The 72,089-nt window shown below is 40.0% G+C and overlaps 1 protein-coding gene across 1 annotated transcript; it reads right to left on the bottom strand.

The window, feature by feature from the left end:
* Positions 1–14,079: 14,079 nt before the first annotated feature.
* On the bottom strand, positions 14,080–71,805 carry LOC126095039 (mitochondrial import inner membrane translocase subunit Tim23). Its single transcript, XM_049909713.1, has 5 exons — positions 71,628–71,805; positions 70,918–71,164; positions 63,721–63,890; positions 38,074–38,188; positions 14,080–14,228 (listed from the first exon to the last, which is right to left on the bottom strand). Exons 1-5 carry the CDS (start codon positions 71,701–71,703, stop codon positions 14,216–14,218), a joined length of 621 nt encoding a protein of 206 aa, XP_049765670.1. The 5' UTR covers positions 71,704–71,805; the 3' UTR covers positions 14,080–14,215.
* Positions 71,806–72,089: the final 284 nt, after the last annotated feature.

Here is a 72,089-nt window from a genome sequence, read left to right as displayed (position 1 = left end):
ACTCTCATCGCTGAAGACGACACGTCTCCATTCGTCCCTCCATTCACGCCTGTCGCGACACCACTGGAGGCGGGCTGCACGATGTTGGGGCGTGAGCGGAAGACGGCCTAATGGTGTGCGGGACCGTAGCCCAGCTTCGTGGAGACGGTTGCGAATGGTCCTCGCCGATACCCTAGGAGCAACAGTGTCCCTAATTTGCTGGGAAGTGGCGGTGCGGTCCCCTACGGCACTGCGTAGGATCCTACGGTCTTGGCGTGCATCCGTGCGTCGCTGCGGTCCGGTCCCAGGTCGACGGGCACGTGCGCCTTCCGCCGACCACTGGCGACAACATCGATGTACTGTGGAGACCTCACGCCCCACGTGTTGAGCAATTCGACGGTACGTCCACCCGGCCTCCCGCATGCCCACTATACGCCCTCGCTCAAAGTCCGTCAACTGCACATACGGTTCACGTCCACGCTGTCGCGGCATGCTACCAGTGTTAAAGACTGCAATGGAGCTCCGTATGCCACGGCAAACTGGCTGACATTGACGGCGGCGGTGCACAAATGCTGCGCAGCTAGCGCCATTCGACGGCCAACACCGCGGTTCCTGGTGTGTCCGCTGTGCCGTGCGTGTGATCATTGCTTGTACAGCCCTCTCGCAGTGTCCGGAGCAAGTATGGTGGGTCTGACACACCGGTGTCAATGTGTTCTTTTTTCCATTTCCAGGAGTGTACATATACATATACCTTATGAGGAAGATGCAGTGAGGTACAATGTTTGTGGTACAGGAGTCTTTGATCCACAGTGGTAAAGTGCAAAACTATTTTTATATTATAATATATGTGTTGCAAATCGTGTATGATAAAAAGAATTTCGTATAATAGGGACCAACCAAATGATGCAGTGCATTTGTTAAGACACGACTTCCCATTCCGGAATATGGAGTTTGCCCCGACTGACCACTGGGTTTTCCTCAATCATTTCAGGCAAATGCCAGGATGGTTCATACTGAACTAAATGACTCACTCCTTACATTTGTTAATGGGGCTTGTGTGTTCTCCATGCACATCTTCAGAACAGGGACTGGAAACTCATTCGCAAATGCAGACTTTATCTTTTATTTCTCTATTGTGTTCCTGATTTCAAGTTTTGTCATGGGAAATATCTCATTGTGCTTTTTGGGTAAGCCATTGTGGGTGCTGCAAGTGTTTTAGGAAGCTTTCCTTGCAAATTCTCAATGATACCAGGGAAATAGTCTTTTCCAAAATTTACCAATTTCTGGGGATTTTCGATTATTCTGCCTCCCTATGCTTGATTTTATGTTATTATGTTTGTACCCACTTTTCCCATTTTCTTGTTTTGTGACAGCCCACATTTATTTGCTTTTATTTTCCACATTATATACTATTTTGTCATTGAATGATTTTTTTGCAGCAACCAGTACCTTTTGTATTTTTCTTTTACAGCAGGAATAGTAATTTAGGAACTATGGACTAGTGTTGTTCTTTTGTAAAGAACTGAGACATTTAAGCATCTGGGAGAACTTTCTGATACCTACAGTTATCCATCCATTTTCCTCAGCCGTTGCTCTCCAAGTACACGCTTTCGGAAATGCCTTCTCAATGTTTGAATCTAAAACAAATGGGAGTTGCAATATGGACAATTAAAAAAGCAGAAAATTCAACAATTCAAATGTGATCACCAATATCGCACTGGATGTATTTCAAGAAGAAGCAGACTTCCACAATACAGGATAAGGACTTTTGACAACTCATCAAGTGACTCATCAGATCAAGAAGAAGAAAACGACTGAAGAGAACTACACAATGATGAAGATGAAGAAGCACAATTCAAGATGCAAAACAAGGCAACAGATTCAAAGAAGAAGCATTTACTCAAACAGTGCGAAAGTCAAAGGCTACCACCAATTTCGAAGCTCTAACCATTTCCAAATTTTAAAAAATATACGAAAACCATGGAAACTGAAACCAACAAACCACAGGACAAGTCTCTGCAGGAGGACACTGTAACCAATGAGTGAGCCCAGACCAATCACAATAAGCTACTCAGGACGTCACCTGCAAAGGACTGTCGAATTAAAGAAACATATCCAAGGACCTAGCAAAGCAATATATTAAGACAATTAAATCTAATATCACTTTGACACAAATGAAAATCACACGATATGGGGAGAGAGAGAGAGAGAGAGAGAGAGAGAGAGAGAGAGAGAGAGAGAGAGAGAGAGAGAGAGAGAGAGGGGGGGGGGATTTCTGAATGCCCATAACATTCCCATATTTTTTATGTCTTTCACTAAGTTAATAATCTATGTACCTCAACAGTCACTGCAGTAAAATAACGAAACACTTTTTTCAACTTTTCAGTCAAGTACATTTTTGCACTGCATGCACTTCACAGTAACAGTTTCTTCTCTGTGTATATTACAAACAGGTTTCTTGCACATTACACAACACAATCTTGTTTTCCGATCTTCGTTTCTCTTGCAATCTTGACATCGTTGTGGCGTTGGTAACTTGGAATACTGAGTCTCGATCACTGCTGTAGGAACTACAATACCACAAGCTTTCAGTGCATCTTGTACATCTTTATGAAGACCATTGATATTTTTGGCTCTTCTTCCATGTTGCCTTTGCTAAGTCCAAATGCCAGTTCAGTCGTGAAGAGTTTACGTCAGCTTCGGTTATTCTTCTGCCATTCAGGAAATCTTTGAGTGTACAGAATATATGCATTCAGTGCTGCAATATCTATCATTTCCATGAAGATTCTTAGTGACCACTGCCTCATTCCTCTAACACAACTGTATTCTCTTGACATTTTGTCCCCATTATCTACAGCACCTTTGGTTTTGTTGTAGTGAAGTATGATTTCTGGTTTGTGTTCACTTTCTTCACCACTCACTTGTCTCTCATTATGCTGAGTAGAGTGTAGTATTACTGCATTTCCCTTCTTTGGAACATAGGAAACTAGGGTCAAGTCATTTGTGGAACCAAACATTGAAACTAAACATTATTGTAACGCAAGGTACCAACCAACGTCGTGTTTTGTCTTAGTAGTTCAGCAGCCTATGGAAAACTGGTGAAAAAAATTATCAGTTGTTACACCATGACCGTTATTCAGAAATGGTTCCATCAGATCCAAAACAACTCTCTGTCCTTGATTCACTCCTCGAGTACTGTCTACCATACCTGTGTAAATTTAGATCCATAATAAGTAAGATGTCTTCACATCGGCACAAACCCAAATTTTAATGCCATACTTGCCAGGCTTGCTCTTCATATAAACCCTAAAAGGGAAGTTTCCTCGGTATGTTGCTAATCGTTCATCACTAGTCATGTATTCATAAGGATAGAAGTTCTTGCACAAGTTAGATTGAAATTTGTCGAACACTACCCTGATGGCTTGTAGCTCGTCCTTGGTTTCTTCAATTCTCTGTGCTCTTGTGCTCTGTTGTCAAATCGCAAGAATTTCAGTATAGACAAAAATCGTTTTCTTGATATGGCAACAGAAAAGATTGGTTGCCGAAAGGCAACATTACCTCCCCCACAGATAGGAAGCACTTGTGCGATGTCCACGGGTTCGACCAGCTCCTATTAGAATTGCTAACACAGCGTACACTTCAGTTGCATTTATATCTCTCCATGTCGTTTTGTTCGAATAATGAGCTGTATTCCACAAAGAAATTACTCGTTTGGCTTCCCTGTTCGTTTCTTCTACAATGATGCTCACGATTTATGGTGAGATAAATAATAAAAATGACTGTTATTTTTTCATGCTTTTTTATTCCAGTCTATGATCACAAACGAATTGTTTAGACGATGACCGGTTTCAGTCTGTAATGACCATCCTCAGATCTTTTTTACACTATGTCCTAAAGTGATATGCCCATAATGGCATCGCCAAAACATGGACTTTAGGACACGGTGTAAAAAAGATCTGAGGATTGTCATTACAGACTGAAACCGGTCATCGTCTAAAGAATTCATTTGTGATCGTAGGCTGGAATAAAGAAGCATTTTACAGTATTGGATCACTGATGTACATGTGATTATGCTGCAGTTGGTGTTATTGTTTTGATTGGTTTTCCATAATTCACTGGGCCAGGTGTTACATTCAAAATGTTGCGACGTCGACGCCGCCCACCTTTTGGTGGTTCACTAGAAAATTGTAGTCCACTTCTAGAAACAAACAAATCTCGAGTTTCCTCCTCCTCCTCCTCCTCATCATCATCACCACCATCATCATCATCCGCTTCTTTTACTTGTCCACGTGACAACTACTCTTCGCCAGAAAGTCCTTTGGTCATCCTTACTTGCAGATGAAATACTGACTCGTGTAATGTCAGCTCAAGAGTGGACGTCAAATTCAACTCAACACTAGTAACCAGCAACAATAACAAACATGGGCAAAACACAACAAAGAAGATGAATGACAGATATATTTCCCAAAATCTTCTTTTTCTACAAATAAGAAAATAAGACGTTACATACCAAGTGGGGTAGTCTCACAATCCCACCAATAAATGACTTGAATAACAATGATAAAGCCAAAAAAATTGGACAGTCATGAGTGTGAATTCAATGTCAATCATTTTAGTACAAAGTCATGAAACCACAGGCATATGGCCCTTCATATAACATTATTATAGGGAAAAAAAAATCAACCTGGGGTAGTCAAAATACCCCACTTGGTAATGCGAGGGTTAATTGTGGAACAACCAAAGGAAATTGGGGTGCAGTTGTCTTGTACTGCTTCCTTTCCGTTTTTTGTAATTCAGACTTAAGCATTTTTACACGACAACATTAAATACAACATAAATTTTAATCATTCTAGGTTTTTATTTAGTTTTCCAGTTTAATATTTCTTATCACTCATTTCTAGCAGAATTTTTAAGTGTATTATTTTTTTGCAAAATTACAAAATAACTGTGTAAAATGGCGATTTTATATTAAAAAAAAATTGATGGGTATAAATTTTGTTTCAGTGTTACATATTTCAGTTTAGGAAGCAGGATGTACAGGACAATCTCTCATAACATAATTAGTATTTTCTGTCAAAGCTTAGGATCCCTATGTAGTGAAACAAGTGCTGTATCATTTGAGAGAGACAGAGGTGAGAGAGTGTGCCGGGACATACCCCAGTTCACTGCCAAAAAACGCCACATCGTTATACCACGCCTGTATGTAGCATATGAAGTATTGTGCCAGAATCTAAGAATTAAATTAAAAATTAAAGTAACTTTTCCAAAGTTTGTCAACATATGCTTCAGTATATTAATATTTAAACTGTTAAAGCTTCGAGTGATCAGAGGAACCGGTTTCCCTAAATAAGTTGTCGTAAATAACAAATAAGTGACACTAAATAATAAAGCTAGAAAGCCAAAAACTGCACAGAATGTCCAAAGGTATGTCAAAATCAACTGTTGCAAGTCTCAGCTTGATTGGAGCAATAACTTGGTCAAAATTGGTGTTTTTACAAAAAAACTGATGAGGCTAAATACGGGGCGTGTTTTTTAAGTAAGATCTGTTTGAACGTAAGTACACAACGAAAGGTTATTTCAAAAAAGTAAATTTATTTTCTGAATGTACATACTTCACTCTATTTTTCGACATAGTTGCCAAGTTTGTTGAAACACATATCATACCTCTCAACCAATTGTAAAATATCCTCTTCATAAAAACTTGCCACCGGGTCTGATAACCAAGAGTTCACTGCCGTTTTCACATCGTCATCATTGTAACAGTTGCCACTGAGGTGTTGTTTGAGGTGGAGGAACAGTTGGTAATTGCTTGGTGCAAGATCAGGACTGCAGAGTGGGTGGTCTAAAACTTCGCAGCCAAAACTGTCCAATAAATCGCGGGTCTGACCTGCAGTGTGAGGTCTTGCATTGTCATGGAGAATGACAATTCCCTTTGTCAGCATGCCACATCTTTTGTTTTGAATCGCTCTGTGTAGCTTTCTCAGGGTTTGGCAGTTTGCTTCCACATTGATAGTGGTTCCTCATTGCATAAAGTCGACCAACAAAACACCATGCCTACCCCAAAACACCAACGCCATGATTTTGCCCTGGGACAGAGTCTGTTTGGCCTCCACCTTTACAGGTGAGTGTGTGCCTCCCCATTCCATGCTCTGTTGCTTCGATTGGGGCATGATGTGCGAAACCCATGTTTCGTCTCCAGTTATGATCTGACTCAAGAAGCCATCACCTTCTTCATGATAACAAGTCAAGAACTTCATCGCACACTCAAATCTTTGGTTTTTGTGGTCTTCTGTTAGGAGTTTCGGGACCCAACGGGAGCACAGTTTCCTAAACTTTAGGTGTTCAGAAACAACGTTGTACAGCACTGATCTCAACACATCAGGAAATTCGTTATTGTGAAGCGCCTTTTCTCACGAATCCTTGCTTCAACTTAAGCCACCAAATCATATGTAATCAAAGAAGGGCGACCAGAGCAGTCACGGCCATCTTTGAATTCTCGTGCCCACTTATGCACTTTGCTTTCACTCAAAACAGTATCACCGTACACTTCACAAATCTGTCAATGAATTTCTGCAGCAGACAGGTTCCTTGCTGACAAACACCGTATCACTGAGTGAACCTCACACGTGGGGGAGAGTTGATAGTCTTAAATATTTTGAAAGTACAGAACAGAACCATACAGGTTAGCTACAGAGCTGAAACTGAACACAGTAGTTCCCGAGGCATGCCAGTACACGATGCACACGCTCATTGCGGTATGCGCGCAAACTACTAGTGTCTACAACAAAATGGACCTTACTTATAAAACACATCTCGTATTAGACTTAGAAAACTGAAAATTGGTATGAAGCATCAGTTTGATATAAAAACCTTAACTATGTGACCTCCAATAGTTTTCGAGTAATTTACTGAAAACTAAATTTGGAACAAAAACGTCCTTATTTGTAATAGATTAAGTATCATTGATATTAATGATAGAAATTTCTGATTATGGCACCTGATGAAACCAATTAAATAATAAAGCTCTAACACGTTTCAAGACTTTGATGTACATTATAATCAGTACAAGGTCTCTTAAAGTTGTAGTTCTGAGATCACGTTCTACTGTCAGTTATGTTCTAAAAATTCTAGCCAGCAAAGTTTAAATACAGTCGAGCTGTTTCTGTAATTAAAGGTAACTTTACTCCATTCATATAAAAATTAGGAAGACTGTAAACTGATACACAACAGTGTTATAAAAATATGCATATCCGAGAAAGTGGCCATTTAGTTGCTGCTACTTGGGCATGCAGCAGAAGATGGCAGATGTTCCCTTCGGCTGTTCGCTATGCCCATATATAAATACGGTCTGACAGACAGCCAACCATACATTCTGTGTCAAAGTTGATACAGCGAAGTTGTCCACACGCGGCATATGAGCTGGCGTCCCTTAGGGATTCGTGTTAGGCCAGTACTGTACAACCTGTACACCACCCACACACTGACTGCCCCACAGACACATACAGCTCAGTATGTCGATGACACAGCATTCTTTGCCAGACGAATACTCACCCACTGACTACAGAACATCCTAAACAAAACAGAAACATGTTCCAGGAGATGGCGAATCACTGTCAACTGTGACAAGACCCAAGCGCTGATGCTTACACAGAGGAAAGGAAAATGTTCCCCAGCACATCGTCGGAGGGAAAACATCCCTCTTAGACTACACAAACGCGAAATTCCCTGGAGAGGGACGGCTAAATACCTTAGTGTAACACTTGGCCAACGACTGGGCAGGAGAGCACACATCGGGGGGGAGGGGGGGGGTGCACCAGGTTAAATGAGTAATACCCCCAGGTAAATAGCAGTAGCAGCCTTGCAGCTACAACAGGAATAAGGTTCTACTGTACACTAGTGCGACCAATATTCACATATGTCTGTCCTATGTGGGGATATGCAGCTAAGATACACATTGCGCTGCTGCAAAAAACACAAAACAGGGCACTGTGACGGGCATTACACGTCCCCTCCCAGTTTCCCGTGGCCGACACACACTAAATGGTTCTTTTGCTTCTGGAAACTTGTGCAATAGTACCTATTCCAGTTCAAATCTTCATACTGTGCACATTGCACACAACTTGTGACATACTGATTGATATCATTCTTCTTTTCCTCCACCAGTACTTCTCTGCCACTCTCCGATTTGTCAGCATCCCTCATATCCTGACAAGATGTGATCATACATTTCATGGAGTACTTATTGCTTCAGTTCTGCTGCACAACCATCCGTGGTCCTAATTTCATTTCTCTAAACAATAACCCATCATGTCTGCCAGACTGTTGTGGCTCGCCAAACTGTTGTCGCTCGCCAAACTGTTGTCGCTCGCCAAACTGTTGTCGCTCGCCAAACTGTTTGCGCTCGCCAAACTGTTTGCGCTCTGCGTTGGTGCTCTGTGGTGTTCGCCATTCCACAAGGTCTTGATATACCGTATTTACTCGAATCTAAGCCGCACTCGAATCTAAGCCGCACTTGAAAAATGAGACTCGAAATAAAGGAAAAAAATTTTCCCGAATCTAAGCCGCACCTGAAATCTGAGACTCGAAATTTAAGGGGAGAAAAAAGTTAAGGCCCCACCTCCAAATCGAAACAAAGTCGGTACATTCTAATATGAGACACAATTTAGGTCGAATGAATGACGATGCAGCTACAGTAGTTTGGTTCGAGTCGTAAGCTTAGCAGTTAAGCTTTACCAGGTAGCCATTGCTATGCGTCAGGCGCTCCGTCCGTATTTATACGGGTACCCTTCCTTTTTCACGTGCTTCGTCTGGTTTGAATCGATTGCTTATTTTGCTTTGAGCTGATAAGTGCCGTTTTCTTTGTTATAGGTGTTTACGTCACTCTAAGCTGAAAATGCATTACTGTACTGTGTCATGCTTTGTTTGTCGCATTCTGATAGTGCGTGTTTACGGCCTGTCGCCGCTCGCGGCATGGTTTGCTCTTGTGCGCGCTACTGCTGCTTACAATTAAAACAAAGAGAGGAATTGTCTCATAACCGAAACAACGGCAAGAGACTGCTATTTGTTGTTAACTTACACTGCTGCTTTCTTTGATAATGATCAACAAGAGCCAAATAATAGACTGCGTATGATAGAACATTGTTCTGAATGAGAGTTAGTCGAAAATTTTTCTCCGTTTGAAAATCTTTGCGGCCGCTTCTTTAGTACATCAAATTCTGCACAGAAATTAGTCATCTTAGATTTGAAAATCTAGTCAGTTGCCATGCTTCATTTCTGACTGTATCACTATTAGGCATAAGAATAATACGAATATAAACTTGAAACGATACGTATATTCTTCCGCGTTTGCTGTTGTCTCACTCTAATTTCGTAGTTTATTAGGCAGACAGGATTTAAATGAGATAGCAGCAAACACGAAAGAATACATGGCAAAATGTTTATATTCGTATTATTCTTACGGTGAAGAGAATACTGCATGTGATTCACATTTCATCAGGTTTCTATTAGCAACCATCTCTTCTCACATGTAGGAAAAAATTCAGAACGTAGAGTTGGCCATATTGACAAACATCCCAAACAGTCTTGCCAGTCGGATTTTCGTATTACATTGAAATTCTGCTACATTCGGAGATGAACAATACGGAATTTGTATTTACTTCGTTGAGTAATGTATGAAAATGCCGTGGTCGAAACTCGGGGCGGAGAAAAAAGCTCATCTTCCACATATTTTTTTTTATTCATTTACTGACGCAGAGGTTTTGGCGCCAGTATTTATCTTTGTGCTTACAAAGCATGCCCGTGTAGCGCTACATATATTCGACGGCAGAAGTTAGTTGTGGCGGCACCTACCAACATTTTTCAGAACTTCCGCTTGCTTTGCACTCGCTTCTAAGCCGCAGGCGGTTTTTTGGATTACAACAACCGGAAAAAAAGTGCGGCTTAGATTCGAGTAAATACGGTACCACTTACTACTGCCATCCTCTTACAAAGCCCATCCGCATTTTCCTGTTCCTTCTGTGGTTTGTGGATTATTTCCTACTCAGATTCACTGTGTTTTAATTCCCATCCCGTTAGTCTACTTGAACTTCCTCCCATACAGGTTACAAAGGAAGTATGTTACTCTGTACGCCAAACTAAGCATTTCTCTCTCTGTTATAGAATAATTCTTTTCCACTCCATTCAGCTGTCTTGATGCAAAGGCAATAGGTTGTTCGTGACCCCCAGCCTCTTGGCTTAAAACGCACCCAAGAGCATAGTTCACATCACATGACAATATAAACTCCTTCAGAAAGTCTGAAAATACCAGAGCTGGAATCTATGCTAAAACCTTCTTTAACTTGACAAACACTTCCTGACAATCCTTAAACCACATAAACGTAACACCCTTCATCAACAACTGTCTAAGCAGTTGTCCAATTTCCTCATATCCCTTCACAAACTTTCTATAACAATCTGTGAGACCCATGAAAGATTTAACTGCTTGGTTGCTCTTTGTTGTAGAAAATTTTAGACAAATCTAGGATCAGTTCTTAGACCATCCTTACTAATCACATGACCTAGATAGTTGACTACTTCTAGTGCAAAGTGACCTTTCTTGGTACTTAGTGTCATATGAGTGGCCCACAATCTCTTTAATACTTCTCTCAGTCGTTGTCTTTGCTTCTGCATATCTCTTGAAAAGATGATTATATCATAAAGATGCACCGGGCACTAACAATGTCTCAGTCGTTTTGGTACTCTGTCCAGTAATTGCTGGAATATTTCCACTTCAGTTTCACTCTGTCCTCCGTAGCAACTTCTAACTGATAATATCCACTCTTGAAGCCCAGTGTACCGGCATTGTTCAGATTACATAGACTTCTTCGGTACATTTACAATTCCTGGCCCCCAGGGTCTACTCTTTCTCCTCTTATATCATCACCCAGTTGTTAATTAATAAATTCTTCCATAATTGGTTGCAGTGATCACAGTATTCTGTATAATATCAGATATACCAGTGCTTCATCTACATCTACAAAGATACTCTGCAAATCACAGTTAAGGGCCTGGCAGAGGGTTCATTGAACCACCTTCACAACTCTCTATTATTCCAACCTCGTATAGTGCACGGATAGAATGAACACCTGTATCTTTTGTACAAGCCTCGATTTCCCTTAATATTTTTGTATTAGGAGGAGAAAGTTGGTGATTGAAATTTTGTGAGAAGATTCCTCTGCAATGAAAAATGCCTCTTTTCTCTCTCTCTGTCTCCCTCCCCCCCTTTTTTTAAGTGATGTCCACCTCAAATCACTGTATCATTTCAGTGACACACTCTCCCCTGGTTCGCGACAATACAAAATGTGCTGTCCCTCTTTCAACTTTTTCGATGTACTCTGTCAACCCTATCTGCTATGGACCCCACACTGCATAGCAGTATTCTAAAAGAGGATGGACAAGCATAGTGTATGCGGTCTCCTTGGTAGATGTGTTACATTTCCTAAGTGTCCTGTCAATAAAATGCAGTCTTAGGTGAGCCTTCCCCATAACATTTTCTGTGTGTTCCTTCCATTCCCTGTTGGAATCCCTCGTTGTGTTACAGACGTAGCAGGCAAGGGCCCCTGCAGGAAAAACAGATCTTGAAATTCTACCAACAGGTCCTCCATCTGTGTTTGCTCTATTTCCAAAAAGCTTTAGTTTTTCATGGAGTGCAGTCCTAGTAGTATCCTGTGCCCTCCTACATCTCCTGTGCAGCAATCTTCCTCATCTGGAATGTCCAATGTGGCCAGTAGTATTCCTTTCAACAACTTAACCTGACTGGAGCCAAAGTTATTCACAGTGATGATTATGGTCTTGTCTCCATCACTCTCTTTTACACTTACAATACTACTTCTCGCCAAACATCATACTGCATTCCAATACATCCAATTCCTCACTATCCTCCAGCAGTTCCAGTATACACAACATATCATGTGGTAAGTCAGACTCTACATTCACCCATAATGACTTGCTGGTGCAACTCAACACAGTCGTGTGAATTAAACGTTAAGTTTTAATGTCATTGCTTGCGATCTAACTGGATTATCATGTATACTAAATGATCCTTGAAACACATTAACACTGACAACAGCTTCCCCTAGCCAGAATGTCCTCCAACTAAGCTCCACTATATGTGGTTAAAGGTCAATTATGGCATGATGTTGATGTGGAAACAGGTTAATGCCATGTCTGTATCTTCCACATATTAAAAGTAGAGATACAAACACAATTTCATTCTGTTACAGATAAAATTTTTGTATAGCCTACTTAAATTAAAATGAGTCTGTTTCTGTGGTCTGTGCAGTGACCTGCAGTAAGTTTTATACTTTGCAGCAATTGTGTATTGTGTTAAATGTTCAGTGCAGGCCATTTGCTGCCACCCAGGATTCAGCGTGGAAGAACTATGTAAACAGTAGAATGTCATGTATGTGTAATAGTATGGTATTTGCTTAGTGATATGTTTACTGTTGCATTAACTATTGAAATGTGGTAGGTAAAATAAGAGGGAGGTGTAACTTCACAGGGAATTTTCGATGACGTGACAGACACCATCTATACTGAAGAAGTCAAGAGGCCATAATTTACTATTTGCCAGGACCTCTACATCTTGAGGGATTTTGGGATTAATGATAATCAGTAAGTCACAGTAAAGCATTGACTGTGCATGTTAGTTCTGATCACACTAAATCACTTGATCTGCACATACAAGAGCATACTGACCATAATTTCCAGTCTGCAAGTACACATTCTTCTTGTGTTCATTGAAAGAAATCTTTGTACACTCTGTTTATTCAGCGGTACCATGAACTATGATTACAAATAAAAGTTTTGTGTTTTTAACTGATTCAATTGTAATCAGAAAACGTTCAAATGCAAAACATAATAATATTCCTGAAATAACCATTTTCCTGTCATAAACAACACTAGAGCAGTTCAGAGGCGACCTGTACAGTAAGTTCCCATTACATGGTCTTTTGCCCCAACTTTTAATAATCAGAATTAATTGCTTGCCACAAAGGCAGAAAATAATCTCACCACTTGCCACGCGGTTTTGTTAACATAATGTGTGGCACACAAACAGTTACTTCCATGAAATCTAGGCAATCTAGGACGGTGTACAGTGCTAGCGAGTCCACTTCCTATTTGCACCGAAAACATGCATTTAGTTGCAGCCTGGCTGTGACGTGACGAGGCAACGTTTAAGTCGGAATATTATTTCGCATGCTTGGCATGCTCCTGACTTTTTGCATGTGGCCTAACTTTTAATGCAGATTTTTTTGCAGTATCTTAATATGACTCTGATTTCACTACATGATGTTTAAGAATGATGGTTTTCTGGGCAATATCCAACACTACTTTAGATGTTTAATGTTGCTAGACAACCAGAGATAAGGTACATTATTGAAATACGAATGTTTTAGGAGTTTAATTGGAGAACTGGAGGGAGATTTGATAAGACCAAAGGTAAGAAAAGAGAGATTTGAGATCAACAGGAAGTGTACATATGCAGTTGTTCTTGCATGCTACTCACACAAACAGAAAAGGAGGCATGTGATAATGATACATCACACACCGGAAGGCGGCTTGCGAAGTACCTGCATAGAAGTAGCAGTAGAAGAGTTCGGGATAATTCTTCTGTTACTGATAAACACACGCCTTGATTTGCAACAATAGTGAAGTCAAAACAACCAAGAATAAAAATAACATTCCAAATGCACTAACTATTCACTACAAAATTCATTATTTGAATACTCCCAAGAACTGACAGAAAATTAAGTACATAAAATTCATTAGTTGAAACCTAGAACCTTGTAAGTACTCTTCGCAAAATCTAAATGAATGCAACACAGTCACTATAACAGTTTTGTATAGCTCAAAGGCCTGCTGCAAAGTCTTTCAATTGGACTTCAGCGACTTGCTTGCAACAATGAACCTCTATGCACCTATTTGATACAGTCATACTTATATTTCTCCATTAAAAGAAAAACAAACACTTGATTCTGCTTTAATAATAAAATTATTACTTACAAGAGATCAAAAAATAACTATTTATTAGCTTAAAAATACATGAGTATTCACAAAATCACAGCATGTTTCAGTCATATAAATTACTCAAAAACCACTGATAAATATAATATAATCACTCAAACTGTGACCTTTTCCTGCTGCCACTTGCCCCAACTGAAGTTAGCACTTGTGCGCTGCTAGTACGGAGTGCCCATTAGAATTTTCGTCTGTTTGTGAGAAAGTACAATTATTTAAACAAGTAGTACATAATGACATTTTCAGTATCACTACACAGCACAATTTAAACAATACATCATTATACGCTTCTTTAAAATGAGTACATCAGTTTATATCACCTGGTCAAAAGCATCAAAATGAAATCAATCAATCAATCAATCAATCTCTCTCACTCTCACTCTTAACCATTGTGCCTCCTTGGTCAGTCTGTCAACTTCTGTTCACCAAATAAAGAGATGATACTCCATTTGAGTTATATAGTGAGGGACTAGCAATATCCTTATGTGGGTTGTTGTGACACTTTAAACTGGATCCAAAAAAGTTTGTTACCCAATCTTATAAAAAAAAAAACAATACTTTCCTCCATATCTCAAAAGTACCACAATAGTGTACAGACTCATAGAGTCAAGCTCGTGAATGTTATGCCTGTGAAGCAAGCACAGAGAACCATATCAAAATATTCAGGGTCTTTGGAATATCAACAGTTGCACTACTTGTAACAATGGAGTTGTGTCCTTCACATACAGGGTTTGGACAAAAATATGGTGACACTGTAAGAAAGGCATGCTTGCACAAAAAAATGCAAGTCAAGCGTGCAGGTTATGCTGTTGTGTTTAACCATGAATGGCACCTGTTCAATTTCTTCAATATGTTTCAAGTGTCAGTCATGGTCTGAACATTGTTCTGTGTAGCTGAGTGCATTATGTCTCAGCTGAGCAAATTCAACATGAGCAAATTATTGGCGCTCCTATGGTGGGTGCTTCCATAACCAAGGTAGCTGAAGTATTTGGTGTTTCAAGAGGCACCATATCGAAGATTTATACCGCACAAAGGTAAAGCGGAAAATAATAATCTGCTAAGTCACAACGTGAATGAAACTGCAAACTATTGTGTCAGACAGTCACTGAAACAGATTGGAGTGAAAAATAAAGAGGACAACAGGGCAAAGGTCACTGCAGAACTGGAGGTCCCACTTACAAACTCTGTCAAGCACCAAAACAACACGAGGGGAGCTACAGAAGCACGGAACTACAGAGAGAGCTGGAATTCCAAATCCACTCATCAGTGATGCACTGGAATATGTAACAATGGAAAGTTATGTGGTCAGAGGTATTTGGGCAGCCATATCAAGATATTCCATGGGCCCCATGATTACTCTCACAGGTCGTATTACTGCGGTGGATTATATGACCATTCTGACTGATAAGGTCCATCCCATGCTACAATGTTCTCAATGGTGAATGTGTGTTCCATGATGACAGGCCAACTGTTCACTTAGCTTGCTTTACCTGGGAATACTTTCGTGAGCACGAGGATGAATTGTCACATCTGCCCCGGCCACCACTGTCACAAGATCTCAATGTTATTGAGCCTTTTGATCTACTTTGGAGAGAAGAGTGTGAGATCACTATCCATCTCCATCACTCTTATCTGAAATTGCCATTGTTTGGCAGTAAAAACATAAGACTCCCTGAAAACCGTACAGGATCTATATTTATCCATTCCGAGATGACTGGAATCTGGTTTGATTGCCAACAGATTTCCTACACTGTACCGAGTTTGTGGTTCCATATTTTTGTCCAGTACCTGTACAACAACCAACCAATTACTGTTTAAAGAAATAAGATTTTTTGAAGAAGGGAAATGTGAGAACATTCGAAGTGTTTCCTGATGTCCAAGATGAACTAAATATGAGGTGCTTTCAGCCAACATACAGACAAACAAAGCACATACATGCAAATGTAAGACAAAGAAAGAACAACATTTTGTTGTTAAAGTGGGTACTAGAAAGAACTCCTGCATGGCATCAGAGTTCTTAATGTAAACACAATTTGCCTCAATACACATCAGATATATAAATACCTGACACTGGTTGAGATAAAAGTATGTGGGGAACGCTGAACTACTTAACTGTAAGGACTTCTGCGAAAATAAACTAATTTTGTTGTATAATTACATTTCCGCCATGTGTAAGCATAAGACTTCAACTAGAAAAAAAGATGGCAATAAAAGCCCTACACTGCATACTTGGGCAGCACTGCAAAAGCATGGCTAGAAATAAAATATTGGACCACAGATGTAACAAAACAGCCCTTTTAAGTTTTAGAACACAGATTCTTCCACAAAGTTGGTCCCTTTGCACTGTACAAGAACTGTTGTGGTCTTCAAATCAAAGACTGGTTTGATGCAGCTCTCCACACTAGTCTATCCTGTAAGTCTCGTTGTCTCTGTGGAACTGCTACCTCTTCTCTATTTGAATCTGCTGCCTATATACACCTCTTGATCTCCTTTGACAATTTTTACCCTCCCACATTTTCCTCAGTTACCACACTGACAATGCCACGATGTCTCCGGACGTGTCTTAGCAACTGATCACCTTTATGTCAATTCACGGCATAAATCCCCCCCCCCCCCCCCCCCCCCCAGTTTGTTTCAGTACCCTATCATTAGTTATTTGATCCACCGTCTAATCTTCAGCATAAAATTTCAAAAGCTTCTATTCTTTTCTTGTTTGAAATGTTTACTGTCCATGTTTCACTTCACTTCCGATAAGACCACACTCCAGAAGAAGAACATTATTGAAATACATTCAGAGTTAAGGAAATTCTTTTATTCAAAAATGTTTTTCTTACAATTACCAATATGCATTTTGTATCCTCTCTATTTTGGCCATTAGCTCTACTACTTTAAGTGTCCAATTTCATAACCTAATTCCCTCAGCATCGCCTGATCTACATTCCATTAAGCTTGGTTTTGTTTTATTGGTGTTCAACTTATAACCTCTTTGCAAGTCCTTTGCCGTCCCCATCGGAATTACAAACTCATCAACAAAACTTTGAAGTTTTTTATTTCTTTTCCTGAACTTTAATTCCCTTTCCAAATTTCTCATTGGCTTCCTTCACATTTTGCTCAATGTACATACAATGAATAACATCATGGACAGGCTACAACCCTGACTCACTCCTTTTTTTCCAACTACTGCTTCCCTTTCATGTCCTTCGACTCGTGGCTGCAATCTGGTTTCCGTACAAGTTGTATATAACCTTTCACTATCTGTATTTTATGCCTGCCATCTTCAAACTTTCTAAGAATTTAGTCAACATTATCAAAAACTTTCTCCAAATCTGTCAATGATATAAACATAGGTTGCCTTTCTTTCATCTATCTTCTGAGATGATTCGTAGAATCAGTATTTCCTAACATGTTCCTACATTTCCTTGGAATGATCTTCTCCAAAGTCGGCCTCTGCCAGTTTTACCATACTTCTGTAAATATTACACATCAGTATTTTGCAACCATGACTTATTAAACCAATACTTTGGTAACAGTCACACCTGTCAGCATCTGCCTTCAGAATTACTATATTCTCCTTTATGTCTGATGGTATTTCACTTGTCTCCCACATCCTGCACACCAAGTGGAATAGTTATATCATAGCTGGGTCTCCCAAGGGTCTCAATAATTTAAGGGAATGCTGTTTACTCCAGGAGTGTTATTTTCAGTTACAGTTTTCACTGCTCTGTCAAATTTATCTTCTTGTATCATAAGTCTCTCCCCACGCCCCCCCCCTCCTCCTCCTCCTCACCATCACTGGTACCACCTCTTTCCTCTAAGGGGTATCATTTTCCCCTAATTACACACCCTCCTTAAGCCTTGTATTTCTTCTTCAGATATCCCTGTTGTGTCATTTTGCACATTATGTCAATCTTTTTGTGTGTGTGTGTGTGTGTGTTCCTTTTTGTCTGCTTCATCATCTACATTTTTATATTTTCTCATTTCATCAATTAAATTCAGTTCTCGTGTCATATTGAAGGATTTCTACTGGGCCTTATCTTTTCACTTACGTGATCTTCTGCTGCCTTCGCTATTTTATCTTTCAAAGCTACCCCATTTTTCTTCTATTGTATTCCCTTTCCCTGTTCCTGTCAATCATAGGACATCGCTCCCTCTGAACCTCTCAACAACTGCTGGTTCTTTCCATTTATCTAGGTTTATACAAGAATACCAGTAAGGTAGAAGATTAAAAAAAAAAAAAAAATTGACAAGTGTCACCCGTTCCACACAAAAGGTCATATCCATATAGCCTGTCCACTGAAAGATGATATATCTTCAGTGGCAATAACTTGCACAGTACATTGGTATTACTACTGTATTACTAATGCAAACCTAGTCCGCAAACAGATCTCCCATGCCATATCCACACACACCCCTAATCCTGACCAACTCAGGATCCAGCTGCAAAGGAGCAATGTCCCCCCCCCCCATCCAAAAAAAACTGAAGGGTATCCTTCCCTAGTATTATTTCTTTATCACAGTGCCCATACATGAGGAGTGTCCTACATACAATCCCTCCCATTCCTTTCAATGTGGTACCCCATGGGTCACACTCTCCTGGAAGCTCTAAGTGGAGGCTTCGTCCAATACCCTTTCTTGTCCTTATCAAAAGTGTGTCACCTGTGAGGGGAGTCTTGTCACATGAGCTCTGCTGTAATTTCAAGTACAGCACTTTACATATGCATGACCACCAACAGCCCTCCAGCCAAAGGAATGGTCACTGCCGAACTGTGGCTGATAGTAGATAGTGGTAACTGTGAAAACTTCTTTTTGTGGAAAAGTCTACAGACAACCAACTATACTGAAATTCAAGAGAAACTGCTTCAAAGCCAACTTTTATGCATAATTGTTAATTATAAATTTCTGATTAGTACAAGTGATGTGTATGTCATTTAGCCAGTTTGACTTTTATCCAATCAAAAAAATTTTCATTTGGTCACATGATGAGGCTACCAGGAGCAGCAGGTAGACTTCTCAATCTGACTTTGCTGTGGCCCACGGTTTACTGTTTTCCAACCTGATACCTTTGTGAGACACTATGAAGCTTCCTATGGGGGAAGTCATTAGGGAAGCTAATGTGAAAAATATTAGTGAACTATGTAAATCCTTTGGTTAATCTCTAGAGCATACCACTTAAAAATAAATGGCAACAGTAGAGCTGTGTTAGCTGCTGCAAATGAATTCCTTTTTGCCTCTTACTTCAGCCTATCTGCATGTTCAAGCCCTTATGCTATTGCTGACAAGATCCTATCATATCTGAACCCATACATTGGTACTGTTTTCCATCTCCTTACAGGCTACACAGATAACATGGAACTTGATAATGTTTTGGATAGAGAAACTGTAAAACACTGGCAAAGTAATGGTATACAACTGTGGTTCTGAAGTTACAAGGGTTCTCAATTAAATTTAAAGCCTTAAAACATGACAGATTGAGATGCATTACCTGTTTCACATTACCATTATTATTTCAGAATAACTTGAAAACTAGTCTGAAGCTCCTTGGCACTACTTTTTGTTGGCAGTCCTTATGCTCCAGTTTATTGAATACTTAATGGCATGTACAAACTGTGTTAGTGACAACTAACACATCAGTACTACAAATTACAGAACTATTGACAGGTACTTACATTCAGGAGGTGTGTTGTACTACCGATAGGCCCACAAAAAGTGAAAGTCATTACACTATTCTATTATCGAGTTGGCCTAAGAAGACCCCTGGCAGCTGCAGTGGGCTGGTTGCAACAGGTAACACAATTACATGGACTAATCTCGAAACACGATTTTGTAAACATCTCTATATCAATTTCTCATTGTTGTCATAGCTCTACAGTTGTCTACTGTTTTCGCCTGCAGCCTTTTGCACATCGCAGTTGAAAGCTGGCAACAGCACTGCTAACTTTCAGTGATCTTTTGACGATTCAACTATAGCTTTCTGAATAGTTAGTTCCATCCTCAAGAACGAGGAGAAAAGATGGAAAAGGTAACAAATGGAGCGCAGGTCACTCAGACTCCAGGATGACAGGAATCACCTGTAGTGCATATGAAGGTAGCCAAAGATCAAGGGGGAAATGTCAGAGAGAGAGAGAGAGAGAGAGAGAGAGAGAGAGAGAGAGAGAGAGAGAGAGAGGGGGGGGGGGGGGGGGTCAGAGATCATGCCTCCAATGAGTAAATGATGATGATGGTGATGATTACAGGTACAAAGAGACTATAACATCTAGGTTATCAGTCCCTTGTTGCACTGGAAATTCATGTAAAATGATGTGGAACGAGAAAAGGAGAACTGACAGCTCCTGAATATGTGGTCTTGTCAGCATCATTGAAAAGTCACATTACTGTAGCAAGTCAGCTGGTTTAAAGTGAGATCAGAACCCAGGCAGCTATAAACTGAAAAGTACTCTAAGAAGGGTCATCACAGACCGTACTACTAAAATGAGTGAGTAAAAGAAGACTGTACAGACTAGAGAGAAATAAAATACATACACAAAAAATTTAACAATGCATTACAGTGCAGAGGTAGAAAGTAGCAGGAGACCACTCGGGCACTCATCACAGGGACAGCTGCCAATCACACACCTCTGTGGCAGACAAGGTCTAACGAGCTCAGTACTGATGGTGCTGCCAACCCAAAGGCAACACATCCATCATCAAAGTGGGATAAAATCAAAGCTTTGTAGAATAGCAAAAGAATCTTTCATTCTGCAACCCAGGAGGTGCTGCTGAGAAATATGAGGATATTAAAATTCCTCATGTAATTTGTCTTGAGCTGGCATTCATGTGGTAACCATGTTAAATCAAAGGCCTACAAATTTGAATGTTCCAACAACTTCAAGCAACTGGTTACCGAAGTAAAGTTATGGGAGCACATCCACAGTCCTCAGCCTACAGAAGTGCACAAAGCGAGTTTCCAGGAAGAAACCTGATAGCCGTGATTCAAGGCCTAGTCCCCCAGTTTGCTGTACATATATTGGTTGCTGAGGGTTGACCTATCCAGACTCTGAAGAGTTAGGAATAGAAAATTATGGACAAAAACAGTTTAGCAACCCTAGAAGCCCCACTCACGCAGAGTAGATAGGATGCGATGGCACCAGATGGCAATGCATGCTAGTCGATAGGAGCACTGCACAATTATTGCATTGGTCACCAAATAAGAAGCCACCATCTTAAAACCATCCAAATCTTAAGATTGGGTACAAACTACAGGGTGACTTTATGTCAAAATTACAAGGTATTTTACGTCTCCTGCAGGTCGAAGAACACAACAACTAGACGTTGGCAATGTGTGAAAGCACTGTGCACTGCAGATTTCAGCTGAGAACACAGAGCTACTTTGATGAAATTGCAATAAGTGTTCTCTGGCTTCCAGGCACCAACACAGTTGTCAACTGACCATTCTTTCAAATGATTTATACATCCAGTTCATTGGGAGACAGGTCGATAATTATGATACTGCAGTGCCTGTGCTATTCCAAATACGATGCAAAGTTCCTTTGGACATACACAGGCACTAGACATTTTCAGCTGTCCACATCGAGGTATATCAACAACACCTGTTGGCAGCTGAGGGTTTCAGTCAGTCACCATTTATTCCAGGGAAAAGCTGCACGGTCATCTACAGTATCTGTTCTTTCGAGAACAGTTACTGTCTTCATATACATAACTGTTTCTTGGTTTAACCCGATTCTTTTTGTCTCCAGCTTTACTCAACTGTTAAAACTACTTGAAGTTATTTGTTTCTGAAAAAACCAATTTTCAATTTTTTACTATCATTACTTCTAGTAACTAATACAGACTGAAGAATTCTAATGAAGATGGGGTAATAGATCAAAACCGATGTGGGGGATGAAGCTACGGCAGAAATAAGTTTTGTTGTCTCCAGCAGGGATTACTAAGGTGAAGCACATGGGCACGGTGACAGCTAGCAAAAGGCCTCAAGTTGATGACTTTCCTGTAACGTCAAGTTTGGATGCATGTTTTTCACACTGAAGCAATCACAAAATTAAGGGGTCAGTTATTACCCCAAGTTTATACCATGTCACTAAAATTATATCGATCAAATTTGTCTATTCTCAGAAACATTGTGCACATTTTCTCCTTATATGAATTCTCAAGTTTGTTGTGACTCCTCCAGTTTCTTAATCTTTTAAAGTAAATGGAGCATTGTACTTCACTGCTGCTGCAACTTGTAAAATACTTCCAAACTAGGGATGATCGAGGACAACAGGGAGAGACTACTGTATTCATCATGTGGAGGCAACTCTTATGCACTGAAGGTACATGTGTACTATCTATTAGCTCACACCACTAGGGTTTCCAAGAATCCAGCCTTAGCCAGACATGTCCATCTTTTTACAGTCAGGTCTGATTAAATACAAGTGGCTTTCGTCGGGCTTTTCAGTGACAAACTTGAGAATGCACAACTAAGACCCATTCCCAGTACATGATGTAAGCACAAGTAACAAGTGTGAGGAGAAAAATGGAGATATACCATAAGGATAAATGAATATATTAGTTAACCAAAACATTATTGCACCTGACAGTGAGGCCACTTTCATCAATATGTAAAACTGTCTTGAAACCATTCACAGTGTGATGCACTTCCCTTTGTCATGACTATTGTTTATTGTAATGTCACCATGTTTTTCTGATGGCCAGGGGGTCAAGTGCAATATCATCATAGTCAGGTGATACAACCAGAGCTATTCTTATGCCTAAGTCTTAGGTATTTCTTCACAGGCCAAATGAGGCTAAGGATCATTGCAAGTGAAGTGATCCAACAAAAATTAAATTGGTTGCGTGACCATTTTTAAATATTTTTTTCTTTTTATTTGTGATTACGCTGTAACTGAGAAGTTACAAACATTTTTTTAAAAAAATTTAACCTTGTGCTGTTACTGAATGATGGCCATTTTTATCTGTAAGCACTTAATGGTTTTTCAGTTTGGAGACATTAGTGTTAATTTGAATATCTTTGCACTGGGTCAAGTAACAACATTGCAACAGACATGACCGTTTTTACAAAGGTAATCCCATAAGTAAGGTCTCCTATTTTTTTTTTATAAGCACAGAACTCTATTTGTGTGGCAGCTGGTCACACTATTATGAAGAGCGCTTCGTGTGCTGTGTGTAAACCATGCGCACGCCGCGCTGAGGTGCTCAGTTTTGGCTTGGCAGCCGTTGAGAATGGAGCTCCCGTTGGATGTTACCGCCAAGTGTGAATTGCGTGCAGTTATTCGGTTTTTGAATGCAAAGGGCACTGCGCCAATTGAAATCAATCGCCAATTGACGGAAGTGTATGGCGAGTCATGCATGGATGTCAAAAATGTTCGTAAGTGGGGTAGAGAGTTTGTAGCTGGTCGAACCGAAATTCACAATGAACAAAGGAGTGGGAGACCATCAATTTCTGAGGAGACAGTGTTGAAGGTTGAGCAAAGCATGCGTGAAGATGGGCGGATCACCCTGGATGATCTCTGCACTTGGTTCCTGAGGTTTCCCAAAGCTCCGCTCACAGAATTTTAACGGAAACACTGAAGTACCGGAAGGTGTGCACAAGATGGGTGCCATGTATACTGACTGAGGACCACATGCGACAACGAGTTGATGCTTCCCACACATTTCTTCACCACCTTGCAGCCGAATAGGACAACTTTCTGGACTCAACTGTCATGGGTGAAGAAACCTGGGCATACCACTTTACACCTGAGACCAAGCAACAATCACGGCAATGGCGGCATCCTTCTTTGCCAAACCCACGGAAATTCAAACAAACACAGTCTGCCGGTAAAGTCACTCTGCTTTTCTTGTACTTTCTGGATGCTCGCTGCCGAACTGTTGTTGGTCTTTCCTGGTGCAGCTGCCTAGATTTCTTTGTCCGTAGTCTTTTTCCCTTGACATGTCGACGTGCAAGTACAGGTGCTTGTGGTGGATAAAGGCATATTAGGTGTCATCTGTGTCGAAGCGTCCGCCTTGAGAATAGGTTTCGGCACCATGGAAGAATATGAGGTGACAAAGACAAGGGGGTTTGGCCGCCCTATATTCTTTTTTGGCTTTGGCATAGGGGATCCGCTTGGTCACTTTTATATCTTGTATTTTGTGTTCTTTGGCAAAAACAGAGCAGTCTCGGCTCCAGACTGGGTGGTTCCCAGAGCAGTTGATGCAGATCACTGGAAGCGGGCAGCGAGTCCCAGCATCATGAGCGGCTTTTCCACAGTTCCCACAGACTGCTTCACCTCCACAACTCATGGTTGTATGGCTGAAACACTAGCATTCATAGCACTGCACAAGGTTTGGAATGTAAGGCCGAACATGAAATTGAATGAACCCCGCCATAAGATGTTCTGGCAGTGTTGGAGAATTGAATGTGAGTCTTTTCAGTTGTTCCATTATTGCTGTGCATTCGTTGCTCCACATCAACTATTCCCTGGGATGCCCATTCTTGCTTCGGTTCTGCTATGTTCCTCCCCACGATATCTTTGCATGTGACAATGCCCTTACTGGAGTCGAGAGAGGTGTGCATCTCAATAATGATACCACAGTCACCCAGTTTCTGCAATTGCTTAAGAAGGTCTACTTGCTTGAACTGTTAGTTTTGACAACAATGAGCCATTACACAATCATTTTATAAATCTTAATGTTCCAGCAAGGCCTTCAAAACCCTTATGGATATAAAAGGGGGCAACTCTCAAATGTCCCCTCCTTCCTCTTTATCACCAGTAACACATCGTTATTCACGACTCCATGAGCCCTTTACTGCAATCCAAAGTATTCTTATTATCAGGACGACTAGCCTCCCATCTTTTTGGATGAATGGATGTGAATACTCCCAAGTGGTAAACCCTTCCCGCTGGGAGGAGAATATGATTTCGAGGGCTCCAGCTTGGTCCCATGAGCAGCTAGAGTAATAAGGGTCCACTCAGATACAGCACTGAGCCTGAGGTAGCCTTATACAACAGGTGTGGCAGGTCAGCCAGAGGTTGCCCACTAATGACTGTTCCACCTCAACAGCCACGCATCCCAACAGCGTCGAGCACATGTTGAGATTGAATTTTTTTTTTTTTTTAGGTTTATCCCATCCTCGCGATTCGGGCAGTCAAGCCAAGATACCCATTCCCTGAGACACAACGTTCCACCACCATGTAGTGGTCACTGAATCATGCCCAGAGCTTACGGTGACATGGGACCAGCGGCGCTTACCATTCCCCAGATCAGGAATTCAGTGGTCACCAAGTCCGTGCCCAGCAAATCAATGCTGAGCCCCTGAGGGCTTCTGAATCCATGTTTGTTGTTTCTCGATAAATCATTTTCTTTGAGATAATTCATAATATTCAAATGAAGTATATGTCACAAAATTCTACTGCAAATTGACATTATTGGTAAGGGTCTAATTCAGCGAATTAGATCTCTTTCCATTCTTGAGTATGTTTGACCCGTGCAACTTTCTAGTCTTCAGATATGCATATCATCGCTAGGCAATGAAAACCTCGTAACTCCATCTGACAATGAAATCCACGTAACTGCACTACCAAATGTAGAAAATTATGTCACATAGGCTGTTGAAACCTTCCTTCTTCGAGTTGAACGGTGTTGCCATCTAGCGGCAATAATGAAAAACTCACATCTCCAGCGATATGTAGTTTGAGCTGTAAACCTCGCATCTCCGATAATCGCCATTGTTAGTGTGCAGGGCGAACACATACTCCGAGATTAAAACGTTTCTTGATGTGATAGTAACTTTTTTGACTGACAGACCCAACACTGCTTTATTGCTACAGGTACGTGTTAGTATTTCTAGGTGTTTATGTATTGTATTTTAATATACAGAATTAATAATGACCTCGTTAAATACAATGTTGACTTACAAGTTTTTCATCGCGCGTAAAGCATACTGCACTCTGTACATACGAGGTTCTAATTTTAGAACTGAACCGAATCCTATACATTCTACACTAACTACTTTGTTTCCAGCTATGGGTAAAAAGAGTAAATTCACTCTTCACCTTGTGAAACAAGCCGACAACGGATCATATCATATGAAATCACCGGAAGAAGATTCTAGTCAGGTTCCTCCTTGTCCTGTACCAAAAGAAAGGGTAGACCTACAAAATGAAGGTAAACCGTAGTTCACATTGTAACTGGAAAAAAGATCCTTGTTTGGAAGTTGAGGTGATTAAATTATTTAAATGTTGTTGATGACGTTATGGTTTACACTACAGATAATGCGGAAAAAGAAGCCAATACAGAGGCGAATTCCACTTCTGAATTTGAAAGTCTTTTCGAACACAGCAGCGAGGATGATATCTCCAGTGGCAGTAGTGATGCGTACGATCCAGATAAAAACAAAAATGACCATAGCAGTAACAACAGCACGGAAGACGACGATGACGAAGTTGATGTGGGACTAAAAAGTACTAAGCAGCGCCGTAAAAGGAAAAGCAATCAATCACTTCAAAGTTTGCAGAAAGAAAAACGTATGAGGGGACAGGATTATTTAGGAATGCAAAAAGATGAATTTGGCAAGAAGAGACCAACAATGAGCAGAAGTAGGAGGGTAATGAAACCACGATGTACTTGTAAACATTCTTCCTTAAATCGGAACAGGAATTGCAAGGATATTACAGAAGAGCAGACAGCTAATATTTAATCATTTCTGGCAGGATATGTCTTGGGGTGAAAGAAAAATTTTTGTTAGAAGCCATGTCTACTACGTTCCAGTTAAAAGACGCAGAAATAATTCAGAATCTAATAAATCTCACCGTTCTAACACACTATATTACAATTTTGTAATAGGACAGAGAAAAACTGTCTGCAAGACTATGTTTCTGAATACTTTGTGCTTAGGCGAATGGAGTGTCAGAACATGGGCATCTAGTGCATCAGGAAGAACGCTTGCAGAAGGGCCTCAAATGCAGGAGAGACCAACGAAAGTTTCAGGTGGACGACAATCAGCATCAGATTTTTTTGCAGAGTTGCCGAAACTGGAATCTCATTACTGCCGTCGTTCTTCCACAAAACTCTAGTTGGAACCTAACTGGCAGAGTAAATCAGAACTACATAGGGAATATATACAATTTTGCAAGAAAAGAGGACAAATCCCAGCTGCTTACAAACAGTTCTGCGAGGTATTCGATGAAAATAATCTTAACTTATTTTCTCCTAAAAAGGACCAGTGTGATCTTTGTTGTTCTCACCAGACAGGCAATCTCTCAGACAATGAATACTCTTTGCATATGGCCCGAAAAACTGAGGCAAGGGAAGCGAAAAATAGTGATAAATTAGGATCAGCTAGAGTGTTTACAATGGACTTTCAAGCACTTCTCCTTTCTCCCAGACTAAAAGCATCTGCACTGTACTATAAAAGCAAACTGAAGGTCCACAACTTTACCATCTATGATTTAAAAAGTAACGATGGTTATTGTTACGTTTGGCACGAGAGTGAAGGTGGACTAACAGCTTCGGAATTTGCCAGTATACTCGTGCATTTTATAGAAACGTACGTCCAAAATGATTCAGAAGCTATTTTCTATAGCGACGGATGCACGTACCAGAATCGAAACTCAGTCATGAGTAATGCACTGGCTTATCTCGCCAATCAGAAAGGCATTACAATAGTGCAAAAATTTCTGGAGAAAGGTCACACTCAAATGGAGTGTGATTCTATGCACTCCACCATAGAAAGGAAGTTAAAAAACAGACACATTTATACCCCTGCTGGCTATGTAGAAGTTTGTGCTACCGCAAGACAAAGTCCTAGACCTTATGTTGTCAATTATTTGGACCACACGTTTTTCAAGTCCTATGATAAACTCTCGTTGTATTCGTCTATTCGGCCAGGATCCAAAATTGGGGATCCAACAGTGACTGATATCCGGTGTCTCAAGTATGATCCCTCCGGAAAAATGGAATATAAATTGAAATTCAGCGATACATGGGAACCACTTCCAAGAAGGATGTCAAAGATATCCAGCTCATTTACAGTGTCCCCTCTCTACAGTTCACCACTAAAGATCAGCGCAGAAAAGTTTACGCATTTGCAACAACTAAAGCTAGTCCTTCCTAAGGATGTGCATTCATTTTATGACACACTGCCTCACATTTGTAATGAGAGAACATGTCCGTGTGTAAAAAAAAAAATGCAGCCGAAAATAAACTTGTTTACAGCCAACTATGACTTACATTAAGAAAAGGTTAATTAAAGCTAACAACTTTGTTTCTATGTTTTTTAAACACTGTAATTTATTAACATCCAGATTCCAATATTTTGATCAAAGTGAAATTATTCATTTCATTATTCATTTCACTTTATATCTGTAACAATGTATCGTTACAGACGTTTCATAATACACAAATAATGCCAAATTTAAGTAAGTTTTTTTTTTTAATTCATTTCAATTCTTAACCGTGCACTCGTGACATGCCTCTTATCTCCATCACTTTAAAAAAAAAAAAAAAAAAAAAAACGTGAAAACCTCGAAACTCCAAAAGCCGGCAGACAATTTGAAGTGCATAATAAAGTCTTATGTACCAATGACCGGATCCATATTGTGTAGCAGAAACCACTACATTTGACTAATCAGGTCCTCGTGTGATTTCTATAATTAGTTTTTTTGTTTCTCCTGTAAAATTTGACCAATTTGAGTTACGAGGTTTTCATTGCCTAGCGACGATATTTCAATATGTGAGCAGCTGTAAGTGATTGGTAAGCATGGGGCTATTTTATCAGCATACTCTGAAACAAAACTGCCTGGTATACAATCTGGACCAGTGGAATTGTCTTTATTTAGTGATTTAAGCTGTTTCGCTATACGATATCTACCTCTCAGTTAATCATGTTGGCAGTTGATCTTGATTCGATTTCTGGAATATTTACTTCATCATCTTTGGTGAAGGAATTTAGGAAAACTGTGTTTAGTAACTCTACTTTGGTGGCACTGTCATCAACGACATCACCACTGGTATTGTGTAGTGAAGGTACTGATTGCATCTCACCACTGGTGTACTTCAAGTAGGACCAGAGTCTCTCTGGCTTTTCCGTCAGATTTCAAGTTTCTGTAAATCTTTGCCAATCTTGGGGGTTTTGCATTTTTAAATTTGGCATGCTTTTTCGATTCTTCTACAACAGTGTTCTGATCCATTCTGTGTAACATGGTCATTCAGGTATAATATTTCATTAAATTATTTGGTATATATCTCTCAACTGCCATCCATAATATTTGTTTGAATTTAAACCACATCTGGTCTACACTTAAGTCAGATCGGAAGGAACAGATTCTCTCTTAGGAGTGAGTCAAGTGAATATTTTTTCTGCTTTTTGGACAGATTTATTTTGTGTTTATTTCTGGTGGGTTCGGATGTTTCAGCATTCAGTCTTGTTGCAAAAACCTTGTGGTCACTAATCCCTGTATCTGTCTTGATGCTCCCTACTTGCTCAGGATTATTTGCTGCTAAGAGGTCAAATATATTTTCACAATCATTTATACTTCGGGTGGGCTCCTGAATTAACTGTTCAAAATAAGTTTCTGAGAATGCATTCAATAAGATTTTGGATGATGTTTTATGCCACTCACCATCTTTAAATGTGTATTATGACCAACATATAAAGGGTAGATTGAAGTCGCCACCAACTGCAACAGTGAGTGGGTTACCCATTTGAAATGAGAAGTTTTCTTTGAACTGTCCAGCACCTGCATCATATGAGGGCTCAGTAAAAGGAACCAATTATTAATTCATTTCCAGCTGCCACACAAGCTCACAGGAACTACCTACTTCAATTTTACTACACGCTAAACAACTTCTGACAGCAATAAACACTCCACCACCAACTGTACTGAACCCTTTTTGAAAAGGGTTACAGCCTTTGTAAAAGATCTTGGCTCCACTTATTCTCGGCTTCCGAATGCTTTCCGTACCCGTAATGATTTGAGCTTCAGTGCTTTCTATTATTGCTTCGAGCTCTGGTTCTTTTCCAACCACAGCTAACACAGTTTACAACTACAATACCAATTGCTGCTAGGTCTACCTTCCTGTGTTGGCCCTGCACCTTTTTAAAATAATGCCCTTACTATAGTGGACCCCTGATCAGTTAAGAGCAACTCACCACAGACAGACAGTCAGAGACAGCACCTAAACATGTTCGTCAGACGAACCAGAGAAGACTCCAACTGGCCCCATGAAAAGTCTTTCACTGCCTTCCACACGTCGGAACCACCTTCCACTCAACCACTGGTGAGGGCTCATCATCAGTGGGTGCAGTACCCGGAGTGGTCACACTAGTGGAGTAATTGGGGGACACATGGGCAATGCTGGAGGTCCCTCTGATCCCCACGTCTGGTCTCCCAGTGACGCATACTGGCAGCAGCCTCAAGCTGTGTAATCAAAGCCAACATTGCCTGGAGCTCAGCTCACTTCTAAACACAGATATTAGTCGCTACCCACGCCAAAGATGGCCAAACTCAAACTACACAGTTACTAGAATGCTAGACCGTAAGCACGTAAGAAATTAAAAAACAGTGTACTCACCTTATCTGCAGAAGGGATGCAAGGTGCTGCCTAACTGACAGTCTAAACATTCATATGGAAAGGTAGCACAAAAGATCAGGAAGGAATATAGCCCAGAATAACAGGGGTATTGGGTGACTAGAAACAAATGATCACGGAGAAAGTGAAAAGTATACAAGAATTGACAGACGAGCAACAGGAAGACTTAAGGCAGGTTCTGTGTAGAATAAAACGGCATTTTTTGATAGGCCAAGACCAGTGAATGGGTTTAAATGTAAATTAAGAGGTGAAGGAGCATATTCTAGTTTTTGGAAAGCCCTATTTCATACCAGTTTCAAGATGGGAGGAAGTACCTAATGAAATCCTAAGAAAAAGGCGTTGTGGAGCACTGCCAAAGTGTGGTATAAAAACTCCTTAGTACAGTAGGATCTTGATAATCTGGCAAGCTGGGTTATCAAATGTGCCAGATTATTAACGTTATTTCTAAAAACTTACTTAAAAAAGAAGGGACATAAGCAAACCTATAGTTCCAGTGTACAAAAACAATTGTCATTTATTAAACACCTCAGGAGGGATTACAGTATAAAAAATTAAAAGTTTTGCTGAAATTTTCTTCTCAGCTCTCTGGAACATCGTAGAAATGCTAACTTATTTCTTGCATTGAACTTTTTTGGCAAAAATTATTTTGTGTGATGTGCAAATTCATAACTTCAGAAGTGTTGTACTGTTGGCTTCTCTCAACAAATTGCACAAAAATATTTAAGGCTACTGAAACCTCAGTCCACGAGATGTGAGCATTAAGCGTTTCTTCTTAGTCACACCCGGGTTTTTGTGCCTGCTGTGGTTTGAAAATACTTCGTAATATTACATTCTCAGTAGCTCCTTTTTGACAACTAAGTATCTGTCAATGTCGATCCATTCATGAACTTCTGCTGAAGACCACTCAGTTCATTAGTGGATGCAGAATTTATCACTCTTACAATTTCACGGCAATCAGCTGTCAACTCATCATTTATATCGCATTCCATCTCAGCTTCATTGTATTTAGGCCAATGTAACTGGCTTATTGTGGCAAAAAGTAACTGCTCAGTGAGACAGACAACTGTTACTGACAGGGAACCATACTGAATGGTTCCAATGTTTCTGTATTTCCAACTGTGCCAAGATAAAAATATGGGAAAACTTCTGATGTATGCCTCACTGTTATGTCTGTTGGATTATTGTGAGGAAGAAAAACAGAACTGTGCAAATAGTCATTAAAGCATGTTTGAATGAAACTGTGGTACAGCAGAATGATTGGTCAGACAATATGGAGAAAATGTTGCAAAAGGTTCAAGGGACCAAGTAGACATTACTAGTGGATACTGGATGGTTGGTTGATTTGCGAAAAGGGACCAAACAGCAAGTTCATCGGTCCCATCGGAATAGGGAAGGATGAGGAAGGCAATTGGCTATGCCCTTTCAAAGGAACCATTCTGGCATTTGCCAGAAGTGATTTAGGAAAATCACCCAAAACCTAAATCAGGATGACTGGATGGAGGATTGAACCGTCGTCCTCCCAAATGAGAGTCCAGTGTGCTAACCACTGCACCACCATGCTCAGTAGTGCATAATGGAATATAAAACTTGCAGAGGAGTCAAGAAATTACACTACCTTCCTTCACAAAGGGAAAAAAAAAATAAATTAAAAAAAAAAGGGTGGTCCCCTTTGGGTTAAATGTGGAGGTATGTCATCTTTTCCTTTCTCTACAAGCAATTGATCGAGTCTTATGAAGGACTTTGTTGGCTAGGATTACGGTTTGTGCAGATGGTATTTTGATTTTATGCCCAAGATGAGAAGTGCATTGTACGAGGGTCATTCAATAATTAGAAAGACAAATTGATCTGTGGAAAAAACTGTTAGCTGGGCAAGTTTCGTACTTCTATGGCTTTCAGTTAGCATCACTGGAATGAGTCCTGATCAGCTGACATTGTTTTGCTCGTAGCCTCAAAAACACGTTTCAAGATGGTTACTCCGCTTGAAATGTCCACATTAGTTGAACAAAGTTCTGTTATTTGTTTTTATTTGCTGAAGGCAAAAAACCAGTGATTATATACTACAGAATGTCTAAAGTTTATGGTGAAGGTTGTATGAATCAGGCAAATTTTTACAAGTGTGTAGAGTAGTTCAAAAATGGCGACTAACGAACACCATTCTGGCTGACCAGTTGCAGTTTTCAAGTCCCTCACTTGAAAGTCGAACTGATGACATTATTCGTGCCAACTGCCATGTGACTGTAGAAATAATAGTTGATAAGGTTCAAGTTAATACTGGTAGAGTTCATAACATCATTTGTAACAAGCTGAAGTACTGCAAAACATGCGCATGGTGAGTCCCAAAGGAGTTGACGTGGCTACGCAATGAAACAAAGTTGAGAGTGTACACAGAGCTAAAGGAACGTTATGAAAGAGAAGGTGAGCACTTCCTAAACAAAATTTTAACTAGTGATGAAACTTGGGTCCAATATTATGAGCTAGAATCAAAAAGACAAAGCAAGGAGTGGAATCACACCAACTCACCTTTCGAGAAAAAATTCAAAACCCAAGCATCAGGGAGAAAAGTCATGTTGATGGTGTTTTGGGATATTGAAGGTCCAGTTTTTTTGTGGTTCTCGAAAAGCAGCGTACAATGAACAGCCAATACTACTCTGCTTTGCTTTTAAACATGGCGAAGCCAGCCATGAGAGAGAGAAAGACTTCGTGGATCTCAGAGGAGAGGTGTGATTCTCCAGCAAGACAATGCATGTCCTCATACTGCTTAACAAAACTGTGAAATCATCGGCCACTATTTTTTTATGTCTAATCTGGAAAGAGCAAACATAGGTTTGAACTCTAATTAAAGTGTTTATTGGCGAAAATAAATACATCACAGTGTATAACCGATATTGTGGAATTTGCGAGACATAACTAACGCACATAAAATCTAGATCACTGATTTACAAGTTGTCAAATGAGTCCCCTTGCCTCTCATTCCTCGGGATGCCCCTTCCATTTTGTATCTAGCATTGTATTTTGCTATACCCCCTCCCTATGTTCTAAGTTAATGCCTAGTAGAACTAAAGACATATGTGCTTATCCGCTCGTCACTGGATTAGTCATGACTTTGAATAATATATCCTTTTTTTTTTTACATACAATTTGCTGCTCTTTTCAAGTCTTAAACCAAACATTAGTGTTCCCATTTAAAAAAAAAATCACTAACCTCCAAATCACCTTAAGATTCATGTTGAAGGTCAAGGCCATTAGTAGTCATGCGTGACCATCTTTGGTATGTACAACTTTTATCTAAAACATTTTGCTCTATCTGACTCCCATCTCGAGTTATTCCCCATTATGGATTAAAATGAGCCACCCTGTATAAGAGGTGATGGGAACATCATAGTGGACACCTTGTACCAGTTGTCGATGTTGAATGGAGGTGATCAGGAGGCAACACAGGACAAGAGTAAGATAAAAATACTATTCTATGAGAAGTGAAAGATGAGACAACAATTAGGGAGGTGTGTCGGCGTATTATATGTGAGCAAAATGCAGGTGAAAATGTGAGGTTGGTCAAGCCACAATTTAACTCTGATGTTTATAAATTGCATACGGATATTTTTTTCTGGAAGAAGAATAGGTTTAGGGCAAGTGGTTCAAGCAATGCATAGAGAGAAATGGTGTAAAGTTCATTAAAATTTCAGCTTATTTCCCACAAGGGAACATATGAGAGAGAGAGAGAGAGAGAGAGAGAGAGAGAGAGAGAGAGAGAGAGAGAGAGAGTTACGTGATAGCCAAATATGTTGTGCAGGACCTGTCATAAGAAACATACTTCAGGGGCCAACTGTGTACCTGCATTTGAGGCAATTTTAGACAACGCATGACATGAGGTCATTGGGTTAACTCCACATGAGCTAAGGTTGGGATTGAAATCCAGTAATTTGATAAAGGAAGATAAAGTTTCCAGTCATTCAAGAGGGAAGTAGAAGACAGAAGGATCGAATGAGGAAAAAGACAAGAGAAAGAAAATAGACAAAGCAATTGTGGGTTGAAACTAATCGTATTTGAAATCAGTGATTTAGCTTTGTTTAGCTTGGTTAATACCAAGGATCAGTCAAAGAAAAGAGACTCAGAAATACAGAAACTTTGGCATGTGTACCATGAGACATTTGAAGTTATTTCAGAAACCTAATGAAAATGTATATTTCCAAGGCCTAAGAAGTAATTGGTTTTGAGAACATCGTAGATCTGAAGCTGCATATACAGGAGGTAAGTATGTGACACATATTGTTGGAGGCAATCTTTCCATATGCACACTCTATATAGTAATATAAATGTACTAATAAGATAAATATACGTAAACATACTGGGTAAAAGTGTACAGATGTACAAATGAGATTTTGTAGAGTATTTCAGTTACTTCATTTGATAACATTTATTGAAACTAGGTGATGTTTTATCACCTAAAAGAGATGACAATTTCAGAAGACATTGTTCAACAAACTTGAGAGTTAGGCTATGGTGTTTTTATCAGTTAGCAAGGTACTGGATATTCGAGTTTTGATAAGAATCCAAGTCGTAAAATTTTAGTGAGGATTTGTTTACCGTAGCAGAAAGGATTTCCTACTAACCGATGAAATGAATTTTTTGTTTTTGTATGTTTCACAACTAGTAGAATAAGTATGTGTAGTATTTGCCTAACTGAGTCAATGATGTCTTCAAATAAATTTTAAGATATTTTGTGACTAACATCATAATAATTGTTAGCAGTCACACATTTTCTTTTGTTACCTTTTCTAAACTGGGAAAGACTGAAGTACTATATGGGTAATTTTGTAGGTATAGACGGTTTTACTAGCAGGCTTTGTTATCACTTTGAAGGTGTGTAAACTCTACCTGTCTTGTTTAGGGGGATCCAACTGATTAAGTGTTTAATGAGTAATATAAAATGTGTACATAGCATCAGTAGTGTTGTTTACATAAGGGTATCTATTCACCTGTATTAGGGATAGATGTGTGTGTCAGATACTAATGTCAGTTTTTTTTTTTTTTTTTTTGCTGGTTGTATTCCATGTTCTTAGAGCTCTGGAAGGCATATGAGACTAGAGTTCAGTGACAGGCAAACAACTACCACAGTGACAATAACACAGAGCAGGCAACCAAGTACTTGTGCATGCCAGGTAGGCCATATCAATGTACTGAGGAAGACTTAGTCCAGAACCAATAAATGTGGTGCATTAATTTTGTGATGTTTTGTTCAACTTCCAATTATCCCAAAACAAAAATAAATGGTTATTGAAAGGATGGCTTTTTTTAAAATACTTTTGGTATGTATAACTTAATTAGATGAAACGTAAGGACAGGACTTAAATATGTAGAAATTTCGTATACTGACAGGAGATTTTATATCATTCATGTTTTTTTCTTTGGTGTTACGTGTGTTCTTCATCATTGGTGTGACAGGAGCTATTGTATTACATGATGTGTGGACTTACTATATGTTGTGTGGTTTTGTAAGGCCTCTGTAGCTAGTTGATAAGCTTTTGACTTCCCATACCTTCAGTGCTTAAGCACTGTTGTTGCTGCCAGTGGTCTAAGTGTTCTACCAATGGTGGGTGTGGGGGGTGGGGAGGGGTGGGGTGGGGTGGGGTGGGGGGAAGGGGAGGCAGGGTGGCAGGCAGATGGAGGGGGGAGAGTGTTTAGGTATGTAAATGGAAAGGACAAGGGGAAACATATTTTTAACATTAATTTCCATGTTTTCTTGTCAACTCATTATCAGAAAAACATTACCTCTTTCCACAGTTACCTATTAATGCAATTAACACTGTCTTCTATATCAGGAGGTCAGTTATCTGTTTACAAACCTGAAGTGCAAATTTCGGAATATGCAAAATGTCTATACTTCCTGCAATGTCATATAGTGTGTCTAAACATACACCTGTTGTGTTGCATTAACTTGGGTGGCTCGCCTGAGTACTTCATCCCTTGGATCAGACCACCACCACCACCACCACCACCACCACCACCACCACCACCACCACCGCCACATTTCCATGTAATGCTGGCAATCCATCTCTTAATATGCGGCAGAGATGCTCTTAAACATACTAATTTTGTTTGTTCTTTGTCTGTTTTACTGGTTCCCTTGCTCAATAACCCCACCCCCATCATATACATCCATTCAGTGGATTTAATTTCTCTTTAAGTTGGACTGTTAATCAACAATTCATCATACACAACAACTTTTGCAACTCTTGTCCTATATTTTCACTTCACTCACAAAATAACTCATCTGTAACACACTAGCATGATGAAACAGGAATAAAAAAAATTGTGTAAAATATTTATGTTATGCAGTATGGCAACATTTTTATTTCACACAATGAGAAATGAATGTTAAGAACAGAAGGGACAAATAAGATGGGGAAAATAGATGGGTGAGGGTAAACACTGTAAGATAGATAGAAGTATACTGGAAAAGTAACTTCTTATTTCACCAGGATTTGTTCATGTTCTAGATAATTTTTTCCAAACACCATTTTCTCAATCTTCTATCTGCTCCCCAAAATTAATGGCCATCAGTTAATGTCATTTAATTTCTTCGTTTTCTGCAGTTTCCCCATCTCATTACATTCTTAAGCACACAACAGGTTCTCAATAAAAGTTCAAGGTACCAAGTGACAGCTTAGTAATTATTACATATGGATTGTTGACAGTCTATATAACTGACTGCAATGACTTTCCATCCATGTAATATTAAATACTTTGAACCCCATGTTACAGTAATTTATAGTACCTACTGCTGGTTTTTTGATTGCATACAAGTTCCATCACATGCGTTTTCAGTGTTTCCTGAGCAGACTGAAGTCGTTCTTGTTACCTACTTAAATCCCACCGTGTATTTTCAGAATTGTGCCTCAGACAAATCAAAATACCAAAAGTAAGTATGAACTAAAAAATGATAGTTATAACAATTGTATTTTTACATAACTTAGATGACATCTGGAAAGGAAAGATGTTTACTGACACCTCCAGAACAGCAAAATTTTATATTTATATAGCAAAAATGGCAGAAGAAATCTCTGGGAGCCCATAAAAGAATATAAACTAGAACTACAACTTAATGAGCCATTACACACATGCGACTTATCAACAAGCACACACAGCAGCTATTACACTGGTTTTAAAATCACAGATTTCACAAAGAGCTAAAATCTTAAACTCACAATACAGCATAACAGTGCATCATAACCTTCAAGTAATCCCTAAAAAAAAATACAGCATATCATATCTTCTGTTTTTCTGAGAGTTTACTAGATGCCACAAAACCATATTTGATTTGTAGCCTCTACTTTACACAGTGCTTTATTGTCCGGCTTCATAACTAAGTTTTATGTACAAGTTCACAAAAAACAAGATCTAAATTGTCAACAAATCTTTTCCTTTGAGTGTTCTATAAATATTCAACAAACTATAACACATTCTTACGCTGGATTGAATTCACGGCGAAAATCTTGCAATTTATCCCTAGAACTCCACAAGCAATAAGCTGCTGCAAGGGTGAATCCAACTCCTCCTCCAATTGCACACTTTCTTAATCCAGCTAAAACAGAAAACCAGAATCTAAATATCACAGAAAAAAGTAATAACACAAATGCAAATGAAGCCATGTAAAAAAAAAAGTATCAACACAAGAAAAGCATATCTTACAATATTGGATAATTCAGGGAATTCAGGGTAGAACACACAATACAGTGGAGGCATAGCACAGCTGAAAGGCACATAAACAGAAAACAGCTTACAGAGCTATATCCTTCAGAGCAAAAGCGTACACTAAACTGCCCTGTCCTGATAACAAGTATGTGCAAAGATGTGTATGGCAAACAACAAAAAGAAAAGGGGAAGTGTTTATAGAAGGAAAAGGGTATCAACAGGAGACACTGTGTATAGGAAGAAGAGGAAATTATTGTGTGGTGCACCAACCAATAAAGTCATTTTTCTGTTAGTACATGCATGGTGGCAGCTATTTTCTCATTCTGGCATTCATTCTTAGTGACTAGGGAAACATCACAATCTTAATCACCAGCTGGCAAATGCCATTTCTGTAATCATCCATGGATTACAGTCTACAGATGTACTTACCATATTTACTCGAATCTAAGCCGCACTTTTTTTCTCCAGTTTTTGTAATCCAAAAAACCGCCTGCGGCTTAGAATCAAGTGCAAAGTAAGCGGAAGTTCTGAAATATGTTGGTAGGTGCCGCCACAACTCCTGCCGTCGAATATATGTAGCACTACACAGGCATGCTTTGCAGGCACAAAGATAAATACTGGCGCCAAAACCTCTGTGTCAGTAAATAAATTTAAGAAAAGGTGGAAGACGAGCTTTTTTTCTCCGCCCCGAGTTTCGACCACTGCATTTTTATACATTATCCAACGAAGTAATTACAAATTCCGTATTGTTCATCTTCGAACGTAGCAGCATTTCAATGTACTACGAAAATCCAACTGGCAAGACTGTTTGGGATGTTTGTCAATATGGCCAATTCTACGTTCTGAATTTTTTCCTACCTGTCAGAAGAGATGGTTGCTAATGGGAACTTTTATGAATTGTGAATCACATGCAGTATTCTCTTCACCATAAGAATAATACGAATATAAACATTTTGCCATGTATTCTTTCGTGTTTGCTGCTATCTCATTTAAATTCTGTCTGCCTAATAAACTACGAAACTAGAGTGAGACAACAGCAAACGCCGGAGTATACACATATCATGTCATGTTAATATCCGTATTATTCTTATGCCTAACAGTGATACAGTCGGAACTATAGCACGGCAATTGACTAGATTAAAAATCTAAGATGACCCTAATTTCTGTGCAGAAAGTAATGTACTAAAGAGGTGTCTGTAAAGATTTTCATACGGAGAAAATTTTTCGCTAAACTCTCGTTCAGAACATCTATCATACGTAGTTTATTATTTGGTTCTTGTTGATCATTATCAAAGAAAGCAGCAGTGTAAATAACAACAAATAGCAGTCTCTTCCCATTGTTTTGCTACTGAGACAATTACTCTCTTTTTTTTTTTATTGTTAGCGGCGGTAGCACGCACAAAAGCAAACCATGCCGCGAGCAGCAACAGGTCGTAAACACTCATTATCAGAATGCGACAAACAATGCATGACACAGTACAGTAATGCATTTTCAGCTTAGAGTGATGTTAACACCTATAACAAAGAGAATGGCACTTATCAGATTAAAGAAAAATAAGCAATCGATTCAAACCAGACGACGCACGAGAAAAACGAAAGATACCCGTATAAATACGGACGGAGCGCCTGACGCATAGCAATGGCTACCTGGTAAAGCTTAACTGCTAAGCTTACAGCTCGAACCAAACTACTGTAGCTGTACCGTCATTCATTCGACCTAAATTGTGTCGAATATTACAATGGACCAACTTTGTTTCGATTTGGAGGTGCGGCCTAAAACTTTTCTCTCCCCTTAAACTTCGAGTCTCAAATTTCAGGTGCGGCTTAGATTCGGGATTTTTTTTTTTGCCCTTTAAAAAATGGCTCTGAGCACTATGGGACTCAACATCTTAGGTCATAAGTCCCCTAGAACTTAGAACTACTTAAACCTAACTAACCTAAGGACATCACACACACCCATGCCCGAGGCAGGATTCGAACCTGCGACCGTAGCAGTCCCGCGGTTCCGGACTGCAGCGCCAGAACCGCTAGACCACCGCGGCCGGCTTTTGCCCTTTATTTCGAGTCTCATTTTTCAGGTGCGGGTTAGATTAGAGTAAATACGGTATTCATATTGCTCCTTCATGTTTTTCAATGTGACCTATCTTCTTTTCATTGGGTAGCTACCTGTTTCATCTTTTGGAGACCAGCAAAGAACTTCCTTCATACAGCTACCATTCATTTGCTTGACTACATCTCCCACCCATCTCCACTTCATTTTCATTACATATTCCTCTACAGTTTGTCCTCTGATCATATGACTGTGTATTGTCTGTCCTGCTACGTTCCAGCCCACCTCTCTCCACTCAGCACACCAGCTGTTGAACTGCTTATGTATTAGAAGTCCACATTTCACTGACAAGTCAAAGCTATTTATGTAATTAGTTTTGATTTTTTTTCTGACACATAATGAGCTTAGTTTTTAAAACTATTTACTTAGTTTACCATAAGCACATCAGCCAACTTTTCTCTCTTCTGTTACTTCTTTTCCATTCAATCCAGTCCTTTTTTCTGTTGTCCTGACTACATAAATCTCATCACTGGATTCTATGCTTCTTTGTTAATATGTACAGTTTTATTTTCCACATGTTCATAATACTTTATTTTAGTCTTAGCATCTGATTTCCAACTCTGTCCTCTTAACTTCTGTCATTTCTTTAAATTTATCTGCACTAGATATGAACAATAACATTTTGCCTGCAAAACAAAAGCAGTTCAGTACATTTCATGTATGTGTATTCCTTCTTTTTTCCACACTTCAAGGTCAAAAACTTCCTAAGGACTGTTGAGAATATTTTGAATGATAAGAAATCTCCTTGCCTACTCTTTTAGTTCTAAATTGCCCAATTTTTGATGATTAATGGAAGCTGTAGCATTGATACACATTCTTCATTACATTAACATAAACTGAATCGAAGTTTAATATTTCAAGGTCTGTTGGACCAGCTTCTGTTGAAACCAGGTCAAAATCTCTCTAAATCTATGTATCGTAGTCAAACTTTTAATGCATACTCACTGATCTGCTCTTGTAGCCTTGTTATCTACAAACTGTCCATTGCAATAAGTTCACTTTTATAGGTAGCTTACTCCTTCCTTATTGTTTCTTTCTGTGTGGTGAAAGACAATCTTAGGAAATACCTCTACGTGGTGGATAGGAAGCTGATACACTATTTTTTTGTCCTGTCCGTACCTTTTCCTGCAAAACAGAACTACAGAATTGGTACACTTTTGGTGAATTATGTTCATTAACAACCAATCTGGAAATGAGTATTCAAGTTCTTTTTATAGTATTTTTCATCTAGAGGACGTCGTTATCAGGAAAAAGAAAACTGGCGTTCTACGGATCGGAGCATGGAATGTCAGATCCCTTAATCGGGCAGGTAGGTTAGAAAATTTAAAAAGGGAAAAGGATAGGTTAAAGTTGGATATAGTGAGAATTAGTGAAGTTTGGTGGCAGGAGGAACAAGACTTTTGGTCAGCTGAATACAGGGTTATAAATACAACATCAAATAGGGGTAATGCAGGACTAGGTTTAATAATGAATAAAAATAGGAGTGCGGGTAAGCTACTACAAACAGCATAGTGAACGCATTATTGTGGCCAAAATAGATACGAAGCCCTCGCCTACTACAGTAGTACAAGTTTCTATGCCAACTAGATCTGCAGATGACTAAGAAATTGAAGAAATGTATGATGAGATAAAAGAAATTATTCAGATAGTGAAGGGAGACGAAAACTTAATAGTCATGGGTGACTGGAATTCGAGAGTAGGAAAAGGGAGCGAAGGAAACATAGTAGGTGAATATGGATTGGGGCTAAGAAATGAAAGAGGAAGCCACCTGGTAGAATTTTGCACAGAGCATAACTCAATCATAGCTAACACTTGGTTCAAGAGTCATGAAAGAAGGTTGTATACATGGAAGAATCCTGGAGATACTATAAGGTATCACATAGATTATATAATGGTAAGACAGAGATTTAGGAACCAGGTTTTAAATTGTAAGACATTTCCAGGGGAAGATGTGGACTCTGACCACAATCTATTGGTTATGAACTGTAGATTAAAACTGAAGAAACTGCAAAAAGGTGGAAATTTAAGGAGGTGGGACATGGACAAATTGAAAGAACCAGAGGTTGTACAGAGTTTCAGGGAGAGCATAAGGGAAAAATTGACAATATGGGGAAAAAAAGTACATTAGAAGAAGAATGGGTAGCTCTGAGGGATGAAGTAGTGAAGGCAGCAAAGGATCAAGTAGGTAAAAAGACGAGGGCTAGTAGAACTCCTTGGGTAACAGAAGAAATATTGAACTTAATTGACAAAAGGAGAAAATATAACAATGCAGTAAATGAAGCAAAAAGGAATACAGACGTCTCAAAAATGAGATCGACAGGAAGTTCAAAATGGCTAAGCAGGGATGTCTAGAGGACAGATGTAATGATGTAGAGACTGATCTCACAAGGGGTAAGACAGATACTGCCTACAGGAAAATCAGAGAGACCTTTGAAGAAAAGAGAACTGCTTGCATGAATATCAAGAGCTCAGATGGAAACCCAGTTCTAAGCAAAGAAGGGAAAGCAGAAAGGTGGAAGGAGTATATAGAGGGTCTATACAAGGGTGATGTACTTGAGGACAATATTATGGAAATGGAAGAGGATACAGATGAAGATGAAATGGGAGATAAGATGCTGCGTGAAGAGTTTGACAGAGTACTGAAAGACCTAAGTCGAAACAAGGCTCCGGGAGTAGAAAACATTCCATTAGAACTACTGATGGCCTTGGGAGAGCAGTCCTGACAAAACTCTACCATTTGGTGAGCAAGACGTATGAGACAGGCAAAATACCCTCAGACTTCAAGAAGAATATAATAATTCAAATCCCAAAGAAAGCAGGTGTTGACAGATGTGAAAATTACCGAACTATCAGTTTAATAAGTCACAGCTGCAAAATACTAACGCGAATTCTTTACAGACAAATGGAAAAACTGGTAGAAGCCGACCTCGGGGAAGATCAGTTTGGATTCCGTAGAAATATTGGAACAAGTGAGGCAATACTGACCTTACGACTTATCTTAGAAGAAAGATTAAGGAAAGGCAAAGCTACGTTTCTAGCATTTGTAGACTTAGAGAAAACTTTTGACAATGTTGACTGGAATACTCTTTTTCAAATTCTAGAGGTGGCAGGGGTAAAATACATAGAGCGAAAGGCTATTTACAATTTGTACAAAAACCAGATGGCAGTTATAAGTCGAAGGACATGAAAGGGAAGCAGTGGTTGGGAAGGGAGGGAGACAGGGTTGTAGCCTCTCCCCGATGTTATTCAATCTGTATATTGAGCAAGCAGTAAAGGAAACAAAAGAAAAACTCTGAGTAGGTATTAAAATCCATGGAGAAGAAATAAAAATTTTGAGGTTCGCTGATGACATTGTAATGCTATCAGAGACAGCAAAGGACTTGGAAGAGCAGTTGAACGGAATGGACAGTGTCTTGAAGGGAGGATATAAGATGAACATCAACAAAAGCAAAACGAGGATAATGGAATGTAGTCAAATTAAGTCGGGTGATGCTGTGGGAATTAGATTAGGAAATGAGACACTTCAAATAGTAAAGGAGTTTTGCTATTTGGGAAGCAAAATAACTGATGACGGTTTAAGTAGAGAGGATATAAAATGTAGACTGGCAATGGCAAGGAACGCGTTTCTGAAGAAGAGAAATTTGTTAACATAGAGTATAGATGACTACATAACCAATGATGAAGTATTGAATAGAACTGGGGAGAAGAGGAGTATGTGGCACAACTTGACAAAATGAAGGGACCGGTTAGTAGGACATGTTCTCAGGCATCAAGGGATCACAAATTTAGCATTGGTGGGCAGTGTAGAGGGTAAAAATAGTAGAGGGAGACCAAGAGATGAATACACTGAACAGATTCAGAAGGATGTGGGTTGCAGTAAGTACTGGGAGATGAAGAAGCTTGCACAGGATAGGGTAGCAGGGAGAGCTGCATCAAACCAGTCTCAGGACTGAAGACCACAACAACAACAACTACAACAACAACTACCTTCAATCATTTCAACTGAAATACAAACATCTCATTGTACATTTCCTTTCTTCGTAAGTTAAATTGCTTTTTACTCATCATATGGCGTAACTTACAGAATATATGTTCATTATTAACTGAATTAGGTTGACGCTTAAGTTCATAGCATTTTTGTCTTGCATGTTGGTATTCTGATTGCTATGGGTTTGTCTATTAATTATCACTTTTTGTTTGTAGTTCAACACTGCTATCTGATTTTACATAATGTTATTCTGTTGTCTGGAGACAGTGTGTGGAGCTGTTGGTGATAGGAACTGGAGTGTCACGTGGAAAAATATGAGCATTTATGACATTCTTCATTTCAGTTCAACAGAGGGGTAACAGCAGTGGAGGTAGCCAGAAATATTTGTGCCTGTATGGGAGTAATGTTATTGGACAGAGAACAGAAAGAAAATGGCTTTCTTCACATTAGTAACTCTCCACATTCACAAGGACCTTCAGCACTGGATGAAGACCGTTTGTGTGTGTTAATTCACAATGATCTATGTCTGTGTAGTCACAAACTGGCAAATGTGATTAACAGTTTCATTCCACCATTTTGCTACATTTAAAGGGAAAGGTCCAAAAACCAGGTGTACGGGTACCGCATGCTCAAAGTCAAAATCATAAACATTGGTGGATGGCCATATGTGCACTCTGCTTGCTCTTCATAAATTGGCTCATGAACAGCTCTGACCATTCCTATCCTGGGCGCATCCACAGAAGTGTGTTATGCATCTGGTGGAACAGCGATTGAGTGATGCACTATGAGTTGCTTTCCTGAGGTATAACCATCAATGCTGAATATTTATTGTCATCAAATGAGAAGTCTTGCAGATACAAGACAAGAACAATGACCGTCAAAACTGCGTAAAGTGATGCTCCTCCATGATAAAGCTCACCCGCATTCTTCTAGACTGACAAAAAACACTATACAGATATTGCGTTGGGAAGTCATTCCACAACTGACTTATTCATCGGACCTTGCACCCTCACATGTCCACCTTTTCCAAATGCTATCAAAGAACCACCAAGGTCACTTTCCAGATGAAAACGCACTCCAAACATGGCTCGATGTGTCCTTCACCTCAAAACCACATGATTTCTACAATCGCAAGATCAAAAATTTACTCCAGCACTGCCAAACTGTTGTAAATGGTGAAGGAGAATATATCAAACAATGGAAAATCCGGGATGGAATGTAACAATAATATGAAAAGGATAGCTGCTACTCTCTATGTAGCTGTCACAGAGTGATGTACTTCTCGCAAGTGAGAGACTGTTTGTTTACTCTTAGGACAATGTATCTTTGACTTGTTTTATTGTATGTTCTGTGACTATGTAATAAAGTTGTTAGACTGCTAATCACTGCTCTACTGTGATTCACGACATAAGAATTTGGTGCCGAAACCCGGGACTGACTTTGTCCGAGACAATTTCCACGATTGCCGTTGTGAAACACGAATTCTGGACGCACGTCACGCGGCAATACTACGACGGGGTTTACTGCAGCGATTTGTTACACCACCCAACAAGCTCTTCGACGACAACCGCCATCATACACAGCTAAGTTCAACTGAATTATCACGCAACATGTTTTGTAGTGCCATTTGTAAAGGTAACTGATTACATTATTGCCGCTGTGTACTGCTATTGTAGCTGTTCGATTAGCGCTTTAACGAATTATCAGATCCTACGCTACGCCTGTAGTTTGTTTATGACTAGTGCTGCCATTTAGCGACCATCAATTGAACTACTTCGACTAGCGATCCAAAGATAACGCTTTACTAGGACCAGCTGATCGCTAGCCGACACTGCTTTAAACTTTGGAATAATCGGACGGAATGGACGTGCCAGACCACAAACCAGAAGTGTAATTACACTCTCTAAAGAGAAAACGTATGAGAGAAAGAGCAAACATTACGCGACTCGTGGTGGAAGTTGCAAGGTTGTCCGACACATCGGAAATCGCGGATTATAGATATTACAATGACAGATTGTGAAGCGTTCTGGACCGCCTCGTTAAATTAGATGAGGATATTCAGGAGTTGTTAGACGATGACGAATACGAAGAAGATGTTCCTAAATGCGAAGATTATATAGACACCGCAAAACTCACAATTTCCTGATTGTCTTACGAAATAGAGAAACAGCTTGCGAAATCGGTAGCAGACATAAAGATTCCCAACAATCCGCCGGCACAATCTGTAACAATGAGTGTTCCCACAGCTTCAGTAAAACTTCCGCCGATCAAACTTGAGCCTTTTTCAGGCGATATTGAGACATGGGCGCGATTCTGGGAGCAGTTTGAGCAGTCGGTTGACAAAGATCCGACGGTAACTACAATCAATAAACACATTTTTCTTCGCGGCTATCTCTCGGGAGAACCAAAGCATTTAGTGGACGGTATTGCGGTGACGGCCGAGACGTACGCAGAAACAAAGAGGATTCTCCGAGCGCGTTATGGCAACAAGGATCGAATAATTCAAGCCCACTTAGATTATCTCGAAGCCATAAAACCAATTGAGCTGTCCACCCCAGAGGAACTTAATTCAACATTCATTGAATGCCAGCGACGTATTCAAGCTCTCCGGGCACTTGGGGAAGATGTGAACAGATACGGTCGAGTCCTCGCGCCGAAAATTTTACGCGCTTTTCCGGATGATATATGCCGCCACTGGATAATTCACGCCAAGCGTACAGGAATATCCGAAAGGTGACATTTTGCAACTGATGGAGTTTCTGAACGAGGAAGTCGACGGGGCGCTTACCACGCAGAAGATACGCGGTGAATTTTCAAGCACTTTAGTAGTAACCTTCCCACAGTGTCCACACTTCACGTACACGCGAAATCTAAAAGATCGACTCCGAAGGATACCAGCGTAAAGGAACCATTCTGCGTCTTTTGCGAATCTGGCGGTCATTGGGCGCAAGACTGTAAGAAGATCGTACGAGTTAATGATCGAATAGATAAATTGAAACTAGCAAACAGATGCTTTCTTTGTCTTCAACGTGGGCACAAAGTGTCAAATTGCAAAAAGAAGGAAAAGGCTCGGTGTGTTAACTGTAAAAGACTGCATCATAAGTCCATTTGTGAGGAACGAAAGGATATTAGGGGTCCTGCGGGTCAGACAAACGTTACTTCCGTGGGAAAGGTATCTGTCGCTCCCCACGGATACACGTACCTTCAGACAGCCCAAGTATGCGTCTCAGGACCTACAGGATTGAGCAGGAGTCAGTCCAGCTTCATAGCAAAATCGCTGATTGTTGATCTCAAACTGCAAACGATATACCGACAAGAACTAACTGTTTGTTCCTTTGAATCAAACCCTACACGCCCACGCCACCGCAGGCTTGTTCAGTTTAATATGAAGGGGCTTTGGCAGAATTCTTCAGTGCCTTCGAAAGTACTCACGTTATTTCTCACCAGCCTTCGGTTCCACAACATATAAAGAGTTTACCAGATGCCCGTAAGATTACGCTAGCAGATCCGAAAACCGATTCAACAGAAGATCTTCCCGTGGAGATTCTTGTAGGAGGCGATTTTTATTGGAAGATGGTGAAGCACAATTCGCCCATACGCATCTCTGAAACCTTAGTGTTAGTTCCTTCTCTGTTTGGCTGGATACTTAGTGGTAACAAGTCACAAGCCTGTGTGCATGCAACCGTGGTAAATTTTGCTCAGACTGACCGATCTCCTCTGCACTCTGACAATGATTTCAGACGCTTTTGGGACTTTGAGACTGTAGGGATTACTGCCGATCAGGATCTACCTGTGAACAACAGAGATACGAGACTTCTTGAAGAGTTTAGAGCATCTTTCTCTATAAAGGATCATCGAGCAGTCGTTACACTTCCCAAAATGCAACATAAAGTGCTTTCGAGTAACAGACCTATCGCGGAAAAGCGATTCAAGCACCTTAGGGAAAGATTTCAACGTCAAGAGACATTTAAGCAAATGTATTTCGATCTTATGCTAGACTACATTACAAAGGGGCAAGTAGAGGTCGCTCCCACCCCACTCTCAGGAAAGGAGCTATTTTCTCTACCTCATCATGCAGTGAGGAAGGAGAAATACGGAAACACTAAGTGGAGAATAGTCTTTGACGCCTCATCTCACGAAAACAATGCACCATCTCTGAATGAGGTATTAGAAGTAGGACCGAACCTATTACCAGATATTCTGGAAGTTTTACTGCGTTTCAGATTCTATTCTACGGCTATCGTCGCGGACATCACACAAGCTTTCCTTCAATTAACCTTGAACGAAAAGGACAAAGACTTGACCAGATTTTTCTGGTTCAAGATTAGCCAGGATCAAACAGGAAATTTTCAAACAACGGACGAACTAACAGAATACTGCTTTAACAGACTCCCATTCGGCCTGACCTGCAGCCCATTTTTACTTTCTGCAACACTAAGAGAACTTGCCGACAAGTGTATGACAGCATTTCCCACCGTAGCGCCACTTATAAACAAGACTGCGTACATGGACGACTTTGTGATCTCAGTAGAAGGTGATAATTTGGTTATAACTATATACTATGAACTTGTAACCCTAATGAAATTGATCAGTCCCCCCTTATCAAAATGGGCTACCAACTGTGAACAACTCCACACTATCTGGAGGGCAGAAGGGCGAGAACTCCACACCCAGACTCAAGTTTTAGGTGTAGACTGGAACACCGCAGGTGACTACTTCTGTATCGATCCTAGCGAAATCATCAGAAGGTCGTCAGAAGAGCCAGCCACCAAACGACTCCTTTTACAATGTACGGCTAAATTCTATGACCCACTCGGACTATTTTCCCCTGTTTCTCTTGTTGGGAAATTGCTATTCCAGGACACATGGTGCCGAGGAATTGGCTGGGATGAACTTATGCCCTGGGACTTAGGGGCACGATGGCGCACTTGGATATCTAGCTTACCTTCACTGTCACATATACGTGTCCCTAGATGGATTGCTACAGCTCATGGAAGAGACACTCAGCTGCATGTATTCTGTGACGCCTTGGAAAAGGCATATGGAGCAGCTTTGTACATTCGTACTGTCTTAGATGATGACGTCGTAACACATTTAGTCTGTAGCAAGAACAGACTTGCTCCTATTAAGAAGGTGACATTGCCTTGACTCGAACTTTTAGCGGCAGTAGTTGGGACCAGACTATTCTGTTACTTTTGACGTGCAACAGACTTTAAAATTGCCCATGCAATATTGTGGATGGATTCTACAATAACACTAAGTTGGATTCGCTGTGATCCTAACAGATGGAACACCTTCGTTTGTATCGGGTAACTGAGATACAAACACACACGACTCCCACGCAATGGAAACACTGCCCAGGACCAGACAATCCTGCTGACCACCTCTCACGTGGACTCCTCTGCTACCAAATGAATTCTTTGGACATTTGGTGGCATGGGTCGCCTTGGCTTACACGCCCTCCTGAATGCTGGGCAAACAACGATACTCCAACGATGGTACGACTTCCTCCAGAAGAAAAGAGGAAGAAAACCCAGAGCCAAGTTTTGTCGATATCTACGCCAACCAGCCTTTTGAACTTGCTTAAATTCAGCTCATACTGGAAGCTTATTCGTATCACAACATGGACTCTCCGCTTCCTACACAACATTCGTCAGAAGAATAAATCTTCAGTAGAACTTACAGCCACCGAATTATCAGCTGCCAAAATGTATTGGATTCGAGTGGGCCAGAGAGATTCCTTCCCCAGCGAATTACATGCACTTCAGAATAACTTACCATTGCCAAAAGAGTCAAAAATCGCACGATACAATCCTTTCTTAGAAGATGGACTGATACGTCTCTGAGGTCAACTGCAGTGCACTAGCCTAAATAGGGAACAAAAACATCCTGTACTTCTTGACGGTTCCCACCACTTCACACAATTGGTTATTCGAGAGACACACATCCGCCTTCATCACTTTGGTGTTTGTTCTGTACTATCCGAACTGCGAACTGAATTTGGGATCCTTAGAGCTCGTCAGGCCATCAAAAGAATCCTATACTCACCCCTCGCATGCAAGTTCTTGAAGAACCCACGAGGGCAACAGATCGAAGCACCGCTGCCACCTGAACGAGTTTCACCTGCCAAATCATTTGCTATAACCGGAATAGACTTTGCTGGCCCACTATTCATCAAAGTGGGGAAGGAAACGCACAAGTCATATATCACTCTTTTCACATGTGCTACCACACGAGCTGTACACCTTGAACTCTGTACAGACTTGTCAACGGACAAGTTTCTTATGGCACTTCAGCGATTCGCCGGAAGACGCGAACTACCCCACACGATATATACAGATAACGCGAAAACATTCCACGCCACGAATATGGAACTAGCCCAACTTTGGAAGGCATTAACCACCACTAAATCTTATCAGTTCCTCATCCACCACGGTATTACTTGGAAATTCATTGTCTCCCGTGCGGCTTGGTGGAGAGGATGGTGGGAAAGAATGGTGGGCACTATAAAGCATTGCCTACGGAAGGTATTGGGACTCGCAAAGCTCACTGAGGAACAACTGAACACCACCTTGATCAGTATTGAAGCCGCGGTGAACTCCAGGCCCATCACACCAGGAGATGATTGTGATGCACTCACACCATCCCATTTTCTGGCGGGAGAAAAACTTACGACTATTCCGACGGGACCAGAGCCTTCAGCGAGCACAAATTTAACAAAGGAATTCCGACTGAGACAGCAACTCTGTGACAGTTTTTGGAACCGTTGGGTTAAAGAATACCTATTGGAGCTCCGGAACTACCATGAAGTTAAACGCCCATCGGGACGAGTCATCCCCTTTCGCCCAGGCGACATCGTGCTGATCCAAGAGGACCTTCGTCCGCGACATATGTGGAAGAAGGCCAGGATAGAAAAGGTACTACCAGGAAGAGACGGCAGGGTAAGGACGATAATACTCCGGACACCATAAGGTCACATCATTAGTCGTCCTGTGCAGCTGGCCGTACCTCTGGAGGTCGACCAGGGTGGGGAGGATGTCACAGAGTGATGTACTTCTCGCAAGTGAGAGACTGTTTGTTTACTCTTAGGACAATGTATCTTTGACTTGTTTTATTGTATGCTCTGTGACTATGTAATAAAGTTGTTAGACTGCTAATCGCTGCTCTACTGTGATTCACGACAGTAGCTGAGATGCTAAGTCACAGATAAGCACAACAAAAGATTGTTACAAAATGAGCTTTCAGCCGACACGGCCTTTGTCAGCACACGCGCACACACGCAGGACCGCGCGCACACACGCACGACAGTGTGTGTCAACGGAAGCCAGACTACAAGCAGCAGCGCATGACGAGAGGCAACCAGGTGGGGGTAGGCTGGAGCGGGGACGGGGAGTAATAGCAGGGTACGGGTGGAGGACAGTAAAGTGCTGCTAGTAGGAGCGTGCAGGGACGAGGTGAAGAGAGGGTAGGGCAGCTAGGTGCAGTTGGGAGGTTAGACGGCAGGCAGGGGAGAGTACTGGAAAAGTAGAGAAGTAAAAAGACTGGGTGCATTAGCGGAATATTGTCTTTTCCAACACCTGACAGATACCAAGCCAACAACCTCCTTCCTAGTCACCATATACTCACCCACTATTACTTCTCCTTTGAAGGCATTACCTACAAACAAATCCGGGGTGCAGCTATGGACACCCGCATGGCGTCATCCTATGCCAACCTATTGTGGGCCATCCACAGGAATCCTTCCTAAACACCCAGAATCCCAAACCCCTCACCTGGTTCAGGTTCACCTTCGTAATCTGGATCAAGGGTGAGGACACCCAATCCACATTCTTGAAAGATAGCTACGTAAGTACCTCTGTCCTTATCAAACCCACCAACCACCAGCAATATCTCAACTTCGACAGCTGCCCTCCATTCTACACAAACAAGACCCATCCCCACAGCCTAGCCACCCATGGCTGTCTTATCTGCAGTGACGAGCGTTGCCTCTCAAAGTGTAACAAGGGTCTCCCTCAGGACTTTACGCACAGTAATTACCCTTATAAACTTGTACAAAAACAGATCTTCAGTGCCTTATCTTTCCCGTCACCCAACACCGTCCGGTCACACACAAGCATTGCCCTCTTGACTCAGTACCACCCAGGACTGGAGCAACTGAACCACATTCTGCACCAGGGTTTTGACTACCTCTCACCGTGCCCCAAAATGAGGAATGTCCTACCCACCATCCTTCACACCCCTCGCACAGTGGTATTCTGCCACCCACCGAACTTTCATATTATCCTCGTCCATCCCTGAACAACCAGTGCTCTCAACCCCTTGCCTATCTGCTCATATCCTTGTAAAGATGCAAGACCTGTCCGATACATCCTTCCACTAACACCTAGTCCAGTGCAGGCACAAACATCACTTACCCCATCAAAGGCAGGGCTACCTGTGAAACCAGACGTGATCTACAAGCTCTGCAGCAATCACAGTGCTGCATTTTACATGGGCATGACAACCAACAAGCTGACTGTCAGCATGTATGGCTACTGACAAACTGTGGCCAAGAAACTACTGGACCACCCCATTGCTGAGCACATCACCCAACACAATGTCCTTCATTTCAGACTGCTTCACAGTCTGTGCCATCTGGATTCTTCCCACCAACACTGGCTTTACTGAATTTCACAGGTGGGAACTCTCCCTGCATTATATCCTATGTTCTGTTGTGTTTAATAAACTTATGGAAAAATGCTAGAAACTTATGCACCAACACAATACATTTACGATTCATCTCTCTAATTATACAAAAACTTTTAGGAGATTTGGAATGCTTATACAATTTTCTTTGTTTTTAATTACTGTGCTATTTGCCATCATACCTTACAAAATTCAATGTTTACTCAACAGCCCTACCACAAAATATCTACCAGTAACTATCCAAAGCGACCTCAAGTGGAGTGAGCACATAAAACAGCAGGAAAAATAGATGTCATCTGATTTAGAAGGAAGAATCTTATGGAGATTTAACTCACTGATGAAGAAACTTGTCTGACTGATTGTTGAGTATTGTTTAACAAATAGGGATCCCTGCCATGTAAGAATGATGGGCAAGGAAGGGAAGGGGGGAGGATCCAACAAAGAGCTGTGCATTTTGTCTCTGCTTTGTTTAGTCACTACAACAGAACTACAAATATGATCAATGAACTCCAGTGGCAGACATTAGAAGAGAGGCATTGTGTATCACGGAGAGGTTTACTGTTTGACCACAATAACTTCACAATTTCACTAATGCTACCAGAAGTGGTGGTGGTGGTGGGGGGGCATTACTTGAAAGATGTTCTTTTTTGTCTGTGAGTGCTGCAAAGTCAAGCTTCCCCTAACAATGGGGTATAACAAAAAGCTTTTCTCCATTGGCGAGTAACTTCTGTAAGTCAATTGGCCAAGTTTCTGAAATAAACTTGCTACAAGTACTTGTTGCTGAATCGCAGTTATTCTTAAAAACCATTAGTGAACAAAAATACTGATGAAATACAAAAATAAAAGAAGCAGAAAAAGAGTGTACAAAATGTTACCACGAGACACTATTCCTTTAGCTAAAATCAGAGGACTCCACTTAGACTAAATTCTTCAGGTGTGTCACAAGCTCATTTCGAGCATCATATCTAATGTATAATCAAATATTCAATAGCACGAAATGAAAACATGGTGCACTATTCACCAAGGCACTGCATTTTAATTACTCTTCAATTTTTCCAAGCAGTATTTACTACAGGATATTTCAGACAATCAACTGTTTGCACTACCTTGCAAACTTACTGAAGTGCACAAAAGTAGCGGTTATCAATGGGAAGGGGAGGGGGGGTGTTCCTAATAATCCATCCAATTCTGTGGCTCTGTGGACAATGCAGAATACCACAGCAGGAAGATGCTATGCCTAATAAATATGATTTCAGGATTACAGTGGTTGCAAAACAGGCAAATAAACTGCAACAACTAAATGAGAAAGGCGGAACAGTCATCTAAAATAAAAACAAACAAACCAGCTGTGAAAGTGTATGTCTCTCACAAAATCGCTGACAACAGTGGCCACAAAGTAGTCCATTTAGCACCCTGCAATGGCGATCTAAATCCGATAGAATTGGCTTGGTACACAATAAAACAATTTCAGGGAGAGCAATGTCACTGGTGACACGTCGAAGGAAACATTGTCGGAACTTGTTAATGCTGCTTTTGTTTCAGTCACTGCACAAAGTGCATCAGCTGCAGAAAGAGTATTGGAAACAAGCTGGGATAGTGGAAATGCCCATTGATGAAGCTATCACCAGTACCACACCCTCAAGTGGTTATTACGATCTTGAATCAAACACAAATGGCAGTGATCTGTAGTGATCATAATACTGACAGTTAAGTACATTTTGTAAACATTACTGCTGTGCTGCGATTGATAAATGCAATGTACAAACAGATTACAAAAATCAATTTTTGACTTTTGATTCACAGTATCATTAGCTGTACATTCATCTACTTTATTTTTCATTACTTTTGATACATAAATAATACGTAAGTTCTAGGTAAAACACTCAAGCATGAATATGTCAACAAGAACAAGCAATTGCTGACCCGACGGAGGTGTTTCTTTCGCGGATAATATTTCCGCAAGTGCCGCCTCTGATTTCAGGTTAAGCACAAAACAATGTTAGTGGTGCCAGCACTACTACAAGCAGCTGATGCTGCCTTCACTAACTGCTCCTCACCCCTTGGCAGCCATAATGCTGAGGCACAGCTGTTCCCGACAGCCACTGTGCCGATCTTCAACTTATTGTGGATGAACAATATTGCTGAAATTTCGAGTGAGCACTTTCGAGAGGAGTCTGACATGTTACTTCCTCCAACACACACTTCACGAAATGACCACAAAGATAAAATTCACGATACTGGAGCTAAAATAGAGACATACTGGCAGTCATTCTTCCCATGCACCATTCGTCAGTGTAACAAAGAAAAACGGATCAGTTAGTGGTACCACAAGCACCCTCTGTTGCACAGCATTATGTGGCTCGAGGAATATGATGTAGATATAGATGAAAGTCGTTTCCATTTTCAGTTGTTATTCTTGTCCAGTTTTAGTGGGTCCTCTTAAAGACAGTTCAGAATTGTCTTGTTTAAATCAGCAGATTTGATCACGCACCTACGGGTGGTGTTTTTTAAGTAAGGGCCGTTCGCGTGTATAGTCCCGTAGTTCACGCGGACGCCGCAACAAGCCACCGCGCCACTTGCCGGCATCCTTCCTGTTCACATTGATGCAAGTTGCAGCTCTGTAGCTGACGTGTACGCCTCGCTGTGCTACTTTATAATGTTTACGATTATTGAATCGCCCGCCGCGTGAGAGATACGGTCAGTGATACGTTTTTTGACCGCGAGAAGCCTATCAGCTGCAGAAATTCATTGTCAGTTAACAGAAGTTTATGGCTTGAACGCAATGAGTGAAGGTAAAGTGCGTCAATGGGTTAGAGAGTTTAAAAATGGCCATCAAAACTTCCATGATGAAGAACGCTCAGGCCGGCCCTCTGATCACTGATAATTTGGTGGCTGCAGTAAAAACAAAGATTCACGAGGACAGAAGATTCACAATTTCCACTCTTTCTTTGGAATTTCCACAAGTTTCAAGATTGGTTTTGTACAAAATTGTGTCTGAAAACCTAAACTTTAAGAAACTGTGTTCTCGGTGGGTACCCAGACTCCTCACAGAGGACCACAAAGGGAAGAGATTTGCCACTTCATTGGACTTTTTGATTCGCTACGAGGAAGAAGGGGATGACATGTTGAGTCAAATTGTCACAGGAGATGAAACATGGGTATCCCATATCACTCCAGAAAGCAAGTGACAATCGATGGAATGGCGACACACAACCTCACCCGTCAAGGTCAAAGCCAAACAGACGCTGTCAAAGCGCAAGATTATGGCAACTGTGTTCTGGGACCGGCACGGTGTTTTGCTAGTGGACTTTATGCCACGAGGAACGACAATCAACTCAGATGCCTACTGTGCAACTCTAAAGAAGCTCCGCAGAGCAATTCAAAACAAAAGGCGCAGTATGCTGACAAAAGGAGTTTTGCTCCTCCACGATAACGCTAGGCCTCACACCTCTCAAAAGACTCGGGATTTGATTGATTCTTTTGGCTGGGAAGTTTTGGACCATGCACCATACAGCCCATACCTTGCTCCTAACAATTTTTACCTTTTCCGGTACCTGAAACACCATCTTGACGGGCAGCACTTCAATGACGACGATGAAGTGAAAGCGGCCGTGAACTCTTGGCTGTCGGAGCAGGCGGCCGAATTCTTTGAAGAGGGAATTAAAAACTTAGTTGTACGGTATGGCAAGTGCTTAAATAAACAAGGCAACTTTGTAGAAAAATAGGTAAAAGTGTGTAGAATCAGAAAATAAGTTTTTTTACAAAAGTATTTGTATCTTTTTTTAAAAATAAAAATGGCCCTTACTTAAAAAACAACCCTTGTATTAACACGTCACCAAATTCTCACTTCTCTGTAACAGTTGTCTTGTTCCATTTGATATTTACTTTCTTGGTACCACATCATCTGCTGTTTGCATAACTAACAGTGGAGAGTGAGAGTGGGACTCACCCGAGATAAATGCTATAAGGTTCCATTTCATCTAATGCATCTCTGAAGTTTAACATTATTAACACATATTTTAACTGTAAATAACTAGGAATAGAGGAGACCACTCACTGAATAGTAGAGGCATTGTAACACCCCAAAAAAACCGAAAATCCAAATAAGAATGTCATGATAATTTAAAGTAGGGAACAGTGTTATCCTGACAGGTACTACAACTTTGACAATAATATAACACCTTAAAGTTTTGATGAACACCAATTTCAATAATTACTGAGTATGTCATGATATATATATAGGTAGAAAGAAAGAAAGGTTGTTTTTAATCAGCTATCAAACATCTCAGTAATAACTGCCAATCAATACGATGAAAGTTGAGTCCAAAGTAATATGTCGGTCAGAGAAAGAGTTGCAAACGTGGCGAAAAGGAAATTCAATGCATCTACAATGCTCGATCATGGAAATGTTAGTCGCTTGCTAGCTTGCTTGCTTTCAAGTTGAGAGAAAGCACTGTGTGTTACAGTACTACAAACTGAACACTACGAGATTGTTTCTATTAAAAAAAAGATAATATCGTGTGACATAGATGCGAGGACTTTGTTCTCAGTTATTCTGACTTGAGAACTTTAAGTGATATTCTGATAGTGTACGATGAGTTAATGAACTTTAATGATTGGAGATATTGTTAGACTCAACCTTTATCAAAGTGAACAGTTACAACATTGTATCGAAGACAGTAATACCTGATTAGCCTGGAGTAGGAAACATTAATTCAATCACACGAAGATAATACAAATATGCCAATTGTAAAAGTTGTCGTAATTGTCATTAACACCGAATTGAAAAGAATCTTAATTGATCCGATCCATCAGTGTGCGTGTGGTGTGATGGTTATAAACTAACTGCTAAGAAGGAGCAATAAAATTGTTCATCAGTAATGGAAATCTCAAGTGTTGGCTCCATCGTTAATTGAACTGTGTGATAGTTGATAATCAAAATTAATTAACTGTGAACATTCTAACTGAAAGAGTGACTTGATGAACATTGAGCATCGATAGGAGTGTTTTACCGAAATAATATCATGACGCGCAAAAGCAAGATAGCATTATAGATTATGTCTCGATTTGCGTCGTGCCGTAGTGAACAATTATGCCTAGCAATGCAACAACGACTGATACTGAACTGCAAATGAATTTTTCCTCGCTTCAGTGGTGTGAAACGATGCCGGTGATGAATGATTCACTCAATACTGCAATAACTAACTAACCAGGCATAGCAAATCATAACAAAACCATAACAGACAATTAAAAATCAGCAGTTCGCATCGCTGAGAAGACTGTGCGATCTCACAAATGGACTTTCATACATTATGCGAGGAACAATTTTTTCAGAGATTTTCAGGTGTTGTTCCAAGTTACCCAATGGGGACAATCATCACTGCACGTTGCATCTCCATTCCACCGACCAAGCTGTAGCTGTAGCAGCTCAAAATCAACAGTGACAACAAAAGGAGAGAGGGGACGTCACAGCATTGAGTTGTCGACAGGCTCACAGGAAAGATTGGAAACTTGCCAGCTTTTGGACAGTTGGAGAACAAACACGTGAAAGCCAGCTACAGGACAACACTGAAGATTATATTGGTAGATTGCATTAACTAATGAGGACAGGATTGAACAGAATTGGGGAGAAAATAAACCTGCAGCAAATTGGACTAAATGAAAGGACTGGTCAATAGAATACATTCAGAGATATCAAGTAATTGTCAATTTAGTACTGGAGGGAAGTGTCGGGAGTAAAATTTGCTGAGTGAGGCCAAGAGAAGAGTACAGTAGGCAGGTTCAAATAGATGAACACTGCTGTAGATACTTCGAGATGAAGAGGTTTGCATAGGAATCAACAGCATGGAGAGCTGCATCAAACCAGTTTTTGGATTAACGAACAACAAAAGAACAGCAAAACTTTTTTTTCCAATATCTTATCAAAATTTATGTGAAAATAAATTTAATGCGTGTCTCTATGTCATTTAAACCATGCATCTGAATTTTTTTTTCTGAATTTCCAGATTAGCTTTACTTTCAATAATACAGATGAACTATGATCCTACCTAGTCCAGATACAAGAAGTTCCACAGTATTCAATTAAATTTGCATTTTACTTGTATACCTTGTCCAAGTCTGGAGAGTACTAAAAAACCCAGAGATAATTCTGTTATGTTTGGAATCTGTTGTCACGGACACTAAATTTGCGTGACGATTAACTTTACCTGCAACCACTTTTTGGATACCTCATTGCTCATAAATACGGACAGGTAAATATAACATTATTTATGGCAAAATTTGCAATTATTTTCATTGTTTGTAAATGACTAGATGCATAAATTTGCAAGTCTCTCACACTACATTAGTGAAGAAAATTAAATTATTAGTTATTTGAAATTGACTGTGTAAAAAAGTGCTGACTGGAAGCTTTCTGACCGGAATGTTTGCTTTTGCAAAAACTTAAAACCTTTTTGTTCCGAAATGGCCTTTCATTTCTTCATTTGGCTGTAATGAAGATTTAAAGAAATGATTGTTCTGTTGAAAAGCAGCAGCATTTTCTTACTATTTAAGTGAATGTGTCTCTGATATAAAGTGTTTCTGGTCATTATTAATCTTTTTCTGCCCAATTTGAAGATTAAAAAATCTACAGAGCACTAACTTCGACCTTTCATGGGCATTCATAGTCTTACGACCTGCGCTTAACAATGTTACAGATAGAACTGACAAGGCACTTTGCATAGAAGTAGAACTGTAGGTACAGCTATTCAATTTTAACATTAGGAGACGAATTTTGGCTAAGTCGAAAAGGTTACAGATTTTGTTTTCCTATCACTATCATGCAGAGGATGGGCGCTATTGGCTACAGTCGTGGATGATCACGAGCATAAACAGACTAGAATTTTGACTGCCACAGGGCAGGTAAACAAATGCCACCTTCATTTAGCTGGACAGCAGCTTACAGCAGAACCGACACTTTGTCACAGGGATCACCAATCTCTTCTGGTGTTGTAAGGATCGTAACCCAAATCCGCGATAGACCAGGACTAGTCGCTTCACTTATTTCAAAATAAGAAAACAATGAATATAATAGAGGGAAACATTCCACGTGAGAAAAATATATCTAAAAACAAAGGTGATGTAACTTGCCAAACTAAAGTGTTGGCATGTAGATAGACACACAAACAAACACATAAAATTCAAGCTTTCGCAACCCACGGTTGCTTCATCAGGAAAGAGGGAAGGAGAGGGAAAGACGAAAGGATGTCAGTTTTAAGGGAGAGGGTAAGGAGTCATTCCAATCCCGGGAGCAGAAAGACTTACCTTAGGGGGGAAAAGGGACAGGTATACACGTGCACGCACGCACGCACGCACGCACGCACACCTATGCACCCGCACATATACAGACACAAGCAGACATGTGTAAAGGCCGTGTGTGTGTGTGTGTGTGTGTGTGTGTGTGTGTGTGTGTGTCGAGAGAGAGAGAGAGAGAGAGAGAGAGAGAGAGAGAGAGAGAGAGAGTGAGTGAGTGTGTGTGTGTGTGTGTGTGTGTGTACACCTGTCCCTTTCTCCCCCTAAGGTAAGTCTTTCCGCTCCCGGGATTGGAATGACTCCTTACCCTATCCCTTAAAACCCACATCCTTTTGTCTTTCTCTCTCCTTCCCTCTTTCCTGATGAAGCAACTGTGGGTTGCGAAAGCTTGAATTTTGTGCGTTTGTGTCTCTATCAACATACCAACGCTTTTGTTTGGTAAGTTACGTCATCTTTGTTTTTAGATATATAAGAAAACAATGAATATAATAGAGGGAAACATTCCACGTGGGAAAAATATATTTAAAAAGAAAGATGATGAGACTTACCCAACAAAAGCGCTGGCAGGTCGATAGACACACAAATAAACACAAACATACACACAAAACTCTAGCTTTCGCAACCAACGGTTGCCTCGTCAGGAAAGAGGGAAGGAGAAGGAAAGACAAAAGGATTGGGTTTTAAGGGAGAGGGTAAGGAGGTAAGGACGTCCCGACTGACATCTCTGCCCAAACTCTTTGCCTTTACAAATGTCTGCTTGTGTCTGTGTATGTGTGGATGGATATGTGTGCGTGTGCGAGTGTAAACCTGTCCTTTTTTCCCCCTAAGGTAAGTCTTTCCGCTCCCGGGATTGGAATGACTCCTTACCCTCTCCCTTAAAACCCAATCCTTTTGTCTTTCCTTCTCCTTCCCTCTTTCCTGACGAGGCAACCGTTGGTTGCGAAAGCTAGAGTTTTGTGTGTATGTTTGTGTTTATTTGTGTGTCTATCGACCTGCCAGCGCTTTTGTTGGGTAAGTCTCATCATCTTTCTTTTTAAATATAAGAAAACAATGAGTTACACACCACACGAAGTATTCAGGGATGGCTACCGTGCAACTGCTTACACAGAAGTTAGCAGCAGGGCTGGACAAATGATACTTGCGTTCATTGACAATGAGGTCATTTGAGACAGAGCACAAACTCTGATTAGGGAAGGAAATTGGCTGTGCCCTTTCAAAGGGACCACGCCGGCATTTGCCTGAAGCGATTACACTGAAACGGGGTTGAGGTTACTCAATAAGCTGCTTTGTTCGATACACTATTGGACTTGTTCAAACAATCGCACAACAGTTGAATCGCACAGCAATAACAATTTCATAAAACAGGGGTGGAAATGGCATTAAATCCTACAACTACACAATATCCTATTGTTTCCGGACAAATTTACAATACGATTTCTCATATAGCACACGTATATATGGACATCAAAACATTTATGCTGATTTTTAAGTACTGGTGACAGACCAAAAAGAAAAATGTTGTTCTCCAAAAAATATTACTTTACTCAACCCAGTGTAACATTTTATTTGTTTATAAGAGAGAGAGAGAGAGAGAGAGAGAGAGAGAGAGAGAGAGAGCTGCAAATGAGCAATTCAATCCCTGTTTACACATCAGTCCAACAGATTTTAATCAGTTTGAAAACAAAATGGCAACATTCAGATGAAATAATCATGAAAATTACTGAAGAATTAAATTTAGGACAAAAAATATATTGTAATAATGTGAATGTAATTTTCATTAAGAGAATCCATTGTAACAAGACCAGCCTTGGAGATAGTAACATCAGGCGCCACTAGATCGCGGGGCAAGTGAAAGCTCGAGAATTGGATAGAATCTCAATAGCAACCATTTGTTAATTCATTAGTCGCCATTGTTACACACGAACTGCCCCCTAGCATATATTTCAGTCCGTGTTTCACAGTTATTTCTATTAATAAAGTGCATAGTGCATTAAAAAGGCTATGACAGGTCGTCTAGTACCAACACCGCACACTAGATCGCAGGCCGATCAACAGATCGAACAAAACTTGAGATGTCCCAAACTGTGTGAGTCGTTTTCAAACACAGCCCTAGTTAACAGAATATTGTTAATGATGTAGTTGAGGCCCAACCTCCAGCAGTATTCGATGCAACTACAGTTCAAAATGTCCGCCCCGTAATTTGCCACATTCAAACTGTCTGCATTATATTATCTTTTGAGCTTTAACTGTCTGCATTATATTATCTTTTGAGCTTTAGCTAACAAACAAATGCACATATTTTTTTCTCATAAAAAGCTAGGTCCCATGACTCAGTACTATGCTCCATTACTTGACATGTATCTTAAACAGACCATTCAACCATCCACAATTGGCATGGCACCAGATCATTGAGCGCATCGATAAATCATTGCATTCATAGACTATTTTGCAAATAGGTTCTTGTGCACATTATCTTTCCAAATTGGGGTTCACCAGATGATGTACAATACCAGTAACTGCTAACATTTTCGATACTGTATAGGGAAAATAAAGCTATTTCAAACTCACTCTGATAAACAACTTGTATGGATAAAAATTTGCTATGGAACAACATCAAGTAATTTCGCAGTTTTGCGTTTTGAGGAAAAATTTGCATCTATTTTGCATTTATTGCAAAAATAGAAATTTTCCAGTCCCTACTCACAAGTGAACACAAGGCTCCGTTGTGACTAAGCAAGAACTTAGAAACATATTTCAAACTACTAAGTATACCAAGACTTAAGAGATGCTGCGAGTATTCCAGTTTCCTCCAACTGTATTTGTTTCATTATTTTTCTATCAGTGGTCAACTATATTATGTCTCCAAGATATCCAGTAGTTTTTATTATCTGACACAAGCACATAAAATTTTGAACAGAAGTTACCAGAGAAATTCATCACAGATGTCTCCATCATGGGTAAAATGAGGACCTTTCCACAAGTTTCCACAACTAGTAATGCAAATATGAATGTTCATTATTTCCAATATTGATGTGAATCTACAGAACCTGTATCTCTAAGGGCACTGTCACTGGCCAATCAAGTGATTTGTTTGCATATTATTGGCTGCCAGCAATAGCGAGTGCAGCATTCAACAGCAGCTTGAACAAGTTCCTATCAGACTGCTGTGGATGGGAGAGACTACCCACATTTTGCAAAAATGGAAACTGTTCCATGTATATAAACAGCGAATATTATTCAGGAGTGAGATACAAGTGTTCTTGGTACACCACTGTGATGTTTATTGAATACACACTAACTAGTTTAAAATAATCTGCAATTAAATATATTGTGCTTATGAGTCACATACCTGATGACTTGTACAACAAGCCTGTTGCAGTTGCAGCTGAGATTGTATTGAGTTCGTCATCACATCCTCTCATCCATGACAATATTGTGCCAAAGCCACTGTACATAACGGCTATGACGCCAAGGGTGTTAGCAGTTGCTGCTCCTTGTTTCATAACATAATTTAGGAGCCTGTAATAAAAACATGCACTTGTAATATGCAGTAAGCAAATCTTGAGAATACTGCACATCTGTCTAGGTGAATACCGGGCTGGTACTCACATCCCACCTCAGTTGCACAATTTGCGAAAGTTCTCACACTTTGACAAGAATAATATTTGATAAAACAAATGGGATACCAATTTCCATCTGGGCCTGATGGTAGGGGATGGGGGATGCCTCTGGGTGAGAAAGGCATCCAGCCACCCTACACCACTAACATTGCCAAATCCAGGTTAATACGCTGACTCAATGAAGATATGGGGTAAAGACGAGGAAAACAAAAACTAGAGACTTAATTACATTTCTATAAAATATCTACAAAAATAAATAATATCTATAAAAATAAATAATATCTCTCTCATTATCAGCCTAACCTGGTTAGGTTGTAGATATGGTGTCCACATGCGGCCAGGCTGCATGGGAGCAATTTCTTGGTGTGGAAAAGGTGACAGCTGTCAAAATGCAGGTACTGTTGGCAGTTAGTGACTTTAATACAAAGCATGGAGGAGCCATTAAAAAGGTGTAGGTCAAAGTCCAGAAAGGTTGGGTTGAGGAGAAGCACGAGAAGCATGCGAAGCAGATGGGAGAAGTGCTGAGGTAGTGGAGGATTGAGGATAAGGTCTTGGTCCTCAGTCCAGATCATAAAGATATTATTAATGAATGTGAACCAGACATGGGATTTAGGAGAGTTGCCAAGTTCCCTTAAGACTGCCCATAAACAAGTTGGCAACAGTGAGAGCCATATGGATTGCCCTTCGCTGTGCAATCGACTTGCTTGTATATCCTCCTCTACAAGGAGAAGTAGTGTCTGTGAGGATATAGTTGGTAAGTTGGGTGAGGAATGAGGTGGTGGGTTTGGAGTCCGAAAGGCACTGGGAGAGGTAGTGTTCGGCAGTAGCAAGGCCATGGGTATTAAGGATGTTGCTGTATAGGGAAGTGGCATAGACAGTAATGAGTAGGGACCCAGGTGGTAATAGAGTGGGGGTGATCGCAAGACAGTGAAGGAAGTTGTTAGCATCTTTGATTTGACAGAATGGGCTTGATTGGAAGTGTTGGCCAGTAAGAGGGAAAATACATTCAGTGGAAGCACAGTAACTGTCTACAATTGAGGATTTATGGATTTTGGAAGGCATGCATAAGCTGTGTGTGTGTGTGTGTGTGTGTGTGTGTGTGTGTGTGTGTGTGTTTGGGAGGGGGGGGTGATTAGAGAGAGATGGACTTTGTAGATGTTCTGGGATGGGCCTAAGGGAATCAATAGGGACTGGAGGTTATGTGACACACAAAGTTAACCATTAGCATTCCTGTTCATTTCTTGGTCTCACACTGTCCCAGGTGATGCCCAAGGAACCACTGTATTTAAACAGCCATAAGATAAACTTTAAAGTTTATTATTATGAAAAGCACATTTAAAAAACATTTCAACAGAAAAGTACACAAAATGAACACAATACTACATAACAAAGTTAACACTATGGATTCTCGAATACCCTGCACTCCAAATTTTGCTTTGCTATGGCATAATCTGTATCACTTCAGGCAGGGGGTTACCTTCATAGTCTCGGATGTTATTGAATTTAGCACATGTTAAAATTCAGAAGTAAGAACACATTTTTTCCTCTCTAAAAAAAAAAAAAAGCCTCCAAAGATGACACTGCAAACACCATTTTGAAGATGCGAATTTCAGAAAAAATTTTAAACTGCTGTATCTCTGTAACAGTTCTAAATATTTTGTTAAGAGTTTTTTTTTAATTTGAAAAGTAACCACTTTATGATTACAATGGTATCCTCCGTTTGAACATATCCGTCAAAGTTAGTTTACTGTCATCTTCTGTAATTTTTTTTTTTTTTTTTTTTTATAATTTACAGAAAAAAATTTTATTTTCAAAAATGCCAATCGAGAAAAATTAGATTTTCCCCCTGTTGATTAGTACCCTGTAGTACTATATTCTCTGTAAAGGAGAGCGTCCACTTTTAAGTTTGACAGGTTTTATTTTAAAAATAATTTTTTACTTTCAAGGGTAATGTATGTCTTCACTGAAGTTTTTTCTTACTAATTTCTTTGTAACAATGTTTATTTCTATTGTCTTTGTCAGAATTATTTCTTTTCACTTTCATTGTTGCAGATATTTCTTACAAAAATGGTTCAAATGGCTCTGAGCACTATGGGACTTAACATCTATGGTCATCAGTCCCCTAGAACTTAGAACTACTTAAACCTAATTAACCTAAGGACATCACACAACACCCAGTCATCACGAGGCAGAGAAAATCCCTGACACCGCCGGGAATCGAACCCAGGAACCCGGGCGTGGGAAGCGAGTACGCTACCGCACGACTTTGTTGTAGTTTCTTGTCAGTTTCTTTGTCATGGTTGTTACTTTTGTTCAGTGCTAATTTGTTTACTGAAGAGGCTTCCAAGAAATCTGAGACAATCCAATGAGTTGTGTGTTTTCGCGAGGAATTTGCCAGTTGACACAGTTGCAGTATGTTTTGCGAAAAGGACTGTTAAAAATGTCTTCTGACTGGGGCCACAGCACAGCAGGGTTAAGAGTGCTGACTATTTGAATATCCATAAAAGAGTGATATATAGACAAACAGAAAAACAGACTTTGTTCAGGTTGGGAATAAGTATTCTCATTTGAAGACTATTTCAAAGTGAAGACGTTTCCAGTGACAACTTTTTGCGTTCTAAATGTTTTGACAGAACAACAACGATAGTATGAACAAGATAAAGCATCCCATGGTGCAAATTTTACATCAAGACGTAGGTCTTAGTCCTGTTAAGAAACAGGTGCTCAGTGAAGTCAAGTCATAAGCTCTATGTGTCAAGAAAGCGCAAAGAAATTACTGAAGCTATGGATGAATACACTACAGCAAAACTGCCCACACACAAAGTACAAATTAAATCTTCAGAAGAAAATGAACCAAAGCACTCTAGCACCTCTTGCCAGGAATTTTTCACAAATGCCAATTAAGCTATTGAATATTGTGCATCCTACAGTGAAAAGGTGCAAGTTTTAACTATTATTTCGGAGACATTTCCAAAGAAAAAATTTGAACCACATTCCATCAGTATAAAAGTACATGGTAGACAAATCAATAAATGTTAGGTCCGTAAAAGGAGTCTTTGGAAGACAAGATCCTTATTATGGTCATCCATAATAAGCAGCTCAAGTTCAAATAGCGCAGTCATTTTATCTGGAAGATAAATGGGACTGTTCTCGCCAGAGTGCCAACAAAAAAGACACTATAACCGTAACAGTTGAAGGTCAAAACACTGTGAAAGTGATAAGGTACATGAATTGCAGTATTAAAGAAACTTTTGCAGTTTATAAGAGCAAAAATACAACTTCACATATCCGAATATCAAAATTTTATGCACTTCAACCTAAGTGGGTAGTTCCACACTCACCTAGAGATGTCTGTTCACCTGAGTACTGCGCGAATTTTGAACTTTGTGTGGTAACTTTGAAGAACTTACTGGAGCACGTGACATATGACACCTTGGTTGGGCCTGTGAAGTCATTAACAGTCTGTGACATAAAGTGAGAGACTTCTTTGTTTTAAGAATGTGGTGACTGCCCTGGAAAGAAAGGACACTTGGCCTGGAAGAAGTAGCAGATAACTCTGCAGAAATTACATATGCAACATGGCAGGAAAAGAAACTAATTAAGAAAACTGTTGCCTTTGAAAGTTTCATTGATGAACCTGGTAAATGGTCAGTGAAAGCAGTAACACACCAGTATCTGAAGAAATAGCAACAACACATTGCAGAAGTAAAAGGGTGTGTACAGGCTGAAGAACTGTGTTTAGTGCTTCACTGTGATTTTGCTGAGAACTGGTCTGTAATTCTCCCACAAGAAGTACAAGGGTATAATTGGAGCAATGACCAGGTTTCAATTTTTACAGGAGTGACATTTTCAAAACAAGAACACAAGTGTTGCAGTTATAAGTGATAACGCAGGACAGGAATCAGCACATACTTTTGACAGCAATGCGCAAAATTCTTCAGCTGCAAACAGGGGCAAAGAAGATAATTATTTCTGATGGTGCTCCTAATCATTTTAAAAATCGTTACCAGCTGTTTGAACTGAGTAAGTTGCTTGTGTCAACTAACTGGGTCTACAGTACTACATCACGGGAAGGGGTCTTGTGATGGTGTAGGAGGCCTGCTGGAGCACCATGCTACAAAACATAACTTTTCCACACCAAATATAGCTGTGATTCAGAATGCTGAGGATTTTATGAGAGTCTTAGATCTTACACAACCACAGCCCTGATTCTTTTGTCCAAAGAGGAAATTGAAGAATTCCGCGAGGGAAAAAAAAGAAGAAGAATAGTCAAAACAAACTACTCCTGAGAATGGAATTCAGAAGACACATTTTTGGACTCAAAGTGATGGACGAACTCATATTGCATGCACTTTAAAGAGCAAGAAAGAAGAAATTTCATTCATTCGGCCAACGCCTCAGAAACAGCAGGATAATATTCAGATTCACATCCTGAGAAGGAGGAAGTTTGTGCGTGTGTGTGTATGACTGTGACTGGTGGATTGCAGAGACTATGGACACCAGTTATGAGATACGAAAAATTATAGTGAACTTGGGGTAACAGAAATGTCCGATTCCATCCGTTCTGCTTTGACCAATGACGTCACCAATATGGCGGAAACAACCATTCACAACAACTCCCAAATTGCGACTATGACATCATTTATGCTACCACATGGACCAGCACTGGATAAAGGTATCCAGGTGAAGAACAACAACAACGCCATCAGTGCTCACTTCCTACTGGTTCAACAGAAAGACATCACTCTGTATCAAAGGAATCTACTGAAGCAGTGGAACACATTTTTAGATCATTGAGCACAAAACAGTGCACACAAGTTGTATAAATTATAAATTGAAACCTTTTAAGTTTTTAGACCTTTCACATAAATTTTGGAATTTTAAAAATGAGTCTTACTAATCTTTGAAAACTAAAATTATGTCAAATAAGGCTATGTTTTGATTTTTATGAACTTATTATATGATAATAAAACAGGTTTTATGTATGGCAAAAATTTCAATTGTTTAAAAAAACCTGTTCAACCTAAAGTGGAAGCTCTCCTTTCCAGGGGGGGGGGGGGGGGGGGAAGAAGAAAAAAAAAACAAAAAAAAAAAGGCTGGCAGTTTGAGAAAAAATTTACATACATTATAAAAAATGCTGAGAACACTATAGTAACAGAACTTTGACAGATACGTCCAAATGGAGGATTTCTTTGTAATCATAAAGCAACTATCTTTCAAATAAAAAACACAATAAAACATCTAGAAATGTCCCAAAGATACAGCCTATTAATTTTTTTTTTCCAAAACAGTGTCATCTTTGAAGGGCTGTATCTCTGAACAGAAATTCTTTTGGAGAAAACAAAAAATACGTATTCCTTACTTAGTCCTTCATTTTAGCATATATGCTAAATTCGATAACATCTGAGACTATGAAAATAAGATTCTCCCTAGCCTGCCTGAATTGATATAGACTATGCCTATATTTTTATTGTTTATTACACATGTAATAATACAAACAAACTGCTACAAAACATTCCAAAAAATGAAAATTACACTAGTACTTTTTAGGTGTTTAGTTTCCTTCTTTCAGAGATTTTCTTTGCACTTGCTAGAAATTTTTGTAGAGATTTCAAGTCAGATTGGCTTGCAACAATGCAAATGTGTCTTTCTCTTCTTTTTTGGGAGCATGTTTTGCATTCTTCCAATCATTCTACAACAACTTCTCTTTGTTCTGCTGTATTCAAAACACAGTGAAGGGTGCATGAAATTCATGGGCTGTGTGATACTTGTCAACTCGTTTTTGTAACTGTGGCATCACCAATGAGTTTACAAGCTTCTTCAAAAATTAATGGAGTTCACCCGAGTACAGTCCTTGCAGGAATTGTGAAGAACAAATGTATTCAGCCGCCTTATGTGTAACATGCAGAGAAATAATGCCACTGGTCATCATTAGCACAGGCTTCGAGAAGCAGCGACATTTGTTTCGACCTGCTGCATTTCAGCAGAGCAAAAGATTAAGTCTCCACACTTCTGTGTTCATCACTTCTTTCACCCAAGGAATTCACAAGTAGCAAAATAAATTAATCTTCACAATTGCACTGTTCGTATACTGTATTATGTTCACTTTCAATTTCGTTGACACTGTTGATCCAACATCACTTCCTAACCCGTCCCCACGCTATTTTAAGGCAGTATCCTCGAAGTCGGAGTCCATAAAATGAACAGTGGCCGTAGACCTGTTTACTGAATCCATAACACAAAGTCCCAGGTGCTGTCTCATAGACTGATAGCACTGACATAGTAGTAATAGTATAGGTCCAAGCCACATTCAAGTTATTGATAAAGGAAACCAATGCAGCTTCAGGAAAGAACAACTGAAAAACACTAATCTCCTACCCCATCACTATGCATTAGCAACATAGTAACAACAAATGCTAGCAGTCTGTGAGACCGCAACAGGGATGTTAAGGATTAAATATGTATGGAGGCAACAAATGTGCAAAACAAAGAAAATGGCAAAATGCAGCAATGATATGAGAAACTTACTTACAAATGACAAGGGGATGTATCGTTACACAGCCGACCTCTTGATCCTTCTCAGTGTTGCGATAAAACATGTTGAATGCAATTTCTTACACAGAAACTTTAATGTAACCACATGTATAGGCCTATTACATTGGTTTTCTCAAAATTAAATTTAACACATCAATTCTTTTTAATATTCCCAGTGAAAGACGCACAAATTCCTTATCTTGAGGAAAATTTGCCAAATATAACCCACCAATGTGCACAGATCAATGTTTTTAGAAAAACTTTCTATGAATACAACATTTCTTCACCCGTATTTTTTTAAGGTTACATTACAGAACCAAGCTCCAATATATATGTGTGTGTGTGTGTGTGTGTGTGTGTGTGTGTGTGTGTGTGTAGAAAAATTTACTTACTGTGTTCTTCTCAACTTCCCAGTATGTCCTGCAAGGGTTGTACTTTTCAGCCCATTGTAAAATCCGTTAATGCCTCCTATTGTTGCTCCAGCCATGCATGAAACGCCTATCTGTGAAAACGCCAGCTCATATCGCCCTCTCTGTCTCGAAGCACCTTCAGGGAATATGAATTCCGGCTGGCTTTGTGGTAAGTACACAGGGTTGAAGTTCAGGTAAGGAGAGAGGGGAGCAAGGTTTTTCGTTGAGCCTGCAACAAAGTAAAATTACGAACTCTTCTAAATAAATATACATCATTACAACAACTGCATTCGAGGACTAACATCTCTAAATCATTTACAATAAAACATAAGTTTCGAAATGTACTATTTTGTTGTAGTAACTGATGCCAAAAAATTACCGCGGCGTTTCAATGCATTACACAAAGTGTTATCAAATCATTGTTCTACCTCTTCAGAACACATGAACATTTCTACAATTTCACAACACAGACGTTAAGCCTATGTTATCTAAAAAATTTAGGAAACTGTTCAGTTACTAATCCCAGTAATCACACATAGCTCTGCACAACATTGCGAACAAATCAGCGAAACAATTCTGTAATCGTTGGTGACAATGTCATTGGAAGGAAAATTTATATTTTCAGTTTTGAACTGAAGAAATTTAGTCAATGCTACCTATTGTGCAACATATATTTTACGGAGTTTTCTTACCTGTAACGTTCAAGTCGGAATCCTTATTCGAAAAATCGGAATACATGCTACCGGAATACGTCGTTCGATCTCCCATATCAGTTTACTTTACAATAATTCTCATGCATGGGTAACACCAACAACTTAACCTATTACGAAACGTTTATCGAAAGACTTTCTCAGAGATGTTACAACTTACGCAGTTGCTGCCATGGAGGTATGGTTGCTGCCAAGGATGTATACCTCCATGGCCGCAGCACCCAAAGCCTCTGATTAAATTTGCAATCTACGTACAAAATTTTTGACAGAACGTACAATAAAGACCAACGATCTTACGAGATTTCATAATGCAATAACGTATATACAACGACCATATATGATGTATTCACGGCCAACAATTATCCTAATTTTACAGTCTACATCAGTGACAGGAGCAGTATATAAATTCAGTAGAAGAACCTTCTGTTTTAATAGAAAACGTGC

This window comes from Schistocerca cancellata, chromosome 1 (genome assembly GCF_023864275.1).
Source record: "Schistocerca cancellata isolate TAMUIC-IGC-003103 chromosome 1, iqSchCanc2.1, whole genome shotgun sequence".
In the NCBI taxonomy this organism is placed as follows: Eukaryota; Metazoa; Arthropoda; class Insecta; order Orthoptera; family Acrididae; genus Schistocerca; species Schistocerca cancellata.
The sequence above is the reverse complement of the archived record's forward strand: the minus strand, read 5'-3'. Positions and strand labels throughout refer to the sequence as shown.

Bases quoted from the DNA above. Each gene is read 5' to 3' on its own strand.
- LOC126095039 (XM_049909713.1), bottom strand. From the start codon at position 71,703: ATGGGAGATCGAACGACGTATTCCGGTAGCATGTATTCCGATTTTTCG. The intron at 63,891-70,917 runs GTAAGTAAATTT...TTTTTATTACAG, and splicing joins GGGAAGTTGAGAAGAACACA to GCTCCTAAATTATGTTATGA. The intron at 38,189-63,720 runs GTATGTGACTCA...TTTCTGTTTTAG, and splicing joins CTTGTTGTACAAGTCATCAG to CTGGATTAAGAAAGTGTGCA.